Consider the following 70,699-nt stretch of genomic DNA (forward strand, 5'->3'; position numbering starts at 1 on the left):
TCAACACTCTTACTTCCAGCTCGACTTCCTGTATTTTTGTCAGCGCCACTGTCACATGCAGGTCTCACTACCATCTTGTAAACCTTTCTTTTCCATCTTGTTGCTATTCTTCTGTCACAAATTAACCCTGACACTCCCCTCATTCTACCCTGGCTCTACTTTCTTCTTCACCTCTGTTGTGCACTGTCTGCTGCTCTGGATGGCATTTAAACTCACCTTCATTCCGCTGCTCTTGCAGAGGTAGGTAGCAGGCAATGTTTCAGGATGCTGTACAGTTGATATATGAAGGAAAATTAACACAAAGGCAAATATTAGATGAGATCCGTTTAGCAGATATTTAAAACTAAATGATTAATCCCCACTTTTAACTTCTAACACCTTCAGCATTAACATGTCCCACTTTGCAACAACCCATATATACTCTTTGTCTTTTATTTCAATTTTGTGGGACATGGTCACACTATAAAATGATCACAGATGGTTTTATAGTGTGATATTTAAAAAGAGTGGTTGAATTTTCTCACAATTTTAATGGTTACATTAAAAAGTAAACAGCAGCTAAATTAAATGAATGATCAAACATAACCCCACTTTTTTTAATCTAGTCATGCGTGACCATGACTGGGTCTCCTGTGGACTGGGGCCCAGTTGGTAAACTGGACCCCGGGGGAGTGAAACTGGAGTTAGAAGCGTCTTGATTTTTTTACATTCAGGGACCCTTCAGTACCTGAAGTGTTGCGTCTTCCTCTAAATAGAAAAACTAAATTTATGGCAGTGACAAATCCCACGTGGCTCCTCAGAGATAAATAAAGCCAAACTAGATTCTTCTCCTGCTTCTCTGTTGCCTGGTGAGCGTGAGCGCGCACGGATCCACGGGCTGCTGATGAGAGAGAGAGAAAGAGAGAGCGGGCGTGGACGCGCCGGCCTGTGTGTGATTGTGGTGTTAGTGCTCGTGGTGGTGTGTATGTGTGTGGGAGCAGGAGGGGAGACTCTGCAGTGTCTTGGCAGCTGCATTAGTGCATCTCCCACCGTCCGCGATGCCTTCACGGCCAATGCCTGCCTCCTCCGCGTCCACTTGACGAGAGAAACCGAGATGAAGTCGTCGGGAAACTGAGCCTGACGTTCACACATTGCTCGCTGTATGCCCCGGAGACAGTCCGGAGCGCTTCATTCACGCAACGAGAGCCCGTGACGAAAATTTTTAATGGAAAATGGCGATAGGCGAAAGGTCTTGCAGCATCGTCTGCTTGCTATCTATCCAGATTATCTTCATTTTCAGCGCATCGTGGCCTGGAGCGCAGGGTCTCTTCCCCCAGCAATACACGTAAGTAACCCTCAGTGAAAACGCAGCCGGGCTCCGATGAGAGACAACTTTGGGCTTGACCACTTCGCTTTGCCACCAGGAGATACTCCAGTCACCCTGCATGCTTTATCTTCTGCTGTTATGTAATTTGACAGGGTTGGCGATTACATCAATGTAAAGGCAGGTTATTTAAAGAGCTGGAAGGTGTAGTCCACGCTATGATATATAGGGGTATATAGGTATATTTGTAGGGTTAAATGAGCAATCATATTTCAGTGTTCCTCCCAAGCAGAAGACCCCATACTGTAAGTGTTTGTACATCAAGTTAGGCAGAATTAGGAGCATCTGGCAAATGATTAATCCTCCCTATTACCATATGATGAGTTAGAGCCTTCATCTGATGTTCTGCACAAATAGGATCTGAGGGTTTTACCCAATGGACGACAGTGAATATTAACTTTGACTTTCCCAAAAACCTGTTTAAAAACAAAAAACAAACAAAAAATTAAAACTGCAAGGACGTACAGGGAAGTTTAAGGTGAGCTAGACTGTGGCTTTAATTAGTTGAGCTATTTGGAGAATTTCTATTTGACATGCAACATTAAGTCTGTGGAGTCATAAAACTGGTAAGGCTCTTTTCCTTGTTTCCCCTGTTGTTCTTGTGCTCCACTAAGTGCTAGATCTTTCCATGATGGCTTGAAAAAAAAAAATCATCAAACAGTCCTATCATTTCCTACAACCTCTTGAGGAAACCACACTGTGCACTGTACAACACAAGTACTCAAAGCTCAGGAGTAGCCTACTAGTACCATGCCTACTATCTAGCACAGCAGAAGAAAGGTGTGGATCTTACTGTGGCTTCTTGCTGAAGGCTGCATTCGAAATACCATTTCCCCTTGTTTTTCAATCAATCTCCTGCCCAGTTCTTCAATCCTAACCTTTAACCCGTTACAGTTAAGTACAGCTGGCACTTAACTTGAGACTATCTGGGCCCAACTCCAGGCTCAGCGATCGGGCTGCTCAGGAGGGAGGAACAGGCCAGATGGTCCACTCATCTCCAGGGCACATGCTGAAAAATTTCTGGCCAATCACAACTGGAGATATGAGGTTTATTTACCAATTAGAAAAGAGGGGTCTATTCTATAAACCAGTCAAGTGTGGGCGTGTGCATATGTGTGTGTTTTATGATGAAATGGGTTATTTCAAGCTGCTGCTTTCTCCTCCTCCTCCTCCTTTCTGCTGCTTTTTTCTGCTGAGTGCTCTGAAACAGCTCCATATAGTCTTGTGCCCTGGGTCGCTTCGGCTAAGCTAAATGAAGCGGTGTTGCGACGCTGTAGAACAGCTTCTCATTCCAATTAAGAATTAATACTGCAGCAGCGTGGATTTATACCACTTCTCCCTCTCTCGCTTTGCTCTTTCTCCTCCCACCCTTTCTGTCTTGATACGGCCTCTCCCTGCTGATAGATAGATAGATAGATAGATAGATAGATAGATAGATAGATAGATAGATAGATAGATAGATAGATAGATAGATACTACAAAAAATATGTGTTTTTATAGTAATAGCCTGCCATGCTGCAGGCATTGCAATCTGCCTTCCTCGTGTTCTGACATCTAGAACATCAATGGGGGAAAATCAAATATTTTTTTATGTTATTTTATTGCAGTTATTCTCAGACTGCAAAGGAGCTCATGACCTGTAAAAGTTTACATTAGAAATAAGTGTTTTGAGAACATTGATCAAAATGCCTTTGTTAAAGTACTCAAATTCAAATCGGAGGTACTTTCACTTTATTCAAGTACAACCTTTTTTTGTTCTGCATCAGATTTCAGCTTCTGTTATTTACTACTGCTATATTTGAAGCTTGACCATAATAAAATCATGCTAAAAGTATTTTGCTTAGTGGATGAAACTTTGCATAAACCTTGCCTATGGCACAGTGGGTCCCAACGTTTCTACAGCATACACAAATATTCTATACAAATCCCACAATCACATTTACTTTTACATTTAACACATTCATACTACAGAATTGAATGTCAGGTTAGAGTGGTGTGTCACAATACAATGAATCAGAGAGCTATACTATAATAATCATAGTGTATGTATGTTTGCATGAATAGCATGAATAAAACCTCCTGGAAGTATCATGGTTATATCGTTATTTTTGACTTATTTTGGCTGCAGCGATGAATTTAATGAAAGTCTAATATTATGTCATCACTAATATGGCACATATGACACCTTGAATGGGGCTGTTTTTCACAGCGAGTACTTTTGTTTTGGTGCCTTTATGTACTTTTTATGTACTTCACCTATCACTGCAAAACCATGTGTAATATGCAACACGTGGAGTTGTAACAGAGCAGAGAGGAAATCTTCTTTTAGTTAAATCCACAACGCTGATCTTTCTCTCAAGGCCACTGCTGGTGCTGCACTAGAACTCAGTGTCTCGAGTAGCTTTGTGTTTTTGCACAGCACATGAACAGACATTAAAGGAAGCAGGCCATGTGTTAACAAAGCCAGGTACTGTTGTCAAAAGACGATTTTTAGGAGCAGCAAGATATGAATAGAACTGAGCAAGCATCAGTAATGGCGGATAAGACAGTTTATGAGCAGCATAAAAAGAGGCGGGTTGCAAAGTGGCAGTCAGCTTGTCTCTGTCTGATTTAATTACTGATTTCCAGTAACCCAAACCATAGATAACCATAGATAGAAGGATAGATAGATGCTTTATGGCTTTTCCGTCTGCTCCTTATACCCCACCTATGGCTCAGCTGTTCCTCTCAACCTTTTGCTCTCTCTGCTGTAAGTGAATATGGGTCACATCATGTAGTGCTTCTCTATCTGTCTTCACAGTGTTGTGTGACTATAGCCGGTAACAGAGTAGAGGCACAAGAGTGCTTTGCTGTGTGGCCCCTGTACTTGGTTTTCTGATGTCCCACAGGGCTTAAGAGGAAGTGGAGCACACAGTCAAAAACTTTAGTGCTTCAGCGGCACTGAGTCACGGGGTCGAAGCTGCTCTGCAGTCATGTAACAAACCTAATTTAGACACAACTTTTTGAGGGCATTTTAACTGAAACTGTGAAGAAGGAAGCTTGGTGTCTTCAGTAAGCTATATGCCTTATTTCAGAAAGACATTAAAGTTACATTTTAGAAACAAATATTTCCTTTATGTGGAAAAAAAAAGTTAACTTTTAGTCGGTTTGTGGGTACAACTGGACACCAGTCCCCTATATGATTGCTTACTGTGCTGTCTTCAGCTAGTCGTGAGGAAAATGTGGAGAAATGCACAGTTGTCAGTCCAAAATGGTAGCATGAGAAAAGCTCAATTTTTGGAGCCGGTAGCAGCTGTTGTCAAAATTCGGATGTGCCAGAAACTCAGGATAGTATTCTCTCCACTGCAGTAAACCCGATCTGCAAAGATTTTCTAATAACACACAACAGACTAGCCGGCACAACAAAGTGTGCACTGTTTTTTTGTGTAAAGTAAATAAATAAAATGCTTTGTAGCATTTTCAGTAAAAAGTGTGATAAAAAAGTGTTTTTTTCCAGGTTTGAGTGTTGCAGAAAAGCCACATATTCATAATGCTGATTCTTTTTTTTTTAATCTATGAAGATTAACCCCACACATTTGTTTTAGCAAATGTCAAAACATCTGGGATGCAGATGGAGGACGTGTGTTAATGAAGCAGTCATGGCATCTGACATGCTTCAGCTTTGGGATTGCTCAGTGTGTTCATGATTGTAAACATGATATTGTTTTGCGCCATGTGACATTTAAGCAACCTGTAGGATTGCTGGGATTAATGTAACTGATTGCCCAATTTATAGGTGCCTTTTAAAGAAATCCTAGCATCTGCGACAAAGTCTTTTTGTCTGCATCTACTTTGCTACTCCTGCCTTTGGATTTGCTCCTTTTACAGTTTTAAATGAACGAGAAAGTAATCATTGCAACAGATTATGCATACAGAGTATCTATTTGTAGTCTGGGTTGCACTGACCAATCACATGCGAACGAAGCAATTTAGCTTTTAGTGGCTCTCCTCTAAAATGCATCTGCATTTGGAAGCAGTCAGTAATAATGACTGGTGCAACAGCAAGTGTTGACATGGCATGGATATCTGCTGGTTACACCGGAAGCCCTGAAAAATGGACCACTGCCTCCAAAGGCTGAGTCAGCAGACAAACTGACTGTTTTCCAGACTGATGACAAAGTAGCTAAATGCAAAAACAAACAAACGATATTTTAATAATATTCAAGATATTTTCAGTTAATCAAATTAATGTAATCCAGATTTAATAGCACCAGCAAATTGAGAACACTTTGGAACAGAGTGCATTTTAAAGGCTTTATTTAAAGCGTTAGATATTTTTCCGATTGCATCCCTCTATAGAGAGGGAAAAGGAAAGTGTGCATGCTGTTTCTCTTTTCCACAGCACGCCTCGCTTATTTCTACCACTGCCTCGAACGCCTCAAGGTAAAAAAGAAATTCACTTTCAAATGGATCAGTGTGAAGACATGTCAGGCATTCAGTCTTATAATAATCTTAAATGGGCCTTTAAAGTGATACTCTTGATGTTGCTGGATTTGAAAAAAAAAAAAGGTTATATCTTAGTTTCTATACACGGTTCCTGTAGCTGGGCACTTCCCAGAAACCCAGAAGTAAATTATCACTTCAAATAAAAGAATGTGAAAATGTCTCGCACCGTATTAAGAGCTGTCTGATCTTCATCAGGTCTGGGCGTCCTCGATTTCAGCTGGGCTAGAAAAAAGAAAGAAAAAGAATCCTTTGCAGCATCCAAAAAGCTGTCTTCCTGTGAATTCGGGCAGTTGAGTGAAGATTTGTGGCTTGTCCGACAGCAGAAACAAGTCCAACAAGACTTTAATCAGTGCTGTTGTCTTGTAACTCTGCTGGAAGCTGTCTGACTGATAATGAATCGACTCTCTGGGCACTTACAGGTCTGATTAATTGATTTCCTGGTTTGACTTATTTAGGTAGAAACTAAAATGAATATTTCATCTCCAGAAACTTTTCTTAAATCTGACTGAAGTGAAGTACAGGATTGCAGGGGAATATATAGTAAGATAGTCAGAGCATAACACAAATATTGTGTTGTATATTATATGGTATAATAACTATATAGTATATAGTTTAGTGTATAGTCTTTTAAAGCATATTTTTACATTTATGTAGTAATGGTTGACTGCAAAATTTTGAAGGAAACTGATTTTTATAATGCAGGATCCCTCTTTTGTTCAGGTAGGTTGTGTAGGATTGGGTGCCGCTTTGAAATCGCAGCTTGCGATGTGATTATGTCACAGTATTTATTATTTAAAATGGAAGAGCACATGCTGTGCTATATTTATGATATTGATTTAAGTGCAAAATTCTTATTTTAAATGAGTAGTTGAAGGAAGGCTGTATTTAGTTAAAATACATTTGTGGAATAGGATAACATATTTAGTCACCCTAAAAGAATTCAGCACACGTAGTAATGGAATATCTTGAATTTCATAAATCTGGTCCTTCAAGTGTTTTCCCCCTCCTTATTCTCTATTTGTGTTTCTCATTTGTAAAAAAAATAATAAATAAAAAATCTTCAATGTAATAAGTGCAGAAAAGTCCAACAATAATAATAAAAATAGTACTATGTACTTTGAAACTTGAGAGTCCAATCAGAGGTGTGAAATCAGAGGTGTGATCCAATCAGAGTAGTAGCAAATTCAAACTAATTTGTTGCTGTCCTTGATAACACTGCGCCAAACTCCAGAATTTACCCCAAATACAAAAGTTAGCTTTTAATTTAATTAATCCACCTGCAAGGTTTTTTTTGTACCTCCAACTCTTAATCAGACATCAGCCAGTGAACTGTGAGTTTCATATCCATTCAAACTGTAGAAGTGCTACATTTTAGCCACTTTATTACCTTGATGGCAAACATGATAGGTCTGTAAATAAAGTGATAATAATGTGACCATTTAGTATAAAGATATACTAATGTCTCATGCAGAAGGTTTCCTTAAGCTCTCCCTCAGTCTGCTCATATTTATCTACATGAATTCCATTTAGTAGGATTGTATGAAAACAACTGATAAATTATTTAGTGTGTTAGGCTTTGAATGTTAACGCTGCAAGGAACTGTGGAGCAGTATTATTCCTTTTCATTTCCTATTGTGTAGTTCAGTGTATCCTAAATGCTCAAGGAGATAAGAAAGGAAATGAAGCCCCTTTCCTTAGTATTTAGAGAAAAGAGTGACACTTAGATATTTCCATGTCGGTTCAGTCAGTTACAGTGGGGCAAAAAAGTATTTAGCCAGCCACCGATTGTGCAAGTTCCCCCACCTAAAATGATGACAGAGGTCAGTAATTTGCACCAGAGGTACACTTCAACTGTGAGAGACAGAATGTGGAAAAAAAATCCATGAATCCACATGGTAGGATTTGTAAAGAATTTATTCGTAAATCAGGGTGGAAAATAAGTATTTGGTCAATAACAAAAATACAACTCAATACTTTGTAACATAACCTTTGTTGGCAATAACAGAGGTCAAACATTTACTATAGGTCTTTACCAGGTTTGCACACACAGTAGCTGGTATTTTGGCCCATTCCTCCATGCAGATCTTCTCGAGAGCAGTGATGTTTTGGGGCTGTCGCCGAGCAACACGGACTTTCAACTCCCGCCACAGATTTTCTATGGGGTTGAGGTCTGGAGACTGGCTAGGCCACTCCAGGACTTTCAAATGCTTCTTACGGAGCCACTCCTTTGTTGCCCGGGCGGTGTGTTTTGGATCATTGTCATGTTGGAAGACCCAGCCTCGTTTCATCTTCAAAGTTCTCACTGATGGAAGGAGGTTTTGGCTCAAAATCTCACGATACATGGCCCCATTCATTCTGTCCTTAACACGGATCAGTCGTCCTGTCCCCTTGGCAGAAAAACAGCCCCATAGCATGATGTTTCCACCCCCATGCTTCACAGTAGGTATGGTGTTCTTGGGATGCAACTCAGTATTCTTCTTCCTCCAAACACGACGAGTTGAGTTTATACCAAAAAGTTCTACTTTGGTTTCATCTGACCACATGACATTCTCCCAATCCTCTGCTGTATCATCCATGTGCTCTCTGGCAAACTTCAGACGGGCCTGGACATGCACTGGCTTCAGCAGCGGAACACGTCTGGCACTGCGGGATTTGATTCCCTGCCGTTGTAGTGTGTTACTGATGGTGACCTTTGTTACTTTGGTCCCAGCTCTCTGCAGGTCATTCACCAGGTCCCCCCGTGTGGTTCTGGGATCTTTGCTCACCGTTCTCATGATCATTTTGACCCCACGGGATGAGATCTTGCGTGGAGCCCCAGATCGAGGGAGATTATCAGTGGTCTTGTATGTCTTCCATTTTCTGATGATTGCTCCCACAGTTGATTTTTTCACACCAAGCTGCTTGCCTATTGTAGATTCACTCTTCCCAGTCTGGTGCAGGTCTACAATACTTTTCCTGGTGTCCTTCGAAAGCTCTTTGGTCTTGACCATGGCGGCGTTTGGAGTCTGACTGTTTGAGGCTGTGGACAGGTGTCTTTTATACAGATGATGAGTTCAAACAGGTGCCATTCATACAGGTAACGAGTGGGGGACAGAAAAGCTTCTTACAGAAGACGTTACAGGTCTGTGAGAGCCAGAGATTTTCCTTGTTTGAGGTGACCAAATACTTATTTTCCACCCTAATTTACGAATAAATTCTTTACAAATCCTACCATGTGGATTCATGGATTTTTTTTTCACATTCCGTCTCTCACAGTCTAAGTGTACCTCTGGTGCAAATTACTGACCTCTGTCATCATTTTAAGTGGGGGAACTTGCAGAATCGGTGGCTGGCTAAATACTTTTTTGCCCCACTGTAGGAACCTTTCCAGGCATAAAAAGACGATTTGACTCCAACCTAATTATTTTAGTCATGAATTAACCTTTGTGTGGTAGGTGGACTGACAGTATAGAAGTAATTAGTGATATATCATCTCTAAACAAGTGCGTTTTCCCCTAAAGAACATTTTTAATGTTTTCAAAATAGCTGTCCCCAATGTCAGAGCATCAATGTTTACTTTTCTTTTATGGGCAGTACTTGTCAATTAGGGAAACTCCACATGGAGAGGCGGAGGAGGTGTTGAATTGAGGTCCGTGGCCCTTTCTCACATAACAAAGCACTCAAAACGGAGCAGCCCACTTCAGACAAATTCATGCTTCATTTGGGTTAAGGGAGGGAGCCTGCATGATGACCATTTAACCCACCCGTGTATCAGACGTATCCCAACATGAGTCATATGGTCTTTGTGCTAGGGAGCAGTTTGGACACCTTTAAATGTCTGATGTCTGTGTCCTGAAAACAAATTCTGAAAAATTCAGGGCTGCAGTAGATGTGTGAAAACAGCTAGAGATTTGTATATGCTGAATGCGTATGCAGAAAATCAAAATCAACAAAATCAGTAGGATGAAAAGTAGAGAAGGTTTGGTGCCATTTCTGTGTTTTACATATAGTGTATTTAAATGTTTTTCCCTTTCAAACACTATGTAACACCATCAAGGTCAAATTTAAGGTCAAACCTGATCATCACTGGCTTTTATTCCACAGTGTCCCAGGTTTTCAGTTTTGACTGCTTGTTTTGTGTTTCACCTTTAATTAAATATCGTCCGGTCTCATGTGAGGATTACACTGGATACATATTAGATTGGATCATGGACATACAGGGAATACTGTGTGAAAGTGAGCCCGAGAATACTCCTCCCAACAGTGTCTGTTTAAATCTGACAAATAGTGTCTCTGCTGTATTGATACGAGTATAGGTTTCTGTTTTTTGATCGAATAGAAAATAATGAATGAAGTTTTAGTTTATTGGGATTTCTTGGATTAACCAGTCCGCATCTTGAAACGTTACTAGGGAAGACACTGAGTATGTGAGTGTAGCTTGTAGTATAAAGCACTTTCTCCAAAAGTTGATTCTGTTCATCCGGACGTGGCGTTTTGTGGGAGAAACGTTTTGTCACTCATCCGAGTGACTTCTTCAGTCTCAGCTGACTGCAGGTTTCCCCAATCTTATAAACAGTAAGATTGCCCATTGTTCCTTCAGTGGGCTGGTGTCAGTCATTATGCAAATTTCATTGATAGTTTGTGGCTATAATGTTGCCTTTTAAAAGATATTCAAACACACATTGAGTTTTTCGAAATACAAAAACAAGAAAAGACAGATTTGTGCAGATAAGTTCAAAAACAATTACCAGTGATAATGTTTTTCTGCTTACTCTGCTGCATTGGAAGCCATTATAATTGCAGTGTGGATGCATATTTTTTAAACATATATCCAAACTATATAACAATTAAAGAAATAAATACTTATATTAAGTACAGACAAGCTTGCAAATCATATGCAATTACAGATGGTTGCAAGAGCGACATAAAAAACATCCACACTGACCAATAAAGCTGTTCTCTCGCTCTGTTGCTGCAAGAAAAATGAAGCATGTTTGCATAAAAGATGTGGTAATCTGTGTGCAGTTTCCTGCTATTTTTGTTACATCACTGATTGTTTCTGTGAAACAGATACACCTCTCTGTTTCATTTGTTTTGCATTGTGTGACAGTCAGCCTCCGGTGTTTATCCACAGGATGATGCACTGGGCCAGGCGTATCGAGCAGGAGATTGACAGAGTCTTTCAGCACATCACTGGAGCTCAGCAGTTGAAAGGGGTGAGTGTCTGCTTCTCTCATTCATCACAGTGTTGGATAAATTCAATAAGAAGTGCACCGAGCGGAGAGGTCAGCGCGCAAATTGACTGTAACTCCATTAAGTTGAAGATCCGCAGCTAAATAGGTGCAAAAAACCAGAAAACAGTCACAGTCTGTCTCACTTAAACCTCTTTGTTTCCTTGTTTGGTGGTTTTCTGGGATCCCTGCAGAGCCAATAACAAAAAATAATGTTTTCTCAGAGCAGCCATAAATCTTTCTCTTACATCTTTTCTCTTTAGCCGTTATTTTTAGTACATATACTCTGCTTTTAGACATTTTAGATACATAATTTTGTATTGCGTTGTGTTTACAATAATTATCAGTTTTGCGCGCACTGGATTATACACCTGAAAGTGAAAGAGATGCCTCAACACACACCTACAGTGGTTAGATTTAGAATATCTGAATTGAGCTTCATGAAATCAAGAGCTTTAATAACACCTACATTCATGAATACTAATTTAGGCCTTTCATGAGCTGATCATATAATAACTGTGTTAATATTGAAACTGTTCATTTTTGAACACATAACAGGTATTTTCCATTAAGCTCTGAGTTGGAAGTCATTAATGATTGATTTTTACATTACAGGTGCATTAGAGTAATCTTATTCCAGGGTCTTTTGATTCTGATTCTGTGCGTTAAATTCCATATTAAATGGTTCTAGTTCTGGTTCTAAACAATATCCAGTCAACTTGGATCTCAGATTCCAACTCTGCTTTTTCCAGCTGAAGGTTGGACATCAAAGTTTTTAGTGAGCATTGCTCATACAGAAGTAAATGATGAATTCCTAATAAATATTTTATACTTAGGATTAACTCAAAATAAAAGTTGTTTGTTTACTGAAATAAAAGAACATTTTAATGTGGAAATGTAGCTCAGTTGCACCCTAAAACAGTGTAAGCAAAAGGCTGAAAAAAAAACCCCCAAAAAACATTTCCACTGAAGGCTTTTTACAAAATGGGATTTTGATTTGTTACATTCACTGACTGCAGGTAAGTCCAGATTGTACTTGTTTTTATTTTTGTCTAATTGTTCACAGTGATCTGGTAGACTGTCATTAGGAGTGTATTCAGTTTTCTTTTACTTTTCATTTCCAGCATGTTTTCAACATTATTTAGTGTAACAGGTGGCTGGGAGGGGTTGTCCCTCTGAAGGCAAGTGCCAGAGACCAGGAACAAAGATCATCTGTAGGGGGCAAGTGATCCCTGCTCTGAGGAGATGTGTGGGGGCGTTCCCTCAGCAGAGAGCAGTGGCACGTGTCCTCTCTGTTTGTGTCACACCATAGCAGATGGTCAGCCTGCAGTAATGCCTTGATGTGAAACTCACTTGTTCATTCAATCCTCATTAATCCCGCCATGCTTTTAAAACACTGCAGATCTGTTCAAGATTGTTCTCCTTTGCTTAGAAAGTTTTCTCTTGGTGAGGAAACCGTTATTCACGTCAGGCATCATTTTAATTCCTAAACAAGGGGTTCAAATTTATAGATAACTACAGCTGTCACAGTTAGCTGGGTGTAGAGTGGTAACTTGAGGCCTAATTTGAGAGGCATGAAAGTATCAGTAAAATTCCAAAAACACTGGTTACCATGACACTTTGGGAATATAAGATCAGGAATCATCATGCGAATGATATGGTAATTATAAATAATGTTAAATAATGAAAGGACCATAAGTACACAGAGGAGAATATAAAAATGGGTGGGAAGTGGGGCAGAGCTGAAACAATTTAGGACAGAACGTAAAACTCAAAACAAGATATGAGAGACAATAACTAACAAAGTGAAACAACTAAACTAAAGACTGAGATAAGGAAAATCACAGAACATGAAACACTGATGAGGCTAAAACAATGAACCAATATACAAGAAAACTCAAGTACCTAAACTCTAATAATAAACTCTGTGAATACTGAATTCAGTTCAGTTCTTCTGAACCCCAAGGCTAACTAGAACTTGAATATAACTCTATTCTCACTTGACTTTAGGTTTCTAGTTCTTTCTGCTGGCAGAAACAGGAAAGAACTCAAACAAATCAGCATTTTTTTAGTCTTAAAGAAAGCCGACACATCTTTATAGGTCAAATTAAGACACCTTGTACAAGCCATCAAAAGTAATAAGGTTAAAAAGTCTGCAGCTCTCCTAGAAATTTTGTTGTTGTTTTGAGCTTAAATGCTAACGTGTTCACAATGGCAATGTTAACGTTGCTGTGGTCAGTTAGGTCTAACATCCTGACTGTCCAGTTCTTGCACCTTTCTGAAGTGACATTTTCATATGTTCCATACATTTCACTGAATAAAAAGGTGCTTCTATGAAATAGGTCACTTCAACATCTGCTATGTAAGAGTATTTGGTTCTTAAATCAGTCAAAATGGCAGCTCATTCCAGAAAAGAACGAAGGACGATGTGACTCTGTACCGACAAGAAGTATCAGTATGTTAGCACAATAACACTGGCTATGTAGCATAAACAACAGATGATAATGGGATTGTTATGAGTTTTATATATAATTGCACAAAGCAAATCAATATGGGGAAAACAGAACCTTTTCTTTATCATGGTAAATTACTAAATTTATTGTCTTTTAACCATAGATGTCAAAATTTTTAGTGGATATCCATTAAGACTTAGTGCTATTTCAGTTTGAACTTGTGTTGAGGACCAGCAGCTTGTATGCAGAGGGGAAAATAAGCATTGAACGTGCCAACATTTTCACACTAAACATTTTTAATGGGGCTATAGATGTGAAATTTTCTGATGTAATCTAGACATAGAAAGAAATCAAAACAAATAAGTCCAAAAAGGAACTTATGTGTAATAAAGTGGAATGACACAGGTATAAATTGTTTTATCAAAGCCAACCCCCCCCCCCCCCCCCCCCCCCCCCAAAAAAAAAAGCCCCAGCTGCTATTTTAAAAGCAGGCCTACCCCATATTCATTTGGAATATTAGAGGCTTCAGTCCTATTTGATGGCCCATGAAAAGGTTTTTCTTTGGCACGGTGTCACATAAGAAGCATCTCTTTATGAGTAAAAGCAAAAAGCTCTGTCAAGACTGTAGTGACCGTATTGTTGCAAAATGTACTGATAGTGTTGGATATGAATGTTGCAGTGAGCACTAAGGCTGGGAATAAGAACCACTTCTTATAGTAGTTCAGTTTCTGTTCCTGTTTCTAAAGTAGAATCACTGTGGCGATTGCTTTAAAGTCTCTTTGTGCTGTTGGTTTTGTTTTCATACCTAAATACTAAGAGAAAATCATATGTGTGTCCCCATGAAGCTGATAGATCGACCCGATCAATCACCTGACTTGCATTTCATCTCAATAGCCCTATTAGAAATATATTTAATGAGGAAAATGCTACCAGGTTCAATACTTATGTTCCTACATGGTTGTTGTCTATGTTTTACCCACATAATGCGTGTCCTCAGTGGTGCTCCTTGATGGATTCTACACAAGACCTAGTTCTTCACAGACAGCACAGTTCACAGAAACACCCATTGCTGCATGTTCCCATCTGTGCAGCATGGGCCAGTAAAGCATCTGGTCAGTATTCAACATTTGGGACATTTTAAAGTTAGGGAAGAAAGCTAATTTTAGTGGAAAAGTCCTCTTGCAGTCTGTATGTATGCTTGCCAAACAGATTCATCCAGAGCACTGCGTTTCTTTTTGGCTTATCTTAATTCTTTCTCCGACATCTTTGCATGTGGGATAGATAAACCCGTTCAACTGCCTGTTAATGCAAATATCTAGCCAATACCAGCCAATAACATGGCAGCAACTTGATGCATTTGGTTCATGTAGACTAAAGGTGACCTGTTAAAGTAGTAGCTCTCTGGTTGAGAAATGTCTTATTGATCAGAAGTCAGAGGTTAAACACTCTGTGCTAATAAGAAGAGTCAAAAATAACTAAAAAAAACAAACAAATGTTGAAGCAGATGGTCTACAGCAGCAGACGACCACACCATCTAAACTTCACTGTACTCAAATGGCTTCAATCTGTGACAAAGTGGATGAGCAGTTGCAATGCTCTCCATTTGTCCGGCATCTCCTGGTGTAGGTGTCCTGAAGTGGGGGGAGAGCAATCCTGCAGCAGCGTTCTGCTGTACGGATCACCCTCTGAAGAGCTTTTTGGTCCTAACACAGCTGTTCCCAAACCAGGATGTGAGGTTCTGTGTGAGGATGCTCTCCACAGCGCCTGTATAGAAAATCCTGAGGATCTTTGGAGAGACCCTGAACTTCCTCAGTTGTCGTAGGTGGTACAGGCGCTGCCTAGCCTTTTTGGTCTGGACCTGAATGTGGGCAGACCATGTCAGGTCTGAGGAGATGTGGACACTGAGATATTTGAAGGACTGCACCCTCTCCACTGGAGCTCCATTGATGATAATGGGCTTGTAGTCTCTGTGCTGACTCCTTCTGAAGTCCACCACCAGCTCCTTGGTCTTGCCAACATTCAGTTGGAGATTGTTGTCCTGGCAACATGATGCCAGATTCTTCACTTCATCCATGTAGGCCGCCTCATCGTTGTTGGAGATGGCGTCCAACACCACTGTGTCGTCAGCAAACTTGGTGTTGGAGCTGTGGGTGGCCACACAGTCTGAAGTGTAGAGGGAGTAGAGCAGTGGCGAGAGGACACATCCCTGTGGCGCTCTCGTGTTGATGGTGATGCTGTTGGAAATGCACTTACCCATCCTCACCACCTGAGTTCTGCCAGTGAGGAAGACAAACACCCATGCACACAGACGGCTCTTGACTGATTTTCACAGTTCAGCATCAATCATCAAAATGCATTTTGAGAAGAAATTTATTTTGAGCGGAGAAAAGCTGCGTGCAAAAAATGTATTTCAGCGTTTGCTATTATCCACACACACACACACACAATAGCAGCCACTCTTGCTCAGTTTTTGCATTTGCGCTTGCTCGCAATGTGCTGCTTGCGCTCTCAACATTTCTGCCCGTGCGCGTTCAACTCTTTCTGTACACCGTTATATTTGTGTCACAAAACCAACCAAACCAATCACAGACTTGGATGCAAAAAAATCTGACTGGCTCGTTTGAGTTTTGGACGAAATGGATTCTGGGATATTGCATTTCGTCATTTCAAGCTGATTGGAGACCAAAACAGCCAATCAGATTTTTTTTTACATCCAAGTCTGTGATTTGCTGATTTTGTGGCATAAATATAACGATGTACAGAAAGAGCTGAACGTGCACGGGCAGAAATGTTGATAGCGCAAGCAGCACATTGCGAGCAAGCGCAGATGCAAAAACTGAGCGAGAGGGGCTCAGTTTTTGAGTGTATATGGATAATAGCAAACACTGAAATACATTTTTTGCACGCAGCAATGAATTTTGTTCACTCAAATTTAGCTTTTCTTCGCTGTAAATAAATTTCTTCTCAAAATGCAGCACTTGCACCTGCAAATTTGTTTTACATGCGCTCAGAATAGTGGCACAAAAATAACGCCATAGGTTTGGCCCCAACAGCACACATTGACACAGAAGTCACCAACCTTTGTCTCTCAAAACTAGGCGCCTGCTAATGCCTGTCTATCTGCTGTCTCCCTATCTCGTGTCCTTGTTGCACATTTCTTCGCACACTGTGTTCTCCTTTCTGTCGCCTCTGCTTCTCACATACACATCTGACTTATTCTCCCAATTCTGTGTGTGTTCTCTATGTGTGAGTGTTTAGCAGCTTGACCTATGGCCTACTTAAATGAATAACGAATATAATGCTTTACTATCGTTAATACAACTAAATCCCTAATACTACAATAATCTATTCTTACAATATAGTAAGTCTCTGCCAGGCTCAGATGAGAGAGGAGAGGCGAGCTGAGTTACCAAATCAATGTATTTTTTGTTTTGTTAATTAAGTTTGGAGGGGACGTTTTGTTAAGTTTCATGTAGGATGGGGTTCACTGTAAATAAATTGCTCACCTCTGGAAACCCGAAATGTCTGCTGAGTCTGCTTCCCTACCACCTTCCTTGACGTTCGAGTCTGACTACTTTACACAATCCTATAGAGCACCTTAGAGATGTGGTGGACCAGGAAAATCTCATCATGGATGTGTACCTGACAGATCTACAGCAACTCTTTGATGCTGTCATGTCAATATGAACCAGAATGTTTTCAGTACCTTGATGAATTAGCGCCATTAAAAATTAAGGCAGAAGGCAAAAGGGCCTAAACCAGCACTAGCAGTGTGGCCACGATTTAAGCTCTAACAGAGCAGAAATGATTCTAAGACAAATATTGTGGAAGGTATTGCTCCTAAATAAAATCATTACTCAATACAGCTCCACCCACTATCCATCCAGTGTGATTCCCAGATGTCTCCCACTGACCTGTAAAGTTTCCTTGTGTACTTTCTGTGGCTGTACCAAAGCTGTACGGCAGGTGCTCTGAATTTAACTTTCTCTGTGCGGCCTAATTCAAATTCAGACCCTGCAGAGAAAAGCATTAAGAGCGTCATTTGGGTGTATCAAGCTTAAGACCCCCATGTGTATAACATGCATCTAATTTGTAGAAAGTCCGCTGTGTGATACAAATATGCCTTTTTAATTTAAGCATAAATTAACTCTAATGTAGATTACTTTCTATATGTTTTTTATGACATGGTGATGATTGCTCATAAAATTACTTTGGGCGCTTCAGTGTGTTAACACAGTGTTCATAAATACTTATGCATGAATGGAGACATCTTAGAATTGGACTGTACACGCAGACACAGCAAGTGCGCCTTCAATGAACAGATGAGCTTTCGCATATTGTCGAGCTTTGAATCTTACAGCTCTGTCTCAGACACTCTGTCAGTGTCCTTTTTTATTCTGCAGGTTCATGAAAAAAACGATTTATTCATAGATAACGTATCTCTGGAAAAGTCAGCAGGAGTGAGGTTTGCACTCGATGCACATGTTGCACGTTTTTAACAGCTGTCCATTCAAATTTTACAGATATACAATGAAGAAAGGCGTCGGTTTAGTCTGGTGAAGAATCAGCCTCGCAAGATTGTTGAAAAAGTGGCCTCGGATATTGAGAAACTTCTGGCTAAAAAGCGCAAAGCACTTGATGTAAGTATGTTTCCTCAAGTTTTATATTTTTGTCTTGTGATTTTTAAATATTAATTTCTTAATGCCATAATCATACGATGTTGCTTTAAAAAACGTGTAAAAGAAACGCCTTACTTATCACAACATAAAATAATCTGGTCCTTCTCATTTTTCTAATATTAGATAAATACAATCTCAGATGCACAGCAACTCGTGACATATTATGCCGTGTCCTTATTTAATTACCAAAAATCAAACTGCAGAATTAGTGTGTGAAAGTCTAACAAGACATTTACTAAATCTAAGGGAGTTAAGAGGTGTTGATAATCAAATATACCCAGTTAACATCATCAAGTATGTGCACCTCTCTGAAAGAAAAAGATCTATCAGTTTGCTGGTCTGGAGCATTCAGTTGTGTGTTAGCACAGTGCCAAGGAGGAAAAGATTTCAGCAATGATCTCAGAGAAACAATTATTGCTGCTGCTGTCAATCTGGGAAGGATTATAAAACCATTTCCAATATAGCGAGAAATGTTATTCACAAAGGTAAAAGCCTCAAAACAGCTGCCAATCTTTGCTGGAGTGGTGAATTTGCTGGGGTGGCTGTAGCTCAGGAGGTAGAGCAGGTCATCTACTGATCGGAAGGTGGTTCGATCCTTGGCTCCTCCAATCTGCATGCCAAGTATCCTTGGGCAAGATACTAGCCCCGAGTTGCTCTCCAATGCATCCATCGGAGCTCTGAGGTCTTAACACTGGCTGCCTGTCCGTCAGAGGATAGACTTTAAAGTTCTGATACTAAAGTTCTGATACTGGTCTATAAAGCTCTCAATGGTTTAGGACCAAAATACATCAGTGACCTCCTGACCCAGTATGAACCTTCCAGATCCCTCAGGTCATCTGGATCCGGTCTTTTATCAGTTCCCAGAGTCAGAACCAGACACGGAGAAGCTGCATTCAGCTTTTATGCTCCATATATCTGGAACAAACTCCCAGAAAGCCTCAGATCAGCTGAAACACATTATTTAAATCCAGGTTGAAGACTCACCTGTTCTCAGCTGCATTTGAATAAAACACCAAATCCACACTTTTAAGCTTAAATTTCAAAACTTACATTTTAACTACTGATTTTATCTACTGTTCTGATTTTATCTACTGTTTTTTTAATCAATTTTAAATCATGCTTTTTATTTGTTTTTGTTTTTTAATGTCTCTGTAAAGCACTTTGAATCACCTTGTTGTTGAATTGTGCTATATAAATAAACTTGCCTTGCCTATGAATGAATGTGTGTGAATGTACTTAGAAAGTACTAAGTGCTTGTGAGAATGGGTGTGATTGGGTGAATGTGGCATGTTGTATAGAGCGCTTTGAGTACTCCGGGAGACTAGAAAAGCGCCATATAAGAATCAGTCCATTTGCCTGAGCAAAGCTTAGAGAAACTGCGACAGTTAGCATTAGTACATTTGAGAAAAGTACATTTTGTTTGGAGGGGCTGCCAGGACAAAGCCTCCTCTCTCTAAAATGAACAGCATGGCTTAGGGTTGGACAGCTGCATCTAAACAAACCATAAGGTCTTTGCAACATCATTTGTATAAACCAGAATAAAGTGGAGATTTTTGCACATAAGTTAGAGCACCATGCTTAGCAAAAACAAAATACAGAATATCAGCAGATTATAGTTACTTAATTTTATAACCTTTTAAAGAACAGATGATTTTTTAATCAAATTTTAATTAAATTAAATTTATAAATTAAACTCTTTATACCTAAAACCTTAGAAATGATAGAGGGTGAAGTTTATTTTCACATGGCTACATGCAATCCATTTCTCTGTCCTTTTGTACAATGCTGTTTGTGCAAAACCTAAAAAAAAGTTTTGTAAAGATATGACCTACAGATACAAATGTTACTTGCTTATAGCGCACATGCAAGCAAAGACAGAAAAGTTAGATTGAGAACCCATTTCATGTCCTGCAAAATGCAGGACCACAGTATCATTTACAAACACCAGTTAACACAAGTCTGATTAAGTCTGTCTAATTGTGACCTTCCCCCAAAATCATCTGATTAGAGAAATTGAACATTGCTTGTCTAATGTGGCTGTGTCTCTGTAGAGGTTAGCCAGTGAAGCAGAGCGGCTCCAGCGGGAGCATCTGTGGCAGGATGAAATCAAGGTAAGTCTCAATAACATTATATTCTCAGTTTAAATTAGAAATATAATGTTACTCAGTTTATAGCTTTGATAGTTGTGCATGTAGCCAATTCAGCTCCATTTCTTTTACTTTCCATTTCCAAATGTGTTTTTTTAATTACTTGTAAGGCCTTGGTGAGTTTTTGTTTTCAACGTATTCGTCTTTACTTTTCTTCATAAGGTTTTTTGTGTCTGTAGTGGATTTGAGTCAATCTATAGTAATTTCAAGGGGAAATTATTTTTTCAAAAAAATTATATGTTTGAAATACTTGAAAATGTGTCAATTAAAAAATTAGGGAAACAATACAGTGTATTACAATAATATATATTATTGTAATCACTGTATTGTTTCCCTAAAAAAAGCACATGTCATTATACTTGTCATCACACATTTCCTCACATATTAGAAACGGTACAATTTTATCTTGAATTCACTGAATAAAATAATTCAGGGGTATGTTCTCAGCCCTGTGTCTCTAAACGGGATGACCTGAGAAAGAAACATTTACACCAGGCAGCTGAGTGGATCCCTCTGCGCTGCGCTCGTCTGGCTGAAACAGATGACTGAGTACACTCAGCCGTGTGGTTCTTTTGAGTCCTACACACATTGGCATTCCACTTTTCCACTCGGTCTGCTTCATTTCCCCGACAAAATGAGACGGGATTAACCTCATCCTCTCACATGGGTTCTCACGTCCTTCTCAGAGGCACTGAATTCCCCTGTGATTTCAAAGGACTACATGTTTTTGCTCATCCGCTACAATCTGAGTAGACACTGTTGCCTTAGGCTCCCAGTTAGATTTCCACGTCTGAACTGGCCGTTGTTTTCGTTTCTTCTCTGTTTTTGAATGTAGGCAAAGTGATTTGATCATCAGAAGATGGTACACTGTTAACATAAAGGGAAGGACATGGCCACGTAGGCTGGAGTTTTTAAATGATGATCAATACTACGAGGCCGAAAGTGTGCCAAGTAAATAGCCCCCACACCATTACACCATCACCATTAGCCTGGATATGCTGTGCATTCAAAGATGCTCTTTCCATCTCTGTAAGCTGAGTCCGGTTGTGGCAGATGGCTGCTACTAAATGAGCATAGTTATGTCAGAGATTTGTTCTTGTTAAAAGGGAGTTTTTCCTTCTCACTGTTGCCAAGTGCTTGCTTAAAGGGAGTCGTTTGATCATTGGGTTTTATCTCCATAATTGTGGGAGCTTTACCTTAGTGTAAAAAGCACCTTGATGGGACTGTTTTTGTGATTTGGTGCTATATAAAGTCTGAAAGTAAAAAGGCCTTATCAGCAAAGATTAGCAATTTTACTCTTTGGGTTTTTTAAAAATAAATATTTGTATAGAGATGGTGTTGTTTCCACTTGTAACCAGTATGTATGCTAAGCTGAGCAACCCAGCCTGCTTAGCGTGGAGCTCTATATTTAGCAGAGGGATATAAGAGTGATACCCATCTTCTCATCTGTCTCTTAGCAAAGATAGGAACAAGCATATTGTTATACATAAAGGTGGCATGATGAGAAAGAGACAGACTGAAGAGACGATCTGAGTAAATCCTAAACGTCTCCTTTTTTATCATATATGAATGAAACTATCCATTATCGCTGCTGACAGATTAATGTTAGAAGAAGCAGAGCTCATAGGAGAAGTTAACATGCTGGATGAGCAGCATCATTTCTTTGGACTGACTGAAAAAGAACACTGACTGATAGCTCGGTGTTTTCAGAGGTGCTAAAACTTTATATTACTAACAACAGGATGACTAACGGCAGACTGATGGAGTTGTCATGTTAAGCTCGATTTAGGCTAAGGCGCTCTTTGGAGATCAAATCTGGTAATCAGAACAGGCCAAAAATAGGAACACATCCACCTCAGTGTAGATGTCACGCGTACTCTGAAGTAAAGACAGTAACAGATGGTGATGCTCCACACAAGCCTAACAGCCTGTCTACTGATTTGTAATGTGAGAGTGCTGAACAGAAAACAGTACCGAACAATAGGAAACATTTGGTGGTTACAGCATCACAAATGCAGCTTTTCCTTTTTTTTTAAATGTAGTTTTAAACTAAAGACTTCTGTACTTTTTTTGGCTGCTGTTTAGATGAAAGTGTTACTTTGGAAAGCTCTTGTGCTTTTTGTTAACATTTTATGGATGGAGGAATCATTTTTTGGGCTGTTACTCCTCTCTGGGAAAAAATGTTTTGGATCCGTGCATCCAGCTTGGGGTCTCGGAACAGCTGGTGCCTGTCCCCCCCCAGCTGTGACTGGGCAAGAGGTGGGGTACACCCTGGAGAGGGGCCTGACCGAGAGAGACAGAAAACAACACAGTCTCAAATCCCTGGATTCAAACTGCTTCTATTTGAGGTGCTCATTGGAAAAGATACACATGAGCTAAGTCACGAAAGAACGTCATGATTTATCAAACAGGATTCTCTAGGTTTTGGGCACAGCCATGTTCCTGGGAGTCTGGTTGTTGATTGGTGTGTACCAGTTTGTTGTGTAGGATGAGAGTCTTCCTAAAACTGATCAATGGTGGTTCAGAGGAGATCTGGGTCATTACATCATCACTCCCAATAATACCCCAATTCCTGTCATTATATGTTTATTTGTCTCTCCCTCTGTACTGCATGTTTTCCCCCAAGACTAATTCATGTTTTATTAGTTTTGGAACTAATAAGGTTTGTGTGTCCAGGTGTTGGATAGTGTTTCTATATCTATGTTCCTGAAAACGCTATTTCCTTAGATTTAGCCTCACAGTCCTTTTCCTGGGTGCAGACTGTCCTCACTCATTAGATTTGAGCAAAAGGGACATTTTCTTTAAGCCACTTTGGGTGAAAGCTGCTGGCGTGTACCATAATGTTTCTATCTGTTAATTTTCTAAATACAGATGTATGCAAAGTCCCTTTATTCTCTTTAAAGGTTATAAGATATAAGAATTTTATTTTCTCCCTGCTGTACACTAAAATAATTTAAAATTGGGATTGATTTTATTTTAAAAAACATGATCCAGATTAAGACAAACAATCTTTTTCTGAATAATGTGTTTGAAAAAAACAAATATTTCTTTTATAATTTAACAGTTTTCTTCCCTTTGACCCAGTTATACACCTGCTTAAGGGGGACTGAAAAAGCCTCCATAGCACATCCTTTGGTCTGTTTAAATACTGTTTAATGTTGTTAGTTAACGTCCATTCAGTCAACGACAATAGAAAATCATTAGGTGGCATTACATGGTCTATAGTCATGGGATTCAGTGATTCAACATGTCTGCTAACATTGTCTCTGCATCTACATTTAACTAAGAGCAACAACTATAACAAGGCTTGCCTGCTGAAATGCATTGGGGGGTTTTTTGGGGTTTTTTTTTTGAGGTAAACCTGACCGTCCTATAAGAATAAAGGCATTTTACAGTATTTGAAATGAGACTGCCTTGGAACTTTTTGATGATTTATCCACAAAAGCATGTTGAAATCCTACCATGAATAAAAAAAAGCATTTCAGCAAGTTCCTGAAACTTCAGACAATATAGAAAACATTTCTGACCATCCAGCTAGTTATCAGCACACGTACGGCATCCATGCTCGTACGGGGGTTGTATACAGGTATGAGTGACTTGCATGTCTGAGAATGTGAACGATAAATACAGATTTAGTAGGAGTATGCACAACTCTAAATCATGAACATGTATAGGTAGCTTGTCCACTTTTTATAAAATATAAAGAACAGAGAAGGTCACTCTTACAGATAGCTGAAAGAAACTCATCTCAGAGTGAATGTTCACAAGTGTACTCATCAGTGAGTGGCCTTGTTTATTTCAGCAGCATCGGACCACATTTAATTCTGTATATAATTTTAAAAAATATTACTTAAATTATTAAAAAGACATTAATTTGTTTTTTTGTTTGTTTGTTTGTAAACAAGGTTGTAGTATTTAAAAAATGCAGTTTTGGACTTTCGATGGGCATCATTTTAAATGAACATACATTCTAAGTAGTGGCTACGCTTATGAAGAACTGTGCAGAGACAGACTTGACACATGCATGCATATGATTACTTGTCCTCAAACTGTTTCACAGTTGCAGCCTCTTCATATCTCCATCTGTTCTCTACTAGGAGCTGGACATGGCTTATTATGATTCCAAGGCAGAGCTGGATTATGTGAGTAAGGGACAAATAAACTGAACTTTTATTAAAAAAAAACTAAGTACAGTAGTACCTTGGTTTATGAGTATGATTCGCTGTTGCTCGCAAACCAAAACCCTCGTATGTCAAAGAGAATTTTCCCCATGAGAAATGATTGATGGACCGCTCCGAGCTCCCAAAATATTCACATAAAAATCATTTTTAAAGGTATTTTCTATATAAGTAACTGACTATGAGTTTTTTGCTCATTACTCGTAGGTCAAGTTACTCGCAATCCGAGGTTCCACTGTATTTGGCTTACACTTACTTGACCTAGCCTGAATTGACTCAACTACAGTATTAATATTAGGGAGAGAAATGTGTTTGTGCTTCATGTGCTTGTCCTCCTGTTCATGTAGTATTCCATGGATGGAGAAGGAGAGGTGGAAAATCCCTCTCACATCAAGCTGGAGTTTGTGTATGACCCAAACTTCAAGAATAATGTCAACTATTCCTACACAGCTGTTCAGATTCCCACGGATATTTATAAAGGAGGTAAGTAGAGTCCCCAGTCTGTAAAGACATGTTTGCAATTAGCTTAAGGTTAAGGTGTGTATTTAAAATATTTCACTGTTTGTTGATTAGCTCCCGTCATTCTAAACGAACTGAACTGGACGCAGGCGTTGGAGAAAGTCTTCATGGAGAATAGTCGAGAGGATCCGTCACTGCTGTGGCAAGCATTTGGGAGCGCGACAGGAGTCACTCGCTATTATCCAGGTAGGTTTTAGTTTTTAGGTTCCAGCTGTCAGGTAGGAGGTGAATAAGCCAAAGTCAAAGTAAATACTATGACGTGAATATTTTCTTCTGTTTTTTTTTTTTTTTTTTTGCAGCAACACCCTGGAAAGCTCCTGATAAAATTGACCTGTATGATGTCAGGAGGAGGCCCTGGTATGCGCTCCAGCTTTAAACATGTTTACATGTGGGCTGCATGCATTGGATTGAAGCAGATGAAGTTTTGTGTCCTCTTCTTTGTTCCCCACAGGTACATCCAGGGTGCCTCATCCCCCAAAGACATGGTCATCCTTGTTGACGTGTGAGTAATTCTGCTAAACTCCTTTTGACCCATTCAGAGAATGAACATTCATTTTTCTTATGGTTATCTTAGTTTAGTATCACAGCTGGACACAAGCAAAGGCTAGACTGGCTGGCAATGTACAGAGAGTCCAGGAAATCGCTTTTTTCTGCCCATGTGGGTTTTTTTTATTCTGATTCTCGGATTTTTCTTGTAACATCCAGTCATTTTACTGAATTTCATTACTTTTCTTATGCCCCTCCTGAGTTTTTCTCTGTGTGCCTCTCACTGTTAAACATGCAAATTTCACCTCTGCCCTTCTTTCATTTTGCTCCCTGTTTAATTTTGAAGGTTAGAGCTTTATGATCCCCTTTAGTTGTTGTTTTATTAACCACTTTCTGATGATGCAATATTATTGCAATTTTTAACATTTTGTGATATTCATATGATTTATCACCTGTTTCAAACACGTTATGTCCTCAAAGTTAAACTTTGTCATTATCTGTTCAATCCAATTTTTATTTATTTTTTTGCTGCAAAATGAGACGTTCAAGCTGTCACTAAAACCTGCTAAATGTTGACAGTCAGTCTGATATCAGTCGTGATTGAATGTGGTCAAGTTGGCAAATACTTGCAATCTGTTTCTGATAATACAGCAACTGTGATAGATCATAGAAAATCACATATCTCTTAAAGTCTACAGAGACTGAAAATGATTAGATTTGCACTCAACAATCTTCTTGTTTTATAGGAATGTTACTAGAATACAACCAGCCAGCAGCTAGCTGAGTTGAGTCCCCTTGAGTTATGCTTATTGATAAAGTCTCATTCATACTGATGGCAACATGTTGGCACTCTGAGTAAACAGCAGTTATTTGCAAACCTTTGAAAAAGGGATGGCGGTCAGTCCAAGTCAGACTGCAACTGTTTCCAGAAAGATTACCTCCTACAGGCGTGATGAGTCCTCTAGTTCGTAGACCCAGAGTATTTTAATTTATGCAACAAAATATCAATATTTGGTGTCCCTGTATGGATATAATGTATCGTAAAATACGCAAAATATTCTGACATTAGGCTATATAGATTTTTTTCCCCTCACCCCTGGCAATTTAAAGTGCCTGTTTTAACTTCCTGCACGTCCAGCCTGGTTGTTTTCACTGTGTGAGCCTTTCTGTTGGAACATTTTCATCAGCATGATTTGCACTATGTTGGATAAAGTGTGAAATACTGCTTCAATAGTAAAATCCTTCTGCCTTAGGGCCAAACTCGATGAGGTATTTTGCTCTCTGTTTTTGGTATTTTGTTTAACAACAAGCTGTTGGCTGTAGCATCATTTTATCATCTGCAAATTTGTATATTTCATAAATGTTTTTCAAGTATTGCTTTAATCAGAAACATTTGTATTTGTATGGCAGAGCAGACACTAATGTTTTGCTTTTTTTTGCTGAGTGAATTCAAACTCACGCTCGAGAACAGCAGTCTTTTGTTGCTGTGCTGTTCCCATGGTTGCTATTGTGGTAAAAGGACATACTTCATTGGTACTTGCTGCAAGGTTAATCCCATTGTTAAGCTCAATGTGGGAAATCAGCAGACCTTTCATAAGTTTGAAACCTGGTTGCTCATCACGTGTACATTAGGATAGCAAAAAATGCAAAAACAAATTTTCAGATCTATTCTTCCATGCAGTATTCATGAGCTTTATTTTTTAGCCACATTTTTACTGTAGTTTTTGAGATCACATTTCCACTAGTACTGCAGAAATTTGTGTTTTGTTGAATGCAAACTGTACAAAATTAAAACAGAAGTGGAAAGTAAAGGAGTGAAAAGTACCATTATATAACCACTGAATATATTTATCAGTGCCGATCAATCGCTGCAGCAGGAGAGATTTTGCAGCACTACTGAAGACTTTAGTGGAGGCATTATGAATTATTCTGTTCTTTTTAAACTGGCCTCTTGAATTATTTTAAACCTGGCTCACGAAGAGAGTTTGAAAGTTTTCAAGAAAAAGAATCTTCACTTTGAAGGAGACTTTTACAGTTACAGTACAGAACTTTTCTGTTGAGTTTTTATTTCGAGCTCCTTGGGGCGACTGTTGTTTTGATTTGGCGCTATATAAATAAAATTGAATTGAATATTGCCAGACATACTTGTATCAGGCACAGCAGTGAACCAGTAAAGTGCCCTTCCTGTGAGTGTGAAGAAGTTTAATCCCTGAGATACCTCAGTATAAAAAAAGGTGCAATTTCAGCAGTAAGTCTCAGGTTTTCAGTCTTTGTTGACTTGTGGTATAAACATTGTTAAAGTAAAATTATTTTTTTCATAGTAGGTAGTGAAAAAACTGAGGGTTTTTTTAGTCATTTAATTGTTTATTTATCACTTACTGTAATTACTTTGGTATAGTATGAATGCTTTGGTTGTAAAACATATGAAAATACACCTGAAATTCCAAAATCTATGCCCTCTTTCACATTTTCCAAAGTCATTCAATGGGCTAAATTAAAGTGTTGGCTGACCCAATTTTGGTCCCTGAGCCTGAAATTTGACACCCCTGTGTCAGTCTATGCTCTCCACAACTGTCGATTGGCATAAAAATGGATAAAATTAGATCGTCTTTAGCATCATTTTGCGAGTTTTAACTACATCTGAGCCAAAACCTTTAGGATTAGTTAATACTCTTGACACATAAATGCGTAATTTTTGCATTCCCTCATACAAAATTATCTTCTTGCCTTTTGTTTGTCTCCACACAAGTATTTATTTAAGCATGTTTATTCTGATGTTTCCTCAGGAGTGGCAGTGTCAGTGGACTCACCCTGAAACTGATCAAAGCGTCAGTGATGGAAATGCTGGACACTTTATCCGACGATGACTACGTCAATGTGGCCAGGGTTAGCATATGCTACACTTACTGAATCTGAACACTGCTTTTCCATCATTTCCCCTGTTGTTTTCAAACTGCGTCTGCTCCTGTGTTTCAGTTTAATGAGAAGGCTGTGGCTGTGGTCCCTTGCTTTAGCCATCTAGTCCAGGCTAATGTGCGCAACAAAAAGATTTTCAAGGATGCAGTGCAGCAGATGCAGGCTAAAGGCACCACTGACTACAAGTCTGGATTTCACTTTGCCTTCAATCAGCTATTAAATGCAAGTCATCTATACTGATTTTGTTTGACTTGGCATTATGTGATAAAATAAAGGTTCTGCATGCAGTTTTACTGCATTGACTGACATGTGCATTTTGTTTTTTCCTAATTTTCAGAAAACAAATGTCCCCCGGGCTAACTGCAATAAAATAATCATGCTGTTTACTGACGGAGGAGAGGACCGAGCTCAGGATGTTTTCATGCAATACAACTGGCCCAACAAAACGGTCAGTTTCTCGTGCTAATCAGACACCTCTCCATTACCTCCTGCATTCGAGCAGGATGTTTCTGTAGTGTCTAATCACCCTATGACAGTTAATTTGACATTTCCTTTATTCACCCATGTCAGGTTCGAGTATTTACCTTTTCTGTGGGCCAGCATAACTATGATGTCACACCCTTACAGTGGATTGCGTGCACCAATAAAGGTGAGTTCAGCTTCATATACTGTAGACTACAAAAGGATTCAGTCCATGGTATTAAAAACTGTTTTGAGATGATAAGATAAGATGATGAGAGGATGTATTCTGTGGATCACTTGATAAAAAAAGGTAATGATAAATAAAAATATTTGTAGTTTTACTACTTTTTTGTTTTTTGTGGCTTCATGCCGAGAAAAAGCACTGAAATGTGTGTAATGTTTGGCTAGATGAACTTGCACTATGTCTTTGAGGATCTAGCAAAAAGCATATAATAGGGCATCAAAAGAGGGTTCTGATGACACTCTGGGTCAACCATGGGTCAAGCATTCAAAGCAGCTGACATGCAGGGAGGTTAGAGTGGGTGGAGATGAAAATCAGGGGTCATTTGTGACTGACAACAGCAAGAGTGAAAGGAAAGCTTTATAAGATGGTGGTGAGGCTTGCTGTGGCACAAACACAAATACAGGAGGCCGAGCTAGAGGTGTCAGACTTGAAGATGCTGAGATTGTCATCGTAATTGCCCGGGTGGGACAGAATTAGAAATGATGACATCAGAGGGACAACTCGGGGTGAACAATTTGGAGATGAAGTTAGAGAGACAAGGCTATGATGGTTTGGACATGTGCAGAGGAGGAATAGTGGCTATGCTGGACAAAGTTAAATATGGATCTGCCAGGCAGGAGGAATAGTGGACGACTGATGACAGTTCATGGATGAAGTGATGAAGGACACGCAGAGGGTTGGTGTGACAGAAGAGAATGCTAGGGATAGGGTGAGATGGAGGCAAATGATCCTCAGTGGTCATCCTTAAAGGGAACAGCTGCATGAAGAAGTTTTTACTCATTGTTATGAGTTGAATAAGAAATCCTAAACATCAATATCTGTAAGAATGGGAATAAATAAGAATAGAACCAATAAATAACCGAGCATAATGTAAAACACACTGATCCTGTTAGAGGACTTGACTTTAAGGAGGTGCTGGTACTCACAGAGAGGTCGCTACCACAGTTTTGTTTGTGTAGATATTTTAAGGCCCAACAGTTACTCACTGACACTGAAAACCTCTTTGGCGAGAACGTGGGGGAATGTGGTGCATTTGCCAACGCCTTGAAAAATTCATGCCCGCCGAGTGATATTTTGACCCAAGAGAAAAAGCCTTGTCAGTGTCCTCCTGGTTTGCTAGTTTTGACTGAATAATTGATGGTTTTATAAAATAGATCAGCTGAGCAACACATGTTATATTTTGTTAGCCGTTAAACGTTGTGAGCTAAACTCTCTGCGTCTCACTGCTTTGACCTTCAAACCTTCATTACAAATTCTTTAAGAATCTAGGAAATCCCTTTGCAAAGTTTGCAAAGACAATAAATATGTCAGGCTGTGTCTTCAGGAAGACAACCAGAATATTTAAAAATGCACCATACATTTTTTTATGTGTTTGGAATTATGAAAAAGACAAGCATATGGACGTGGGATAATTTGAAACAATGAATGTTAAGGATGAGGACTGAACAGTCTCAGTCCTCATCCCATCAAGAGATCAGTCATTGGAGATTTTAGACTTCCAGCTGATTGAATGGTCTTGACTGAATTTCATGAATATAGAAACCTCTGTGTTAAAGCTCAGTAGTTTTCTTCTTTAAGCTCTTTAAGCTTCCTACCTGTGGGATTTTAAAGGCTGATTCACTGGTCTAGTATCATCCAGTCAAATCTAGAATATTTATGAGCACCACTCCAGTGTTGTTGATTTTTTTTTTTTTTTGAAAGAACCGCTCACACATCTCCAATCTCGCTCTCTCTCTCTCTCGCTCTCTCTCTCTCGCTGGTTGTCTTTTTTTCTTCGCCGCTTGCCAGGTTACTATTTCGAGATCCGTTCCATCTGCGCTATAAGGATTAACACCCAGGTGGGTTTGTCTAGTGCCTCTAATACAGATGATGCCTGTTTGCTCATTCTCTTTGTGGCACTCGCTCGTCCTATAGAAACATCTATGCTCATTTGTTTGCTCAGCCTTCTCCCAGAAGCCTGATGTTGTCGGTTGTTTTCAAGCTGCGGCCTGTCACGTATCTCTGTGTTTTGTCAGGAGTACCTTGACGTGCTGGGACGCCCCATGGTTCTGGCAGGCAGCGAAGCCAAGCAGGTTCAGTGGACCAATGTGTATCAGGATGCTCTGGTGAGACGGCATGAGCTCATCAAATATACCTAATCCATTAAATACACAATAAGCTCATATAATTTCTAATAAATGTTTTGGGACTTTATCTTTGCACTCTGCAGGGTCTTGGCATGGTAGTAACTGGGACTTTGCCTGTTTTTAATCTCACCATGGACGGAAACTCACAGGTAACAAAACAGGATAATTATATTTGAGCTTAGGTGGATGAGATGGTTTTGCGAGTTACTTATTTTCTTCCTTTTGTCTTAGTGAACAAATACAGACTTTAACTCTAGTGTGTAATATCACTTATTATTTACAATTACTAATGTTTGTATGGCAAAAACAAATATTAGTGTGATCAGGATGCTTCTATACTTACTAATATATTACATGTGATTGAAGCAGTCTGTATAGAAAGGACACGTTTACATATGGGTGAGGTGACTTTCTGCTGCTAAAGTTTTCTAATTGGCTGCTGCTTCCAGCTTCATCAGGAAAAGCAAATAAGCACATCATTTAAAGTGTGACAACTAGTTTGAATAGAAACAATATATAAACAATTTATTTAAATGACTAAATGTACGGCTGCTGTTTTGTCTTTTTCACAAGAATCAGCTGATTTTAGGTGTCATGGGAGTCGACGTGCATCTTGATGAGATAAAGCGACTCACACCGCGGTACAATGTATGTGCATAAGTCACATTTTTCTTATTTATAAGCTGAGATGGACGAAGAAGACCAGCTCTTCACTGCTATTCCTTCCTTCTTTTTCTGTGGTTGTCACAGCTCGGGGCCAACGGATACATATTTGCCATCGATCCAAACGGATACCTGCTCCTTCATCCTAATCTCCAGCCAAAGGTGATTCAAATCTATTTCATTTGGTAAAATGCTTTATTTATTCTGTGGGGAGCTGCTTTAAGAAGAAGAAAGTTGGAGGATGGGGCAGTTTTAGGTTTGGGTTTTAAGCATCAGTGATGATGATGATGAATAATTAATAATATAAGGCTATGTGTTAATATCGCGTTCTCTCTCAACTCCTCTCAGCTTGTGAATCTGCCAGAACCTGTGACGCTGGACTTCCTGGACGCAGAGTTGGAGGACAGCAATAAAGAAGAGGTGAGGAACAAGTAGAGCTGTTTTGTTGATGCATGCTCAATCATCCAGGTAAGTAAATCCCCAAAAGTAATCCTGTTCATCTGGATGTAGCGTTTCTGTTGTTGAATTCTTTGTTGTTCAAACTTAGTAATTGTGTGAACAACATGTTTCCTCCTCAGGAGAATCTGCCCAGCAGGATAAATTGTCTGTGTAGGTCATTGAAAGTCGATGAGAACATATCTGTGGCCGATTTAAAAAAAAACTTTGCTCTGTGTTTCCATCGTGTAGATCCGCCGACAGATGATCGATGGAAGACCAGGTGAAATGCAGATCAAAACTCTGGTACTGTCGATTGACGAGGCAAGTCACTTCTCTTTCTGAATGTCTGCACGCATTTCCTCTTTAGTTTGGACTGCAGCAGTTATGAGGAGTTTAACACATGTCATGATGACTCATACTCATAAATTTACAGTGCTGTGTGGTGGGTCCATGAACAAACTGCTTACACAGTTTTTTTTTTTAATCACTTTATTTGAAAAAATAGACCTAGAACTGTAACCAACAACAGTGTTTTTATTTAGAGCAAAAATCCAGCTTAAATGTGTCCGACTCTTTTTTTATCCTTGCAAGCAACCAAAACTGTTTTTGGTCTATAAGTTCCTATTATGAGGTTGCTTATTTACGGCTGATTATCCAGTAGGAGGTTTTTGTACCAACCTGGGCTCTTGCTTCTCTTAAATGCCTGCTGATGTCTCAGTGCTGTTTCCTTTATGTTTATCTGTATGTGCATTTGATTTATTTATTTATTAGTTATGGGGGCTCTATCTGACAGTTGGGTATATTTCTGTGTTGTATGGGGCATGGGGATGTTTTATCTCTTTTTTTTGCCTTTTTGTTCTTTATGTAAACGCTGTATGTTAAAGATAAGCTGCTTAGCCTATACAATCACATCATATTACCATTCCTGCATGCTGAAATAAGCGGCTGAAGTCTTGCATTGTCTTTAATTCACAGGTTTTTAAAATAATAAAATAGTTTTAGGTTATATAAGGTCCAAATCTTATTTAATAAAAAATTAGGTATATTTGAGCAAATTTCATACTCTATCTGCAGAAACTGCTGACAGTCTGGTGATCTAAGTTAATCAAATTCTTAAAGGAGCTTGTTATGTGGACTTGGACTGTGTGTAGAAACATAAACGTGAACATTAATTTTACAGTGTACAACCCAGGCAGGGCTGCAGTAGTCTGACGAATAGCAAACACAGTTTTTGAAAGTTAAAAATGCTTAAACTTTGATCACTGTACTTTATTAGCTTTGCCTCTTATGTTTATTGAAATTCTTTACCTCTGCAGCGCTACATCGATGAGGTCTACAGGGGTTACACCTGGACTCCTATCAATGGAACAGACTACAGGTGAGCGGATAGAGAGTCATGAATCATGAATAAAAACCAACCAGCTGTGGCCCAGTGAGGCCTGCAGGCACAGATTGATTCACTCCAAGACCCACCATCTTTTTGTATCCCCCATTCATACTGGAATCCTGTCGGGATGCTGCCACCTGCAGTCTCGGTCTAGTATTACCATCCTACAATGAGTACTACATCAAGGCAGATCTGAGCGATGTGATGCTGCAGCTCCAGTGTGAGTACATGGAGGCAGGGTGTTCAGGTTTACATCCAAGGAAACCAGAAGCATTTCACACTCTCTCTTCTTTCGTGTTACAGATATGCAGTCTTTGCTGCCCAGCTCCTTTGAATCATCAGGGCACGTGTTTCTAGCTCCAAGGTGACTATCTTCATCTGTCATGATTTCATTCTTCAGTAAAAGGAAGGTGCTTATTTATGCTGCCGTGTCCGCAGGGAATACTGCAAGCGTCTGCAGCTTTCTGACAACAACACCCAGTTCTTGCAGAACTTTCTGTCTCTCATGCTTGACCTCTCCCCTGAATCTGATGAGTGTGAGTGCGTTAACAGAATGAAAATATCTCACTGCTGTAGACACACCGATAAGATATTCACCACATTTTTTTAAAATATTTTGCAGGTGACCATGGCCTGATCCACAACCTGATTTTTGATTCTAGGATCATCGGGCAGCTTGCTTCTCGTGTATGGAAGAACAAGGACCTCAATTCGTAAGTTTGGTTCTATTGTTGTTGTTGTTTTTTGTGTAAACTACTATAGTGCAAAACTAGAGCTGAAGAAGTAACAAATGTTACAGGTATGGCTTCCTAGCTGTATTTGCATCCACAGACGGAGGAATAACACGAGTTTTTCCCAACATGTGAGTGATAAAAGTAATTACTTATTCAAGCTCCTACAACTTTCCACTTGAAAACTTTTGATGACTTGTGTTCACGTGTTTTTGTAGAGCTGCCGAGTTGTGGGATGAGGACCCTGAACCCTTCAATTCAAATTTCTACAGACGGAGCCTCGACAACAAAGGCTACATGTTCAGATCTACACTCAGATCCTGTGAGTAACTAAGCAGCCAGACTTCACTGACTCAAAGGAGACGCTGATGTAAACGTTACTAAAACAATAGTTTGTCTGGTAATCATGAGCTTGGCATCAGCTGATATTTCAAGCTTATATTTTGTTATGTTTCATACTATTTTAAATAATTAAAATAGTGAGCATTACACATGCTGGTAAGCACGTTTTGTTACATTTGAGCAGAGACAGGCTCCCGCAGTTCCCTAACTTTGTGCAAAGCTAATATAAGTTGCTTCTCTGCTTCAACTTTGATGTTTATTTCGAGCCGCCTGCCACTGAATTAGGTTTTAAAAAACATTTTTAAGGAAATCACTCAAATGGAAACTCTCTCAGGTGTCATTACTTGATTCCTTTACCTATACTTTGATCGTGTTTCATAGAACGTTTATGCAACATCTTAATCCCAAGATCTTGGCTCATTTCAGCCAATTGTCTTATTTTCATGTCCGTGTATTTCCACCAGCTTTGGATGACCCCATTGCAGCAGAAAATGGGACAAGTGAAATTGTGGTTAGTTCAGCTGTGGAGGTTAATTTAGCAGGAAAACTGCTCAGACCTGCAGGTAAGATTTTTATCTGGTCTGTTATACATATGAAATTGGGGTTTTTGGTTTGTTGTGATTCCTGTTCTCGTCCCGTTCTCCTTTTACTCTGATCCTGTGGATGTCGTCCTGCAGTGGTTGGTGGGAAGCTGGACTTGGAAGCTTGGGTGGATAAGTTCAAAATCCTGGCCAGCAACATGTCAGATGGCCGGCAGGGGTCACACAAGGTACAGATTCTGAGTCTAAATCACCTGTTAAAAGCAAATTCACCTAAACAAAAATCTCACATGGTCTCATTTTGTTAAGCAGTGTGGACCTCTGAGAAGTTGCGAGATGGATTGCGAGATGGACACAAATGTAAGCACTTTTCTTTATTTCACTCTCTCGCTGCGCCGCAGCAGGACAGTGCCATCAGTTTAATGACCAATCTAAGGTCCCTCAGTGGTGATTAACTTGATGAAACTGTGATTAATAGACTGGCCTTTTATTTCACGTCATTCACAGTTTGTAGCCCAGAAGAAAACTGTTGTTGCTGCTTGTTTCTCTTTCAGACAACTCACAGAAAAAAGGAATTCTTATAAATGTGTCCAGCGTGATTAACATAATCCACACTGCTGCATGTAAATGGTTATGAGGGTGATTAAAGCTCATAAGCGCTCACTCATGAGTTGTTGTCATAAATGTAACCTTTTTTTTTTTAAAGCTACAATATTTTTTCTTCTTCTCTTTTTTTCTCTATAAACTGTTGGGAATCAGCCTGTAACTTCAACTGCTGTCAGCTGAATGCTTGACAGTTCTTGTCACAGCCCCCAAGCCTTAAGGAGACCTTCACACATGATTTAAAATGCAAATGACTGCAATCACAAATGCTTCTACCATATTATTTAATACATTTCAATATTGTCCAGAATATAATAACACATATTACATCTTTTATTGATTTTTAACTGTCTGTTTTCGCTCTAGTAAGATCAAACTTTGTCTTTCTTCCTGTGTTCTGCTGCACCCACACTGTCTTCTGCAGGAACTCGGCTGCTATCTCATTGATGATGGTGGGTTCCTGGTTATGTCCAATCAGGCAGATCACTTCCAAAAGGTATGTCTATGTGCTGTAATGTGTCTACCCTTTATGATGCATGTCATCCATAGCAGGGGTATCAAACATAAGACATAAGACTCGGCACACCAAAGACTCCGATGCAGCCCAGTGGAAAATGAGGATTTAGGTAGAAAATGTAAATTTGGGATTTTCGTAAGTTTTAGAGTAAGTTTTAAAGACCTCATACTGCAAGTGATGATAAAACGTCTGGGCAATGAGCTACTGGGACTTTTCCTGTAACAAACCAATCATTGCCAGGATTTTAAATTATGAAGGAAATCTATGTAAAACTAATTCCTGTGAAACAGGAAGCTCAGTGGTTTCCAGGGACTTCTTTCCACTTTAGTGAGGAGCAGCAGTGCATTTGTCATAGACACAGCATACACACCTGATCAAACTGCAGTCCTCTTGCTCTATAGATGTGAAAAGTCTCTGCTTGATTTGTGCAATAATCATCTATTTCTTTCAGTATATAAAATAAACCTATAGTATGGTCGCAGGAAAATAACAATTTATATTTTAAATCACCTTTAGTATTTCTTGGAGCAGACGTTTTCTACTTGCATCACCAGTTTATCTCTTTCCCTACACCTACTCATTGGATCTTTTTATGCCTTGTATCACCAAATAAAGTAATCATCGTGTATAGTATAGTATGTACGGAGAGGCCTAGCTGTAGTCTTTGTTGCTCTGGATATTTTATCCTGTAGCAGTTTCAGACTCAGACATATATGGATGAATTTGAGGGGTTCATCAATCAAAAAAAGAAGAGGAACTTTGGCACTATGAAATATAAAGTGATTTGGGATTTTTTTTAAATCTGTGAATCATGCAAAGCTTCTATAATTTTGAGCTCAGTGTTGAGCCATTATTCTCACGTTTTTATTGCTCCCTGTAACTGTCTTATTGTCCTTCTTTTTAAAAAACATCTCAGATTGGTCTTTTCTTTGGCGATGTGGACGCTCCCCTGATGTATGCCCTCTACAACAATTCGATCTTCACTCGACGGCAGTCTTTCCAGTACCAGTCTGCATGTGAGCCGGTCAGCAGCAGCCACACCGGCGCAGCACCGAGAGGTGTTTTTGTGGTAAGAGACAACATCAGGCCGTCAAACTCTGAATGATTAGACAGTCTGAGACGTTTGCCTTCATTTCTTAATTTTCTCTGTCTCTCCAGCCGTCCATTGCTGATGTTTTGAGCTTGGCATGGTGGACATCAACAATGGCATGGTGAGACTTTATTTGCAGCAAATCAGATGAAATCTACTTCACTTTATGTCTTTTTAAAACAGTCTTTGCTGTGTACATGAAAGTGATTTTATATTTTTTGTGTTCGACAGCTCCTGCACGGTTATTTTGAGCTGTTTATATATAGCTCTGAGTTTACTGTTATTGAACGATGTTTTCTTTCTTTAATGTCTTTTTCAGGTCTGTGTTTCAGCAGCTTCTTTATGGACTGGCCTATAACAGCTGGCTCTATCAAGGTGACATGCATGTGAACTGATGTATTCCTTATTGTTTTATATGGTACACAGTAAGAAAGGAAACACACATTGGATGAATAGTAAACTTTCAGGAATTTCACTGTATTCTTACTTTGTTATTTTCCCGTCATCATTAAGTAAGTGTTCGACTGCAACTAAATAATGTCATTATGTTATAAGCTGATTTTGAACATGCTTTTGTTTCTTTAGCTGATGTCCTCATCGAAGGCTTTGAGACTAAAGAAAGCAGCTGTGTGACCATCCAAAGCCAGTTCTACTTCACAAACACCACAAACTCCTACAATATGCTGCAGGACTGTGGAAACTGCTCCAGGTGAGTTTTCTACAGAATCAGCAAAATCAGCTTGCAGTGTTTATGAGCTCGCAGCCCTGTGCTGTCCATATGGAGCTGGCTAAATACTTGTCACTGTCTCCTACAGACTGTTCCATGCAAAGAGGATCGAAAACACAAACCTGCTTTTTGTGGTCGCCGAGAAACTGCTCTGCCAGTCGTGTGAGATTGAGACACTGACCCAGGTCAGAACAGAGTGTATCCTTTCTGCTGTCGAACACTTCTGACATTTTCATTTTTGTAGAGGTAGAAGATATGTTTTTATGTTTGCTGTTACCGCCATAACCAACAACCAACAGTTCAGGAGGAAAATCCGTGTGAAGTATTGAACAATACACGATATCGTAAAGGCCCGACTTCCTGCTTTGACTACAGTGCCTTAGTAAGTGCCTGTGCTGTTATTATTCAAAGGAATCATTTTGTGTCTTAGTCCTGAGCGTGTGATAGGAAATTCTGAGAAAAAAAATATTTGTAACGTCACACAAACAATAATTATCAAGAATAACCAATTAAACTACTATCCAGTGACAACTATTTGAAAAAATACAGAGACCTGCTACTAAGGAGGTATATTAGATAGTGATTAAAGTTGAAAATTCAGCAGTAAGCAAAACAATGTGTGGCTCTTCCATTCAGTTGCTTTTGCATAGTAAGTGAACTAATGTCCTAATATCCTATCCTAATGTCCTAAACTAAAGTCCTAATGCTCCCACAACCGTTGGCTAAGGCTAAAACAAATTATTTTTGTAAAACTGAATATTAGGGTTTGACACCCCTGAAAAACATACTGTGGTGTTGTTCCATTGCATGGTCAGGATTAAGACACATTTTCTTACTGTAAGACTCCAGGGTCATTAGTTGTGGAGAACAAAAGGATTCACTTTTTACTCTCTTTGCAGGAAAACACGTCAGAGTGCGGACGAGGTCATTCCCTGCAGTCCTCCATAGGAGTCCTCCTCTTCATTCAGCTCACTCTGCCTCTCTTTCATCTCTCACACATGCAAACGCTCTGACATTTTTGATCTCTGTAGGTTAAGGCTCGGATCTACTGAAGAGTAGATCAAACAGCAACTGTAAAATTCTTCTTTTCTGAACTACAAACAGCTCACAGAGAACAGTGCTTTGAAAGAAACCCCTGGATCAGCTCATAGTGTCTTTTGCCTTATTGCTAATGCATTTCTTGGTGTTTCGGGGCTTGAGTGCAAAACATATGATTATAATGCGTTGCGTGTGCATGCTATTTAAACTGAGACAGCATCTTTACATTTTTATTTATTTATTGCATAAAGGCTTAGCCACGGCAAAAAGTCAGGGAGACGACCAAAGCCACCCAGCAGTAGAAGATTGTTGATCACGTTTGTTTGACTGTATTTCACTGTCTAGAATCTAATGTGGCAGCAGAACAGTGTATCATATTATTACATTACTCCCTGAACTTCCTAGATGTGGTTAAACACAGTTACTTCATGATTTAGCTTTTTCACATAGGGCCACCTAGGTTTCTATAGCTTTTTTTTTGCTTAATAAATGCAATTATAATTTATAAAGTGCATCTGTATTTACTTGGGTTATCTTTGAGAAAGGACTCAGGAAAGGAGGAAAAACCTTTTTACAGCACTGTACAGTTTATGCTAGCTCGTAGCCTTCGTCCTCCCGGCCTTTGCAAGTGTAGAGCTGTGTATATATATATATCTGTATATAAAATCCATGGGATACCTTTGAGATGCATGGTATATTTTGAATTCTAGTAAAGTACAAGAAACCTAACACTGTATTTACAGGTAGTGTAAAATACGTAATTATTACTTTCTACCACTGAACGTACGAGGCTGTACGCACCATCACCTTTTATTCTGAGGAGCTCTGAGTGGCTTAACAGACGAGTAACAGTTAAATAAGGACAGTACCAAGAGTTTTTAGAGCTTTCAGTACTTAACGTTACTGATCAGCTGAATATATTAAAATGTATATGACTTTTCAACCATACAGTGTCACAGTGTTGTTAACGGTTCAGATAAAGGGCAAACTAAGATATTTAATGGCGTATAGATGGAGATCAATCACTGCCTTGAAAATTTTAATGAAAAAGCTGAATCTGCTGCTGGGTGACTTGAAGACTCCCACCTGTAGGCTGCTCAGATGTTATTTGTGGCACCCATGCTGTTGTTGGCTTGAAATGAATCCCTTGCACCTGTTTGTATTTGCTCGTTCGGTCCCAGCAGATGTCTTTGCACATACAGATCAAGAGGCGCTGCACTTACAACTGTTTTTCACACGACGGTAGATCTGGGCCTTCAACCCACATTCACTTCAGTGTCTTTTGATCCAGTTCTGATCTTTGCCGAGCCAGTTTTAGTACTAAAAATTGGGTCATGCATGACAGGACCCCAAAAGACTTCTCTGTCAAGTATCCTTGCCCTCTAATGTCATTAGATTTAGGCACACGTCTGACAGGATTTAGATAAAAATATCATTTTTTCCCATAAGATATTTTTTTCAAAACTAAACGAGAACAGAGATGTGAAAAGCCAGCGTGACACATCAACAAAGAAGCATCTGTGTGGTTTGCTTGTTTGACTGAATCGTTAAAGCTGAGGTTTGCTTTTTTTCTCCGAACGCCTCCACAGATGCTCGGTATGATCTTGAAGTGCTTCCAGTCAAGTAAGATGTCGTCAGATGATGTGAAATGAAACAACACAAACTAAATTGTCAAACAGTAACTGACTTTGTGAGCTATTAGTGCATCCTTTGTGGACTCCAATATTTAAGTGCTGTGATCATCGGATACTTGCAGTGTAATGTGCAGTGTTAACAGCGTAGTCTATTAGCACAAGCCTCGCAGAAGTCAGCATATTGCCAACATGTTTTTAAACATACACGTCAGTTAGTTGATTGATAGGAAGTCCTTTGTCCCTTTTTCTTGTATTGCCAATGTTTGTCAAGTCTGAATTTATGCACTTATGTATGCTTCTGTATGGGGAATGTAGCTTCTGAAAAACTTTCAGTGTTATGAATATGTTCTTCTGCGCTTTCTGACCTTCTGTCGAGATACCCCTGACGTGTCGCTGATCACTGAATGACTTACTGCGGCAGAACATTTCGGTGTTATCATGCACTAAGATTTTTGACAACAATAGCAAGAAATGTAGCAGTTTTGTAATTTTGACAGGTGTTTATTACACTAAAGATGTTTGGAATCATTTCTTGCATTAGATTAGATAAAAAAAAGAGAAATTTCCTACTTCAGATTAAATCTAATATCTATCAACATATTTGTTGTTCTTAAGTCGACTCTCAGTGTGTGCGCACAGGAGATTTCAAGTTTGTTTTGCTGCATAGTTGGCTTTCAAATTAGTTTTGATGTCAAAATCTGTACTCTTGTTACACTCAGATCAAAGGTAACTTCATAGAAAAGCACCCCCCCCCTCTCCTCCCTTCAGCAGATGAATGAGGAAGCAACTTTCAGCTGTCAAACACTGCACAGTCACACTCTGCTTAGTGAAGCTCTAACATCCCCCGGGTAGCACCAGTAGAAAGAACATATTTTGATTTCTTTTGAAGAAAGTGAAAGACAGGAGCCTAAAACTGGTGCTACGTGTGATTCATGAGCGCTCGCTGCATGCATGATTAAATGAAGAAATCCGTTTTTCCGCAGTGATTCATTCTTGTACGTCTTTTTCTGTAATCATTTGATCTGGTTGCAGAGTTAAGGGGTATTTTTTAAAAATGTGTTTTGTTTTTTTAAAATAATATTTGTAAAAATGCATTTTCTCTCTTTGTCTGCCTGGTGTTCCACCCCGCAGTGCCTTGTTGCACTCGTCATTTTAGATGTCAGGAACATTCGCATCGTAGATGCGGAGATTCACCGTGCAGGCCATGTGAAAGACGCACTTGAATTTCAAGGGTTGCCGTGGTTCAGCTTTGAGAGGACTTTCTGGTCAGGGAATGTGAAAAAAACAAAAATATGCTCCCATAGAACTTTTAAAGGAAAATATTTTTAAAGGAGCGCAGTCGTGAAAGTGCACAACAGAAGAGTCGGCCTCCTTTCCTGCCTTCTCATGGACACGTTTGTCAAATCTACACCAACAAACTGGGCCGCCCTTCTGGCCTGTGTCATCTGATCTCCATACTGTGGTCCAGCCGGGCACAGACACTGTCCATTTACATGGATTTCTACTTTGTCCCATCTGCACCACACTATATTCTATATTTGATGCCTGTTGGAAACTTTTCAGTTGTGACTGACTGAAATGAGTGAATGTTAATGTACAGTATACCTACTGTTGTGCATCTCTGCTGTACCCAAGCATGGTGGGGACCTGGAGAAGCAGATTCAAGCTCAACATTGGTTGAAAACCTCAAAAAAAATTAAATAAAAAAAAATGCTGCTTTCAAAAGAAGACCCAAAACAGGAAACAGCTGTTCCTCTGAGACCTGCAGTATTTCCTTTAGGTCATTTTGCGTCTTTGAAACAACACTGTTGTACTTTGAGGAAAGAACTTTTGTGGAACTCTTTGTACCCTACAGTACAATATATTCCTGCTGTTGAGGTCAGTGTTGTAGTTTCGTTTTAAATTTACTGGTATTTATTTGCATGATATTTTGAATTTGTACATAGTCTGATGGATATTTTACATTCCTGTCTGCATCTGGATCTTCAGCTCTGTCGGGGACGGTGGTGCGATTGTGCCCCAATGTGGATATTTTGGGTAAAGTGGAGGTCGCTGAGCTCTTTGCTGCCTGTAAAGGAACGAAGCTGAAAGTTTGACTTCAGTGAAGCCTACAGTGACTTAGCGTTTGTAGTTTAAGCCTTTTGCAGGAAGTTAAAGCACAGAGCAGTTAAGATTTATGAGCAGCATACTGCCTGGTTGAACTTTATTTGTTTATTCAGCAAAAACTGATGTAAAAACACTGGAAGTGACTCGTGCATTTAACGGCTGCATAACAAATAAGGCAGTGGCATGTGTGGGGATGCCCCTTTATTATTAGGCTTTGTTTATGAAATATGTTTAAGTGTTATTTGTTTATTTCAATGTAAATTTATTTGTTCATTCGTTTGTTTATTTGAACATCGTGAATGATATTTGCGTTGATCAGAAAGGAAGTGAATATGTTTGGAGGTTGCGCGGGCACAAGGTGCAGTTTACAAGACGAAGAGCGAAATAGGACAAAGTTATCGTTATATCCCGTACGTCTGTGTCCTTTAATTTGTCAAACAAGAAGAATGTCCATGTTTTTTGCTGTAACTTTGCTTTTCATTTTGCCGACGTTGTTGTTTACTTGGGACAGTTTTCTCTCTTTGTGCCAGTCTCCTGCGCCACCTCATTTTTGTACAGACAACGTGAAGCAGTCAGCAGAAGACGAAGGCTTAACTTTGTAAAGATTTTGTCAGCCACATTACAAAATGGATATTTAAATGTTTATATCTTTGGTGATTAAATGCTATTGATATTTTTCACTTCAGCTCTGATTGGTACTTTTTCTTCGCTCATTTGTTATTTTCGTTGGGTGACCCTCACACTTCAGCACACTATTATAACGCAAAGATTTACACACTGCAGCTCTTTATAATCCCTTATCAAGGAGATGTGCAAAAAGTTACAAAATGTTACTAAAATGAACAAAGTGATTTGTAAATTATTTAAATCTTGGTGCAAAAACAACATATTAACAGCTGAAATTGGCAAGCATGATTTTGATTGCAACAAGTTAAAAACATGGGACAGGGAAGTCCCATCTCATACATTTCATTTTATAATACCTGCACCACCTAATAGAGATGTATTACATATGACAGGGTATCAATGGGCCTTTCATTGATGTGTAAGTTACCCATGTTATGCGCCCTAATGCCCCTACCTCATCTTTTTAGAGACATGTCGCTGGTATCAAATTTCAAAATGACAGATATAATTAGAAATAGAAAAAAGTGGAACAAACAAAGCAAAATACACCCGCTTGCATAGGTTTAAAAGGTCCTCACCAGGTTGTACAATAATTAAATTACACCTCAGATAAATAATAAATAAATAATGACACAATGTCACTGATTATTTAAACAAAGCTAATCAAAAATGATTAAGCAGCGTGTAAAAATCAAAGTTGAACCCAGTTCAGTAGCAGAAACCTGAAGTCACGATTTTCTTTATGACTTTTTAATCAGTCTCTCACATCATTGTGCAGGACTTTTGCCCCATTCCTCTTTCCACTCCTCTATGTTTAAGTACACTGAGGTTCATTTCTGCACAGCTCACTGTAGAGTGATGGACTTGGGCTTATAAGCCTTTCTGGACTGATAGACAGCAACAGCTGCTCCTTTAAGATCACTGCTTTTCTCCTATTGTGTTAACACAACAGCTGGTCTAGATGGTTATTTTCTTTTTATTACAATTACTGCTGCTTACCCTCTTGATTCTTACAGAAGCAGCAAGACTTTAAATTTGTATTTTGGCTTAGATTTGTTAATATTCACATAGTATAATATGTTGTGTGTTATTCATCCAAGGTTGTATTTAAATCATTTTAGACTCTAGTAAGCAACAGATGATTTTTTTTATGACATCCAAAAAACAACAACAAAAAACAACCTTGAATTGAAATTGGTGTACTGATTTTCTATTTTCTTTTTCACGGTCTTCTGTGGATTCAGGCACTGTGTACTCTTTTTAGACCGTGGTGATGCTGCTGTATAATAACTTCAGTTGAGCCACTGAGCGGTTCCTCTGTTATCTGATGCAGAAAAAGTTCTGTCAGCTGTTTAGGATCGCATCAATAATTTTGAGGGGACTGATGAGAACCAGAAAAGTAATCCAAGAGTTAAGCTGCTTGGAAACTAATCATGGTGATTTTTTCTAACTTCATTTAGAGAGGATATCAAACAGTAGGCTGAGATCTGTCGCTGACACTAAAACCTCCGGATAGAGGTTGTTGATGCTTCTATGATTCAGTAAATCAGCCGTCCTACCCAGCAACTCTTACTAGTCTTGTTTGGAAAAGTGATACCTTCCATCCACCTGGCATTGTGCCTTGTTATGTGGCTTAAGGAGAAATACACCATCCGAATTAGATATGATGTCAGTGGATCAGTGTTTGGCAAAGGAGTTTGAATTATTGTCAATTTAAAACATCATGTTGGATTTATCCAGCAGAGCTCATGAGTTTGTTGGACATAAGTTGAACTTAGGAGACACAGAACAGACGAGGCGTTCGTGGGAGACGGGGACTGATGTAGGTTTGCTGCAGAAGTGGACCTAATCCGGGTAAAACCGCTTCTAATTACAGTTAACGAAAGATGGGAACTGGAAACTGTTTTAGTACCAGATGAGTGTGTATTTCTTTTCTTTTTTTCTTTTTTTTTAGGTTTTTAGGTGTTGAAGGCATGTATCCTCTCAATGAAATATTGTGTGGCTGGTTGTTTTTAAAGGGTTTTATTTGTGGTCAGAAATACTGTGATTTTGATGGGATAATGACTGAAATTTGTGTAGCACACTGACAGAGAGCCGTTCAGTGGTTGGTGTGGCGATTTCTTGGTGACTTCAATACCTATACTAATATTGATACAGTGATTTTGGAGCAAAGTTCAAGCTTGATTTGAAAGATTTTAAAGTTATTTGGAGAAAAATGTTACAGTAACACACCGTGCTTGGCTGTGTCAGTTGATATTTAAGCAATAAGAATGAAAAAGAGACATAAAAAACAAAGTGTAGGGAGCTAAGACTCATACAATACCAGACTGTTCCCTGTGTGTAGTTAAATAAGACCTCTAACAATAAGTAGGCATGTAAAGAATCTCACATGGTGCCATATATTCAGGAACAAACAGGTGCACTGAGAGGAGGGGAGGAGGCAGCTGTCAGGATATATTAATGTCAATGGTCCCTGAAGAGGAAACATATGCCTTGCCCCAGAGGACTTGACTAAATAATTTGGTGTTAGAAAAAACAGCAACGCACCACACCCATCTTAAAAGGTTCATATCTAAAGACACTGTACAGTTGAACTCAGCATGTGTCTGCTGACATTTTAGAATAATATTTTTCACTGCTGTGCAGGAGAAATACATCAGCATTAGCAGCATGCTCAATGAGAGGAAGGCTGTGCAGGTACGATGCAGACAGTGGTGATGTGTTTCGTTACTTTTCGCATAAAATGTCTGAAGAAGTTTAGACATGACATGATATACAAAGTTAAAAAGCTATCTGATGCTTTGCTGCTCTATCAACCACAACTTGTGGGTTTACACTTGTGGAATAAAAAAAAAGTAAATATGTGTAATACAGAGATAACGAGAGCAGATCATCTCCATCTCACGCTATCACTAGCATCCTCCTCTGTCACACCAACCATCCGCGTGGTGTCCTTCATTACATCCATGAATTTCCTCTGTTCTTTTCCTCTTCCCTTATATTCAACATCCCCCATCTAATAGATCCTCTGCAAACCCAAACCATCTCAGCCTTACCTCTCTAACTCTCTCTAAACCACTTGTTACCCTTCTGTCACTAATCACCCGTCACACTCATCTCCACCCGCTCCATCCTGCCTGGACTCTCTTCTTGACCTCTCTTGTGCGATGCCTGACCTTATGCATTTTTTTCCTTACTTTTACTGACTAGATTCCAGTCTCAAAAAACAAGGCACCAAATATAATATAATATAATATAATATAATATAATATAATATAATATAATATAATATAATATATCCAATAAAAACTATGAAGACACTCAGATTTGAAGGATTTTGTTTTTATTGTGGAACGTTTAAAGACAGCAGACTCGCCAAGTCAACAACATTTAATGAGAGCATTTCAACGAAAAATCATATTTTATGATTCTCATTTGAGTCTCTCATAGAAGTTGCAGCTTATTCTTCAGCTTCCTTTCCCTGAAACAGACAGAAAAACACACACACACACACGATAAGTTCACTCAAACTGTGGAAGGAAGACTTTGTCCCTGTGAAGACAGAGAAAATATTCTGTCTTTAAAGAGACCTTTTTTGATCATTTCCAGTACTGTGTTTTAGTTGTTCATTATTTAAGATAATACCCATTTATCTTATACACAGTTTATTATTTGTCTGAAACATAACCATTTTAGCTCCTTTCCCCCTGCCTTTAAGCTGGCTTTCTTCTGATTGGCTGCCCCTCACATTTAGAAGATTTGATGGGTGAAGTTTACAGTGACAGCTTAGGTATACCTGCTTTCTTTGACATCATGAAGATTTTAAAGCAAAACACAATCTCTGAAACTGAGTGTTTAGAGAGTGTTTGTTTATGTACACATTTGTCTGTGTGTGTGTGTCAGAAATTAAGCAAAAATAACTTGACTAATAATTTCACCTGAGAAGTTTGAAATTTCATAATTAGGGAAAAATCAATTATGAATGCATGAATTTTACGTATTACTTACTTTTCCAATTTCACGACTCTTAGCCCTCAGCTTGTTGACCTGGGACTCAGCGATGTCAGCGCGCTCCTGAGCTTCCTCCAGCTCGTGCTGAACCTTCCTCAGCCTTGAAATGTGAGTATTGGCTTGCTCCTCCTACAATGAGATAAAACAATGGAGTTAACTGTCATAAAGACTGAAGCTGCAGAGAATAAATGACTGACTCATAAACAGCAAAGTATTTAATACTGTGAAACATTTTAACTTACAGCCTCCTCAGCCTGTCTCTTGTAGGCCTTCACTTTCAGCTGCAGCTTATCCACCAGATCTTGAAGCCTGGCAATATTCTTCTTGTCCTCCTCTGTCTGCAGTTTACATAAAGTCACAGCAAATGTAATCATATGGACTTTCCCGGGATACCAGCATCAACAAAATCAAATAAAACACCTTCCTACCTGATAGGTAAGCTCTTTCACTCTTCTCTCATACTTGCGAACACCTTTGACAGCTTCAGCTCCTCGTCTTTGCTCAGATTCAACTTCAGATTCAAGCTCACGTACCTAAAATATGAACAATGTATGACAATGATGGGAGTTCAAAAATAAATACTGTGAAAAAAACAGTTGAGGTCATGCTGGTGAAAAATGGTCTTTACCCTAGCCTCCAGTTTCTGGAGCTGCTTCTTGCCGCCTTTCATGGCCAGGTTCTCAGCTTCATCAAGGCGGTGCTGCAGGTCCTTCACTGTCACCTCCAGGTTCTTCTTCATCCTCTCCAAATGAGCACTGGTGTCCTGCTCCTTCTTCAGCTCTTCTGCCATCATGGCAGCCTGAAATTTCATATCATATGTATTGTTGTAACTGTCATTTGTATTGTTGTACCAACTAATATAGTTGGTAGAGTAATGCTACTGCACTATAGACATTCATCAGGGTGGCTCACATCAGTGATGGCCTTCTTGGCCTTTTCTTCAGCATTTCTGGCCTCCTGGACAGCATCTTCCACTTCACCTTGGATCTGAATGAAATCAGCCTCCAGCTTCTTCTTGGTGTTGATAAGGCTGGTGTTCTGAAAGGAAATACAGGATAATGAATCACATATTTGGACTTTCACCCTTCAAATTATAAAAATATGAAGTTTTTGAATCGTAACTAACCTGAGAGTGCAGCAGTCCCACACGCTCGCTGGCATCAACCAGCTCCTGTTCAGCAATCTTGCGGCCTCTCTCTGTTTGCTCCAGTGCAGCTCTCAGCTCCTCGATCTCAGCCTGCATCAGGTTGTTTCTGCGCTCCACCATTGCAACCTGCTCCTTCATGTCTTCCTGGCTTCTAATGGCTTCATCAAGATGGAGCTGGGCATCCTGAAATGTGCGACATTAAGAGGTAACAGTACCCACTTTAAGCTACTTTTCAGATAATTTTAGAAAGTTCGGGCAAATCCTTCAGTGGACCCACCTTCAGCTGTCCCTGCACATTTCTCAGCTGTTTCTGGGCTTCAGCTGCCTGGCGGTTGGCATGACTCAGCTGAATCTCCATCTCATTCAGGTCTCCCTCCATCTTCTTCTTGATTCTCAGGGCATCATTCCTGCTCCTGACCTCAGCATCCAGAGTAGTTTGCATGGACTCGATCACTCTCTGGCTGTTCCTCTTGATCTGTTCAATCTCCTCGTCCTTCTCTGCAATCTTCCTGTCAACTTCACTCTTGACTTGGGTCAGCTCAAGCTGAATGCGAAGGATCTTGGATTCCTCGTGCTCCAGAGTAGCCTTTGAAAAAGAGTGAACCATATTAACTACAGCACACAACGTTTCCTTTAGTATAAATATACAAACTGAATGTTTGTACAGTTTGTACTGAGTGTACAAACTGGTGAATAAAGAAGAAAAGATAGCTCAGACATAGTGCATCGAATACTTTTCAAGGATAAATCTCACACAGATATGCTTCAAATTGTTTGAGCAGAACATGCACTTCTTTTGCACAGAAGCCAAACTCAGCTCAGGAATCGTAGATTCAGTTTTACCTCGGCCTCTTCCAAAGCTGTCTGGATTTCTGACTTCTCACTTTCCACTGTCTTCTTTCCCTTCTCAAGCTCATGGATGGTTTTACCGGTCTCGCCAAGTTGTTCACTCAGGTCTGATATCTCCTCTGTTCAAGCAGATTTTCAGTACATGAGCATACTGGTCGATTTAAACAAAATTCGTCTCAAGTGTATTTTATTGACAGAGTGCTTGGTGAAAACTGGATTAATGGTCTTACGTTGCAGGTTCTTGTTCTCCCTCTTCAGGGTCTCCAGGTGATCAAGAGCTTCCTCGTAGGAGTTTTTCATCTTGAACAGTTCAGTGCTGAGAGAACGAGCCTCCTTCTGAGATCCCTCCAGCTCTGCCTGGCTTTCCTCATACTTCTGTTTCCACTCTGCAAGAACCTGAAGATACAGCAAACTATTTAGTTTCTCTTTCTTTTAAACTCTCATCATATTTATATACAAACAAAAATACCGTACCTTGTCAAAGTTTCTCTGCTTCTTGTCAAGGTTAGCAGCCAGAGCATTAGCTCTCTCCACGTCGATCATCAGGTCCTCCACTTCACCCTGCAGTCTCTGTTTGGTCTTTTCCAGAGAGGCACATTTTGCATTCATAGCTTCGATGGACTCCTCAGCATCCTGGAGACGCTGGGCGAGCTTTTTCCTGTTAAGAACATTCAATTTTCAGACTTGCTGTATATTAATCACGACACGAGAAAAAATATAAGGTTGGAGACTTACTTTGCCTCCTCCAGCTCCTCAGTGCGCTGAATAGCATCAGTTTCATATTTGGTCCTCCACTGAGCCACCTCGCTGTTTGCCTTGGACATTGAACGCTGCAGCTCAGCTTTGGCCTCCTGCTCCTCCTCATACTGCTCCCTGAGGAGGTCGCAGTCATGCCGAGCTGACTGGACAGCATGAGCCAGGGCGTTCTTGGCCTATAATCCGAACAAAAACCAGACAAATATTTGACAGAAAACATTTTTTCGCCTTTTCTTCTCACACAGTTTTCAAATTCTGTTACCTTGACTTCCTCCTCTATGTGCCTCTTAAGCTCCTCAATTTGCTGAGTGTAGGCCAGTTTGCCTCTGGTCAGCTGAGACACAAGAGCTTCTTTCTCCTCGATCTGCCGTGAATATTCACCTAAGCAACGATTTTTTAGTTATTAGCAGCACTCAACAGCAACAAGAGCAGGAAATAAGCATACACTGATGCACCATAAATTTTCCGCTGTTGCAACTGAAGAAGAACGACATTAAAAACCTTAATGAACCCTAAACTTGTGAATAGCATTCCTAATGAGGTTAGAAATATCCACATCACTACATTTTTAACTTGTAAAAATGTATGTGAATTTCCATTGTTACAGATCTCGCTGCTGGTTGCATTTTGCCTCAGTACCACTATCACAACATGTTTTTCATATGAAGTGAGTTTCGTACCATTTTCAGTCTGAAGTCGTGCTTTTTGTGCACCGATATCATTCAGCTGACGAACATTTTCATCGTTCTTTGACTTGAGCTCATTTAGCTGATCTTCCAATGTCCTGCACATCTTCTCAAGGTTTGCCTGATGAAATAAATCATGTATTAGCAAATAAATAAATACATACATAGATAATAAAATTACAGTTTATTTTCCACTTTTGCAAGTTTAGCGCTCTGATTACCTTGGCTTTGGCAATACCCTCCATGTTGCTTGCAAGGTCATCAATCTCCATCTTGTACTCGCTTTTCTCTTTCTCCAGCTTCTGTTTGACTCTCTGCAGGTTATCAATCTGCTCTCCTAGCTCGGCCACGCTGTCAGCCTGCTTCTTGCGGAGAGCTGCGGCGGTGGCTTCGTGCTGCAGGGTGGCCTCTTCGAGATCACGCCGCAGCTTCTGAAACTCGGCCTCGCGCTTCTTGTTCATCTCAATCTGAGCTGCAGTTGCTCCGCCAGCTTCCTCGAGTCTCTCACTGATCTCCTCCAGCTCTCTGGAGAGATCAGACCTCTGCTTCTCCACCTTGGCCCGAGCAGCACGTTCAGCCTCAATCTCCTCCTCGAGCTCCTCAATACGAGCCTAAAACACAAAAAAGTTTAAGCTAAGTTGAACATATTTGAAGATTTTTTGCTATAGTAAATACTTCTAATTATACCTGAAGTTCCTTTATCTTCTTCTGTAACTGCAGTCCCAGAGATTGCTCATCCTCGATCTTACTCAGGAGCTGGCTAATCTCAAAGTCCTTCCTAAAGGGGAAAAAATGATAATGGCATATTACAGTTGTATTTATCAGAGAATATTTTAGTGCAGATAAATATATATGAATTATTTTTCTTACTTCTTTATTTTCTCATCAGATTGCTGCTTATCGTTCTCCAGATCCATGATGGTTTCTTGGGCCAGTTTAAGGTCACCTTCAAGCTTTCTTTTAGCCCGCTCAAGGTCCATGCGAAGCTTCTTTTCTTGCTCCAGGGAACCTTCAAGCTACCAAAGACAGAGATATTTCATGGATTTAGAAAGTGTATTAGTGGACTGTTGGTTTTCAGATGAGTTTTAAAAATACTCACATCGTCCACTTGCTGCTCCAGCTTGGTCTTGGCCTTCGTCAGACTGTTAACTTTGTCTTCCTCTGCCTGCAGGTCATCGAGGACCTGCTGATGGGCCTCTTGGAGGGCTTTCTTTTCTTTGCTCAGCTTGGCAATGGACTCATCTTGAGCAGCCAGTTCCTCTGTGAGGTTTTTGACCTAAAGAAGTTGACATGAATATAAACTTACAAATGATTTTCGCAACACTTAACAAAACAATACATTGTTAAAAGAGGGAGTATGACCTTGTTCTCAGTGGCATGTTTCTCCTTTTCCACTTTGGCCAGGGTCAGCTCCAAGTCATCAATATCCTTCTTCAGCTCAGAGCACTCGTCCTCCAGCTTCCTCTTCTTTGCAGTCAGCTCAGCGTTCATTTCCTCCTCATCCTCCAGTCTCTCAGCTGTCTCTTTGAGTTTGGCCTCAAGCTGGATTTTTGCTTTAATGAGCCCCTCACACCTTTCCTCTGCATCAGCAAGGTTTTCACCTTCCTAAAAGGCAACACAAGTTTGTTAATCAAATTAATTCTTTGATAATCAGTAGACACTGTGCATGCAAGGTAGCGACTGAACTCACAGACTGCACTTGTAACAGTAAGTCATTCTTCTCCTGCAGCAGAGAAACCATCTTTTCCTCCAGTTCTTTCTTCTTAGCCAGAGCCTTTGCCAGATCCTCTTTGGTCTTTTCAAAGGTCTCTTTCATTGCGGCCATCTCTTTCTCCGTCTCTGCACTCTTCAGCAGAGGCTTAATCTTGAAGTACAGCTTCATCCACGGCCAGGTTTTGACATTCATGAATGAACGGATGTTGTACTGGATGGAGAAAATAGCCTCTCTGATAAAAGAAAAAAAGGACGAGTTATAAAATGTTTGTTTTACAAATTAAATTGCAGGTTTCACAAACGTCTGTTACAGCGTCAGCAACAGACAGCTTACCTCCTCTCCATCATCTTGACAAACTCACGCCTCATGAGGAAACCTCTGCAGAGAGCCTGAGTCATTGTGACCAGCTCAGCCAGCTTCTCGTCTCTCATCTCCTCCAGAGTTCCCAGCAGACCGGCTTTGAAGAACACCTGAAAGTTATTAATACAAATTATTTTTAATTTGTTAACTATTCTCCACATTTCAGCATTAACAGCATTTTCCAGAGAGATTTTTCTTTCTCTACCTTGGTGTGACCAAACTTGTACTGAGAGTGGTCCACGTTGATGGATCCCAGAAGTTTCTCTGAGGCCTTCTTGTTGTCAATGAACTGTCCCTCAGGAATGATGCTAGCATTCAATACCTTGTATCTAAAGTAAAGAGTTCAATCACCAAGTCAGATGCAGTGGCTTTAAGATAATAATAAAAGTAATAATAATAAAAAAAAAAACGTTTCATTGTCAGTGAAGATGCTAGCAGTGTTACCTCTGCTTGAAGTCACCGTAGAGGATTCTGCTGGGGAACCCTTTCCTGCAGATCCTGATCCCCTCCAGCACACCGTTACACCTCAGCTGGTGGATGACCAGGAAGTTCTCCATGAGGCCTGTAATATGTCATTAAATAAACACATTTTGACAAGAGTGACAGAATGAAAATGTGAAACAGTGAAAGCACATCACAGGTTTGATTTCTTTCAGCCATGTACCTGGCGTCTTTGACTCATTGGGAATCAAGCAGCGCACAAAGTGAGGATGAGTGCTCCTCAGGTTGGTCATCAGCTTGCCCAGATTCTCCTGAAGCATTAAAACAGCATTGAGTTAACAAAATAAATGACAAGTATCTCTAGTAAGTGATTCTTCCACATCTTACCCTGAACAATGCAGACACCGTCTGGAAGGAGCCACCCTTCTTTTTGCCACCTTTCTTGCCACCACCGCCCTCAGCTGTCAGTGGGACAGTTACAGTGAAATGATTAAAGCAAGAAATGGCAATGCATTTTTAATATCTAAAAAACTGTGGAGAAATTACAATTGATACCTTCGGAACCGGCATGAGACGCATACAGGAAAGCCAACAGCTTTGTTGAAGACTTCTGGTAGAGCTGTACCACAGAGTCGTTCAGGGGGTCTTTGTTCTTCTCCAGCCAGCCATTAACATTGTAGTCAACAGTACCAGCATAGTGCACCAGGGAGAAGTGGGCCTCAGCTTTGCCTTTGGCAGGCTTTGGTTTCTGGAAGGGGGCACTTTTGCCAACATGCTGGTCATAGAGTTTGCTCTTGAAGGTCATGTCTGTTGCCTTGGGGACAATGCACTCCTCTTCAAGGATGGAGAAGATGCCCATTGGCTGCCAGGATGAAACATGAAGCAAATTATTTCAAGGCTTCAGACTGATTTCTGTTTTTATCAACACACAGTACAGAGTTCATGTGGTAAAAAAAACACAAAGTATCTTCACCTTCTCAATAAGCTCAATGCAGGCAGCCAAGTCCATGCCAAAGTCAATGAACTCCCATTCAATGCCCTCTTTCTTGTACTCTTCTTGCTCCAGGACAAACATGTGATGGTTGAAAAACTGTTGCAGTTTTTCATTGGTGAAGTTGATGCACAGCTGTTCCAGGCTGTTGAACTGAAAAGGGAAAAAAATCCTTATTATATTAAACTCATCATTAAAATCTGTCCAAAGCAAAGCTTCTTGCAAGAAATGTTTCAATAACAAAGGTATAAAACGGTGCTATTTCCGGCTGACTTACATCAAAGATTTCGAATCCAGCAATGTCGAGCACACCGATGAAGAACTGTCTCGGCTGCTTTGTGTCCAACATCTCGTTGATTCTGACGACCATCCACAAGAACATTTTCTCATAAACGGACTTGCAGAGCGCCGAGACGGCGTTGTTGACCTGATTTTACAGATCGACAACAAAGACAAAGCATGAGAGAATGTCACACAAATAAACTGTTAAAGTGGTAAAAACGGGATGGATTAGGATATTTCACCTGCGGGACAGTCTGACCCTTAGTCACAAACTCGTTTCCAACTTTGACTCTTGGGTAGCACAGTGCCTTAAGCAAGTCAGATGAGTTCAGGCCCATAAGGTAGGCGATTTTATCCGCGACTGAGAGTAGAGAGAAAGGCAGTAGGACAATTAGCAATAGTGTTTTTAGTTTGTTTCATACTAAAAAAAAATTTTTTTAAGGTCCAACATACCCTCAGTGCCATCTGGCTCAGCCTGCTCTTCTCGCTGCTTCTGCTTGAACTTCATGTTTCCGTGTTGCATCGCAGCTCCGGTCAGTTTATACATGCTAATTTTCTCCTCTGCGGTGAAGCCCAGGATGTCAATGGCAGTCTAGGTATATTAAAATAAATAAGTCATTCACACAAAGCTCTTTCATTTAATACAGTCCTAATTGTTTTTTTTATAGTAACCTATATTTAATCATTTTCTTACATCAGTAGCGATGAATTCTTCAACGTCATTGATACTCTTGACAGTGATTTCACCCTGACTGATCATGGGATAGTCGTATGGGTTTGTGGTGATCAGGAGAGCCTCTAAAGAAAACAAAAAAATACATGTCAATATAATACGCTATACAATACAGAGAAACAACACATATATGTTATATATTGTTGTTTACAAGCTATGGAAAAACTGAGATATTTTCATTATTATTCTCTAACCGATGAGCTCAGGTTTGTGGCCTGTTGTGAGCTGATAGAAGATATGGTAGCTCCTCTCAGCAGAGAGCTGGAACGTCACGCGAGACTTCTCCAGCAGATCTGTAAAACAAATCAGGATGAGGATAAGAAAGTCCATAGGCTAACAGGACAGAGACGAAGGATGTGCTTGATCATTTGTAGCCTCACATGTTTCAATGTCAGCTGAGGCCAATTTCCCAGTTGTGCCAAAATGGATTCTGATGAATTTACCCTTTTAAAAAGAAAAGACTGGATTAGTATGATGATTTTTTTTAATTATATTTTATTTAGAAAGGCTTAATTAATAGACACTTACAAAACGGGATGAGTTGTCATTCCTCACTGTTTTGGCATTACCATAAGCCTCCAGCAGTGGATTCGCTGCAATGATTTGATCCTCAAGGGACCCCTGAAAGTTTAAAATGACACATGTTTGCATTTTGTGTATTTCTTTATTTTCATATACATAATTTAAAACACATTGCATGACTTACCTGCATTTTTCCAGGGACTTGCTCGGTTTTCTTTCCTCCAGCCACTGCGATTGTCGCAAAGTACTGGATGACACGCTTAGTGTTGACAGTCTTTCCTGCACCAGATTCTCCACTGTAGTCACAAAAACACCTCATTAGCAAGAAAACCCCCTTGCACTGGGTAATCATTTGCTGAATTCTAAAAAAGAAACTTACGTGATAAGGATGGACTGATTCTCACGGTCTGTGGAGAAACAGTAACAAAGATATTGGCCATCATTTATATTAACAGTAATGCGGTGACCCACTATTAGAGTTTAATGTGTATATGTAAGTTATTTTATCTTTACTACTACTCCACAAGGTAAGTTCAAAACTTATAAATTGTTCCTCTCTTGTTATATGAGCCTGGTATCACATGCAAAGTGCTGCGACACATGCTTCATACCTTGGAGCATGAACTGATAGGCGTTATCAGAGATGGAGAAGATGTGGGGTGGAGCCTCAATTCTCTTCTTGCCCCTGTATCCTGCCACAACCCCTGAATCATACACTGGGAGCCACTTGTAGGGGTTCACAGTGACGCAGAACAGCCCAGAGTAGGTCTGTGGAGTCAGAGAGGATCATTTATGATGCATATCTTCCTTTTGTCATGAGCACGAGTATCAGCTATGGAGTTCTGATCAACTCACGTAGATCATCCATGCTGCATAGCGCTCTTTGAGGTTATACAGCACAGTAGGCTCACTGAGGTGGGTCATCATGGCCATGTCCTCAATCTTATCGAACTTTGGAGGGTTCATGGGGAAGACTTCATCTTCTTTCACGGTGATAGTCTAACGCACAGACAAAAAAAAAATTAGTGGCACAGATATCAGTGGGCAAGTGGTCCAAACTTATTAAACAAGCAAAGACAATCAGTTTATCTATTCCCTTAGAGGTCAGAAAAACAACACGTGCACATAATTCATTTCCTGCTATTCTGTTTTATTTTAGCTGAAAATGAAGCTGTGCTGCTTAGTTATTTTTTTCTAACATGAATACAATCCTGAGGCCTTCATTCCTGGGACCACACTAGCATCAGTGCAGCTGTTGCACTCAGATATTTGAACTCACCCACTCAATCAAGTAGTCTGGCTCATGCAGCTCGGCTCTATATCATTTACACTACAATAATAATAAAAAAGGTTTTGCAGAGTCAAGGCACTCTCACCTTCCCGCACAGAGTGTCCACGGTGGCTTTGCCGCCCTCTCTCTTAGTAAGTTTCCCCTTGAGGTACATTTCTTTGGGCTCAGTCACAAAGTATGCTGTTTTAGCATCAAATGGAGCGTTCTGGGCTTCAATGCGCTCTCTTTCTGGCTTGCGGAGGTACATGGCCGCCGCGCCAAAACACTCCATCTCTGCGTCTCCCATGATGACTCTTTACTGCAAGTAAGTAAAACAAGACAACAGTCATTATTTCTTCTCGCTCATGATGGCAAGACAGTACTGCACGAGGATAAAGAATCCTGAAGCTGTTGTGGATGTCAAATGAAGTGACAGCTGGACTGTGTTTAAAATACTTTGTAACAAACACTCCAATCTGTGTGTAACCCACGACTGCCTATATCTGCTCCAAAATATTAAAATATTAAGAGGTAAAAGGCACTAGGCACTGAACAAAACTAACAATTTCTCATCTTTATTCAATGATTCAAACATGTTAATAAAGTGAGAAGCCTCAACGTGAACTCTGTTAATTGATTTGTAAGCCATCTCACAAAATGCTAAACGAACAGCTGGATATTCAAGCATCAAAGTCTCATTTACAGCATATAAACAATGCTATTAATTAAAAGTGTCTTTTGATAAACATGGAAAGCAATTACCTTTTCCCCTCCCTTCAGAAAAAAAACAGCTGTTGATGGTCCTGTGAGGGTTCTGATGAAGAAAAAGAAAAGATAAATTGTTCAAATGAATAAGTGTAATTAAACTAATAAAATAAATAAAAAGGCACTCGGTCTGCAGTAAAGTCCTGGCATTAGCACAGCGGTCCTGTCTCTGGCAGTAAATGATCATGCCCTGCATTGTTCATTAAGCTGCTGGCTCTCCTCCTGCTAATAAAAGACTGTAAGTCACTCACCTTGACTGGAGGTTTGGCAGTCCTTGTGGGTGTCCAGCCTTCCTTCTTATATAGGGAGATCAGTGTTCACTCAGCAGAAATGGCCTCCTTTATTTGGTCAGGTTGTTTTGTGCTATTTCCTTGAGTATTTTTGCCTCCTCTCTGTCCCCTGTCGTCGTTCGTCACTGATCAACAGGCTCTTTCACTTTTTAGTTGTCACATATTCTGAATGACTTGTTTACAGAGGCATGTTTCAGGCAATGACAACAATTTTAATCAGGAAATAATATCAAGAGTGAATGACACATTATAGTATTTATAATTGTACTTACATATGTAAATATAATTATGTAATTATAAATATAGTAAAAGTCTAAATAAAAGTAAATATATTAACCTCACTGGTGTCATTAGATAAGTGTGGCTTTGCTTTCTATTGTCATTAATTAAAATACTACTCGGTATAATTTATATATTCAAAATAGGAATCAAAAGATCCTAAGGCACTGATGTATGTGACAGAGAGCACAGAACACCATTGTCCTGTTGTAAAGTATTTCACTGCTGCAGTAAAGATGACACACAAAGCACCGCTGTCAAACAGGAAGCCTTAAAAAGTGTATAAATAGATGAAGACACTGGCAATGCAACATTTTTGAACTTTGCCTAAATATTGTTCTGGTGATCGGTTACTGAAGTTCAGACATTGTGTTGGTCTTTACAATAATCTCTTTAATGCACCCTGGCACTGCAGAGGATCTGAGTTTAGCCGTGGAGAAGCTCTCATGTGTCCCTGGGATTCTGTTGCAGAAGCCTTGCAAGTCTTTCCTGTGACAAAGGAGCACAATTGGGCCTAACAGCTGCTAATCTAAGAACTTGTGAAAATGATGATACCTCACGATAGCAGAAACATGCACTGGGGTCTGGGGTTTTATGAAATCCCACACTTAATTAAATTTGCTCGGTAGCGAGAATGGACAACAGAAAGCAGAACAATGTTCATATTTATAGCACTTTAATTTCCTCTGTCCCAGAAATGCTGAATGTATCTGGTAAACACATGTCGAACAAATGTTGCTTTGAAGTTTGATCAATACAAATGCCAATCACGGAATACGTCATGCGCTATAATCAGAATTTACCTTCAAAACAAACCTCTGCGAGCAGTTTCATGCCTTGAAAAGTTCACTAATACTCTCTGCATGCTGGCCAGAGTATCTCATTATCCCATTATAACAAGCCAAGGGTGAATATCTTGGTGAAGGAACTCAGTTAATGTGATGAAATTACACTTTAACGCCCCACATATAGTGTTCATAAGCAGTATTTAATATTGAACAAATGGGTTATGACAGATACTGTGTACTTAGACACATATATATGATTTTAATTAACTATATAAACATTTATCATGAAATTCAGCTACTGTTTCATGCTTGTGGACGGATAATAAATGTGAAAAGAACGTTTAGATATGCTGACAAATAAAAAGGTAATTATATCTGCTCACAACTTTATTATTGTGTGCTATGAAAGCTTTATCACATGTTTCATGTTTTTCATTATATTCTCTTATTTTGAAGAGCGGAGGACAACTTCATTCATTTGGGAAAAGATTATAATTTTACTTTATCAACTATTGATCGTTTCAATGAAGACAAAGACATGACGGCTGTATTTTTAGACTAATGAGATTAATGAGACGAATGGCACATGATCCCAAAGAATTTCAGCAATGTCTTTGGACTGAAATTTTAGGCGCTCCAGATTTGCTGGGTTGGCAATACTGCAGCAAGGCACAGGTCATAGGTGATTGGGGGGGGTGTCCTACTATTTCTGTACAAATAGCTCACTTCACTTTTATTTATTCTCCCTTCTTTCTATTTCTATGGCTTTTTTTTACATTTCTATGAGTGTTTTTTTGTGTGAGTGTATGAAACTGTTCTTTGGAAATAAATGTGATGTCAAACCACTAAAATGACAGCAGCCTGTGTCATTTGTTGTAGGTAGTAAGTGAGTAAAGTTTGATTTTCTAACACTTTTCTAGACTTAGAACAGCCACAAAGTGCTTTAAAAAAACATCACATGTTAAAGACATGGTGGTCACACATGAATCGAGTAAAATAACACAAGAACACAAACACTGCGCCTCTCTGAAAGGTTTCAAGCCACATTTACAAGGATACCACAGAGTGACGGGTATGAAGAGAGATCGCTAAGCTGTTCTATAATTGTACAGCTAAGGTTTGAAAGTGCAATCACCCGTAGCTTTCAGCATACAGAATCACAAGAGGGCCTGGAGAATAGGGGCGGAGCGGTTCAATAATGTAGCTGCGGGGCCTTAGCCTGTAAGGCCATAAAAGGAACCAGGGAAGCCAAGGAGAAGCTTTAAAAACGGGGAGATATGTGAAGACTTCGGTATAAGCGTGAGTTAGAAGCCTTAACAGCAGCTTTTTGGTTTGGAGTCAGTTAATAAATGCTTTAGTTGGACAAGAAAACAGAGCTTTACAATAATCTAAGCAGGAGGAAATGAAAGCATAGACAGGTATCACATAGTGATGGATTAATGTCATCTTTGGGTCGAATTTAAAAATCTCAACACATTCACTTTATTTTCCGTTCCACATAAAAAACAACAATAACAGTACAATTCAAAATTAACGCTACTTTCAGCTGCTCCCTTGTCACCACCACAGCAGGTAACGTGTTTGATTGTTACACCAAATGTCCTTTTAAGACTCAATCCCAAAGGACATGCGTGTCACCAGCTGGAACTAAACCAGTAACCTTTCGCTTGCTAAGCAACGGGTAAATGTGTGGCACCACACTAGTAAGAGTGAAATTCAGTCATTAATAATTAAAACAGCAAGCATTAATTAAAGGTCAAAAACAGTTGCTGTGACATTTATACTCTCTGGACATCAGACCAGAAAGCTGTGTGTTACCTGATGAGACTTTTAACCCTCTCAGGCTCAAATTGAACTTTTTGTTGCTAATGCACAACCAAGTCCTGCAGTGGTACTTCTGAGTAAAAAAAACTCATAAAATATGTATGTGGGGTAATCAGGTTCTTAGTTTTTAACTGTTGCAAATCGGCAACGCCTGCCTCGAGAGGGTTAAGGAGGGGAAACAGTGTCAGGTTTCTACTAATTCCCTACTGACAGACCTTTAACACACTCTGAGGCGTAACTTCAACATTTCTAACCAATACGTAAGGGTCAAAGCACACTCATGAAGCTACCCAGTGCCCAATATTTTGTTTTGCAGAGGCTCAGATGTAATATTTTGTGTAGCTATGATTACTCTAGGTATGATAATCTGATGAGAGATGTGTCAGTGGGCTTGAGCTTTCTAGAGACTGACATGAAATCTCATGTTATGAGTGGAGCAACATCAAAAAGATAGAAAATATGTCTGCTGCCTGCTTTTGTTGGGGTGCTCGTTAACTCACGGGCCACAAGGCTAATGCAGCGGCCTGGTACTGAATCTACGCTGAGGTCTTCCTCATCAATAAAGGCTAAGAAGCCCCACACTCTGCCCTGACTGCTTCTTTTGTATGCTTTAATTTTAAAAACAGGGAAAACACAGTAGAACCAGACATGAATGCAATATACCAAGGGGACCAACTGGTATATATGTACAGGTTTACACAGGATCGTTTGCGGTGTGTTTGAGGACACACACACACACACACACACACACACACACACACACACACACACACACACACACACACACACACACACACACACACACACACACACCTGGCCCATCATTTGTATTTTACACTCTCATTTTAGAGCCCCATTTCGTGTAGCATCTTCACTTCACTGACTGTTTTTCTCCATATCAGATTGCATTGCTGGATTTTTGACACTGTACTGAGTCAACGGGGGTTCGGATGCAACCCTCTCATCTCGCTTTATCCTGCGGCTGAAAGTCAACCATTCAAAGGCAGACAGTTTTGTCTTAAGGCCGAGCCACTGCTGTTGACAAGTTAACTGTCTGTGTCTGAGCGAAGGAACGTCTTTGACAGCAGTACATCACCGTTTCTAGTTCCTCTCGTGCCATCGCTACGCGCCTTTGAAGACCTTGACATTGTACTTCCTAACGTGTCACGGTGCATTTGTCTTCAGGACAATAAACTTTCCATCGTCTGATCCACGGGTAACAGGTGATTAGATTTGTGTCTCTAGGTTTCTCAGGGCAAGCACTTGTGTTGTCTCGAGGGCAAGGATTTATTTTTAAACCCTTTCTTAAAATGGTCTTGTTGTGCTGCGTGCCCTGACAGATGAACTAAAGACAAGGAGCGGCTTGTAGCTTGACCTTCTCTTAAGTCCAGTATTTGTTCCCCATATGCGACAAGGAGAGGATCGTGTTATACGACGTGTAGTAGTTTGCATTCTTTCCTTGTTGAAAGATGACACTGAAGAAGCAAAGAAGGGAAGAGGGCATTAGGAGCCAAATATTGAGGACTTGACACTCGACAAAATAGGCCTAAATATTCAATAGAAATGTGATACTCGACCTCTTGTGCTCCTGGGTGTGCTTATTTGGAAGAAACACAAATATAGCTGTCTCCTCAGCAATGCTCTCAGAGCTCAGTCATTTGTTACAGCTTCAAGTCTTATTGTGGAACGACCTTTGATATGAAACAACTGCCTCCTTGGTGGCCTGAGCCTCCCGAAGGATGCAAGAGCGCTTACTGAAAGGGTATTAAAATGTGAGTCCAGATTTAAATAGAAAATGCAAAGAAAAGTAATTTTTTCTATAGTTGCTTTTAAAGGTTTTCAGCATCTATGGGTCCATGTTGTGTTTATATGAAATGAAAATGTATTAGCTTCTAGCAGAAGAAGCTAAGAGATATGAGGTGATATCAGATAAATAAACACATTTAAAGGAAGACTAATTGGACTATTAATTAAAAAAAGACAATATAATCAATTAGTTTTGCTCAACTTATCATTTCTAGTTTCTCAACTAGTTTTAGTCTGATTATCTTATTTTATTCAGCTTTATGACTCCAGGCTGATTTCAGTTCAATCTAAGCCTATCTAATATTAATCTCAGGTCGTTTCCCATTACCAGTGGAGTCACTATTCAATGTTCATAAAACCACTTCCCAAAGGAGGATGTCTGAGATTCACGTCAAAACAAAGATATTTAAAATCAGACACCTGCAGTAACATCCACATTAAATATCTTGTTTTTCCTCACTCTGCTTTAATAAAATATTACAATATTACTTTAGCTTTTCTGTACTTTGCTAGCTTTCCAGAATACTTCAGGTTTCTATTGGGTTTTCCATGATTTTCTTTTTATTAAAATAAAAAGCAATAATTTGAGATGTAGTGACGGTGAATGCCAAGACACTGCTCGGGTTTAAGCATGAGGAGGAGTGTTGCTGCAGGTTGTGGGTCACTGATGGGTCTATTTTCATCACACAACGTCGTGACATGGTGCAACATATGTGCTGGAGCACATAGAAAAACTGTAAGGTCACTACACTGTCAGTAACATTATCACCAAAGGGAACAGATTTACAGTTATCATAGCCTAAAGAACTTCTATGTGATAACAGGTGACAGTTGACAACCAGGTTATTGCGAGTGATGAAGCTGTGCAGCCCACATTTAGACCACCACACACATAAAAGAGCATTTCAGTTCACTGTTATTAGGTTCTATATGTATTGTTTAACTTGTGCAGAGGTGCACCAAGTGTAAGTACACCTTTAAATCCTGACGCATTTTGAGAAATGCGTTTGGAGCTCTCGAGCACTCCTACAAATATTTAAAAAAAATAACTGTTTAACTTTGATGACCGTAATGTCTCTGAATAACTAGCTTCATGTCTACTTCTTTTGAGTTAAGCATTATTTAAAGCACACGACATATAAAGATATTCAACTGCTTGTGTGTTTATTTCTTGTCACGTAGTTGGTACATCAGACAAAAAAGCTCATATTGTGTGATTTCATCCAGACTGCGGTTCATTCATGTCTCCTTGACCTTCAACACAAAAGAGAGAGCAACAAATTAATGTCAAATGGTTCTGTTAAGAGATGCACCACCTTTGCAGAGTACCTTGCTCTTGACGATAAAACAGAATTAACAAAATTATTTTACCCTGACAATTTCACGGCTCTTTGCTCTCAGCTTGTTGACCTGCAACTCTGCGATGTCAGCGCGCTCCTGAGCTTCCTCAAGCTCATGCTGAACCTTCCTGTTCCTGGCCATGTCAGTGTTGGCTTGCTCCTTCTGAAAAGTAGAAGTTAAGGCAATGACGTCACTCATCAGTAAAAAATAACTTTCATTAAATCTCTTGATGCACGCTCAGTAATCCAGGTAAGGAAATTTAATCTGTTTATCTGGACGCTTCTGGAGTTTTTAGTGGGAGAAACGTTCCAGATGAACAACTTTCAGTCAACTTTCTGTGAACCATCGTAAAATAATTCTGCTTCCTGCTTTAAGTACACTGCTGTCAACAGGGTCAGAAGTAAAGGTGTTACTTTGTCATGACTATCTGCTTTGCATGTGTTGAATATTTCACACTCACAGCTTTCTCAGACAGACAGCTGCAGCTTCAAGATCTTGAAGTCAGGTCTTCTTGTCCTACTCAGCCTAAAGACAGCAGAGTCTGTCTGAAACTACCACTACAGAGACCTACTTCTCTATCTGATTCATGAACGTCTTCAAAACAACTTCAGAGCACACAACACGCTCATCTTCCACAGTGAATCCACTTCAGACGCACACGAGGGACAACAACAAACAAATATGCACCAAACACTCACTTACAACATACTGCAGACTATGTGAAGGGGATGTTTCAGCGCAGCGCAATCACCGGCATCTCTATCAACCACACAATTAGCATAGATATAAACACATAACTGTGTGTATTTATAGTTGCAACCAGAGAGTTTAGTTTCAGCGGTGGTGTACTCTTTATCACATCAGTTCGTCAACTACTGTTGGAGCCACAGACTCTTCATATAATGGAGATTATTGCCCTCTAGGGGTGTAATGCATATTCTACACCCAGCTTTTTCTTGGCAGCACAAATTATAAAACTATACGTGATGATTACTCATCGCTTCCTTATTTAATTAAAATTTTGGGATTTTATGCCAGAAAAAGCATTTCTGTTTTGTTGCATCCTACCTGATAAGTCAGCTCCTTCACTTTAGGTTCATACTTGACACCCTTCACAGCCACAGATCCACGTTTCTGCTCCACCTAAACCTCCGCCTCCAGACCCCGAACCTTTCCAGCCACAAGCCCAGATGTTTTTTATGGTTAAAAAAAAGTGATATAACATTTTATGAACTTTTTTCCTACACAAAACAGTTCAGTGAAATAAACAGAGCCCACCTTTAGTTTTAAGTTTGTTTGGGGTACCACTTCTACAACTTTTATCAAAGTAGTTCCTTAAATGATCTCACGTTACTGAAACCAACAACAAAACACTTTTTTTTCTGCAGCAAACAAACTCTCACCTCTAGTCTCTGGAGATGCTTCTTGCCACCTTTAGTGGTAGATCCATGATGGTTTCGTGGGCCAGTTTCAGATTTCCCTCGAGGTTTCTTTTAGCTCGCTCAAGATCCATACGGAGCTTCCTTTCTTGCTCCAGTGTACCTTCAATCTTGTGCATTCACGCACACAGTAATTAGTGCCAGCTTCAATATATAAAAACTTAGTGCTGCACTTGTGATAATTCAAACAAATTTAGAAACTCACATCGTCCACTTGCTGTTCCAGCTTGGTCTTGACCTTCGTCAGGCTGTTAACTTTGTCTTCCTCTGCCTGCAGGTCATCGAGGACCTGCTGTTGGGCCTTTTGGAGGGCTTCCTTTTTTTTGCTCAGCTTGGCAATGGACACATCTTGAGCAGACTTTTAACCTAAAATGTTAAGTGAATAAAATCATTACAGCATGCAGTTCCCACTAAACAACTGAAACGAGGCACAAACCTTGTTCTCGGTGGCATGTTTCTCCTTTTCCACTTTGGCCAGGGTCAGCTCCAAGTCATCAATATCCTTCTTCAGCACAGAGCACTCGTCCTCCAACTTCCTCTTCTTGTCAGTCAGCTCAGCGTTCATTTCCTCCTCATCCTCCAGTCTTTTGGCTGTCTCTTTAAGTTTGACCCTGAGTTGGATCTTTCCTTTAATGAGCCCCTCACACCTTTCCTCTGCATCAGCGAGGGTTTCACCCTTCTGTAAATGCAAAAAGGAAATGATACAGTCAGCTGTAAATAATCAAGTTACAGACAAATGGAGGTTCCAGTTCTCTTTAACACACACTCTGAATTTGGATCTGCAAGTCATTCTTCTCCTGTACGAGAGTAACCATCTTTTCCTCCAGTTTTTTCCTCTTAGCCAGAGCCTTTGCTGGGTCCTCCTTGGTCTTTTCAAAGTCCACTTTCGTCGTGCCATCTCTGCCTCTGCACTCCCGAGAAGTGGCCTTATTCTGAAGTATAGCTTCATCCAAGGCCAGGTTTTGACATTCATGAATGCACGGATGTTGTACTGGATGGTGTAAATGGATTCTCTGTGGAGACAGAGTACAGGACATTTTTCTTTCATTGCTCAAACTGAATAGAAAAAGGTTACTGCTGTCTCCCAGATTCTAAAAAAAGAAAACTGCACTGCAATCGTTTCTTAACTCAAAAAATACATTTTGCGAGAACATTAAGTTCAGCATCTTCCTGTTCAATAACATGTCCCTAGAGGCCTCCGGCACTCTGACACACAGCTTTGTTGTCTATTAAAGACCTTAAACTATGTGACTAAGAATAAGTCTGAATAATGCAGAAGCTCTGACAAATCCTGCATTTACCATGTGGTAGCCTAACAAGATGCTTTTATCTACCATAAAACTGAAGGAGTTACAGTCAGCTGTTGTACATTACCCATGACATTGTCAACATTTTTCATTACATTTTTGGGTTCAGTCAATGTAAAGTCAAACTGAGTTTAGGAGGTGGAGAGCCCTGAGACAAAAAAGTAAAAGTGACAGGCTGGAACTAATGTTTATGAGCGACACCATTGTTTGTTGTTGGTCTGCATATGGTACACTGTTAATGCTTGCATATGGTTAAATGCAAGAAAAACTGGTCATAAATGCTATTGTTTACTGTTTAAGTTCTAATGCAGATTAGCCATTTGATTTAGCACTTTTAAAAAAGCAAGATCTTTTAATCTTGTGTTCAATCACATAATTACATAATTTGAATTACATAATTTGAGCATTTAAAAATACTCAAGTAAATATTGTGCTACAAAACTTATGCACTGCTACTGTTAAAAAAGGTTTGGATTGGTTAATGTTCGCAGATGTGTGAAAACAAACGTAATTTGTATTTTGGTTTTTTGGTTTGTATTTAAAGGTTTTTCACCTGTGGCTGACTATGGCCGAAAAGAAGAAAAAAGGGAAACAAAAGATCTGCCTGGTCATTGAGTGAAATCCAGTTAAACACCTGTGGTAGATGCATCAATCCCTTTCAAGCGGGGAAGCTGCACAAACATAAAGAGCTTGACAATCAAGGTTAAGCAAAAACTTATTTAAAATGTTTCCATTATTATATCAAATATGATCTATTTTGATACTTTGAAAAGAAAAAAAGTTGGATTTTGTGATTGTTCCAGCATTAAGAGCCTGCTGGACTGAACTATGTAACTAGGAAATAGCGACTTTTTATGGCAATCACACCAAAATACTTAGCTTTCACAGACTAATGAAAAATTAAATTTTCCCTGAATTATTCAGAGCAGAAGTACTTTCTGTACATTAATCAAAGTCTCCACCTGCAGTGATATTAAACCAGGGACCTACCTGGTGTTTTAGTTTCATTGGGAATCAAGCAGCACACAAAATGTGGGTGCATGCTCATTAAAGTTCATCATTTAAGTATTTAAGAAAATGAATATTACCCTGAAAAGAGCCGACACTGTCTGGAAGGAACTGCCCTTCTTCTTGCCACCACCCACATAGCAAAATCGGTGTGGCCCAGATCTGGCCCACACAACGTGCTTACACATGGCCCACATACCGCAAAGAATGACGGCCCTTTGGTGGCCCAGATCTGGTTTGCCAGAGGTGGCCCACACATGGGCCACCACAAGGCAGTTGCAGACACACTGGTGGTCCTGTGCTGGCCCAGAACAGTTTCAGCTCTGGCCCCAGATGTCAGCCTAATGTGTACCTTAATCAAGCCATGTAATAACAACATGTGCCGGAACATAATAGTGCAAAAGTAACATGACGAAACTCTGTTCAGACAGTGATTCTTAAATAGCACTTTTCTACTCTCCCGGATTACCTAAAGTGTTCTATACGACATGCCACATTCACACATCTTCTCTGAACTGAGTGCTTCCTAACTACATTCATACACATTCACACTCTTGACATGCTGACTGGAGGGATCAAACCACTACCATGGCAGTATAGTATTGCAACATGGCAGTTGGGTCTTCTACCTAAAATAGGAAAATAGGAACATAAATAGTGTCATCATTGCCAGACCTGGCCCACATCTGGTTGACATACACCCTGCCAACACACCAGTCAGTCAGAAGTGCCAGCTTGATGCTGGATCCAGGCCAGACCTGTTGTCTGTGAGCCTCGGCCACATAAACCAAACCACAATCGGGCCAGATGTGGCATGCCATCACATAAACAGTGTCATCTATGCCAGGCCTGGCCCATATCTGGATGACATACCACGTACCATGCCAGAAGTCAGCCAGCAGTGCCGGCTTGACACCAGATCCAGGCCAGACCTGTCTGCTATGTGGGCAGCCTTTTTTCCACCTTTTGGACCTGTAAAGCGCATTTTGCAAACTGATTTGTAAATAATGCGAAGCAATAAATGCAATAGTCTTTCCGCATACCTTAAATTTTGTAGATACATGAGTTTATATAAAAAAACACTACCTTCTGTCTACACATGAGGTGCAAACAGCAAGGCCAGCAGCTTTGTGAAAGACGTCTGCTGTACCACAGAGTCGTTCAGAGGGTCTTTGTTCTTCTCCAGCCAGCCAATGACATTGTATTCAACATTACCAGCATAGTGCACCAGGGAGAAGTGGGCCTCAGCTTTGCCTTTGGCAGGCTTTGGTTTCTGGAAGGGGGAACTTTTGCCAGCATGCTGGTCATAGAGTTTGCTCTTGACGGTCATGTCTGTTGCCTTGGAGAACATGCACCCCAACATGCATCCTCTTCAAGGATGGAGAAGATACCCATCGGCTGCCGTGATGAAAGAAGCAGTAAAAAAACAAAACAACTTAAATTTGTTTTCTACTGTTTTCTATGCAAATGGACAGCACACGGCTCACCTTCTCAATAAGCTCAATGCAGGCAGCCAAGTCCATACCAAAGTCAGTGCACTCCCATTCAATGCCCTCTTTCTTGTACTCTTCTTGCTCCAGGACAAACATGTGATGGTTGAAAAACTGTTGCAGTTTTTCATTAGTGAATTTGATGCACAGCTGTTCCAGGCTGTTGAACTGAAAAGGGGGAAAAGTGTCAAAGATTGTGTGTTGCTGTTGTGTAAAGTATGAAGAAATGACGTTTGTACTTTACTTACTTTACATGAACATGAACGTAAGACTATGCAGTGTTAGTTCTGCATACTTACATCAAAGATTTCAAACCCAGTGATGTCCAGGACAGATATGAAAAAAATCTTGGCTGCTTTGTATCCAGAATGTCATTGAGTCTGACAACCATCCACAAGAACATTTTCTCATAGACAGCCTTGGACAGAGCCATCACTCTATTATTAACCTAAGAAATAAGAGTTTGGGTTCTGATTATACCACAGAAAAAATATATAAATTACTGTTTGCTCATAGACTACTTTTTAATTACTTGTGGCACAGTTTGACCTTTGACCACCATTTCATTGCCAATCTGTACTCTTGGTTAACAGAAAGCCTTCAGCATATTGGGAGAGTTCAGGCCCGTGAGGTAGGTATGTATCAGCCTCTGATGAAAACAAAAAACAAAAACAAAAAAAGAGAAGAGGGAAGATGTTTTAGAAATGACTAAGTTTGAAATGAATGAAATAAAATGACAACAAAGGATCATGCATGTTCTGGGTCTGCCTCTGGTTGTCTTGTATTTGTGTATTCCCAAAATACAGGACAGTTCACAGTAAGTTTTCTTTCTCCAGAGGAGTTGCAAATGGCCCTTTATAAAGTCAAGGACCAGCAGCTCTACTCTGAGC

The 70,699-nt window shown here is 39.8% G+C and overlaps 2 protein-coding genes across 2 annotated transcripts; one reads left to right on the forward strand and one right to left on the reverse strand.

The window, feature by feature from the left end:
* Positions 1-978: 978 nt before the first annotated feature.
* Positions 979-43,768, forward strand: cacna2d2b (calcium channel, voltage-dependent, alpha 2/delta subunit 2b). The gene is made up of 38 exons (XM_080892043.1): positions 979-1,324; positions 10,962-11,043; positions 18,035-18,151; positions 20,242-20,301; positions 24,435-24,479; positions 24,863-24,998; positions 25,089-25,220; positions 25,334-25,391; positions 25,486-25,536; positions 28,307-28,406; positions 28,497-28,658; positions 28,774-28,884; positions 29,007-29,085; positions 30,931-30,980; positions 31,158-31,247; positions 31,352-31,417; positions 31,842-31,916; positions 32,019-32,093; positions 32,280-32,351; positions 32,619-32,690; positions 33,686-33,747; positions 33,900-33,976; positions 34,060-34,120; positions 34,195-34,292; positions 34,379-34,469; positions 34,556-34,618; positions 34,706-34,809; positions 35,294-35,392; positions 35,507-35,598; positions 35,681-35,728; positions 36,396-36,467; positions 37,405-37,557; positions 37,647-37,699; positions 37,898-37,953; positions 38,164-38,287; positions 38,394-38,503; positions 38,605-38,687; positions 39,205-43,768. Exons 1-38 carry the CDS (start codon positions 1,212-1,214, stop codon positions 39,316-39,318), a joined length of 3,306 nt encoding a protein of 1,101 aa, XP_080748169.1. The 5' UTR covers positions 979-1,211; the 3' UTR covers positions 39,319-43,768.
* Positions 43,769-47,031: 3,263 nt separating this feature from the next.
* On the reverse strand, positions 47,032-58,535 carry LOC308402032 (myosin heavy chain, fast skeletal muscle-like). Its single transcript, XM_080890571.1, has 41 exons — positions 58,489-58,535; positions 58,235-58,286; positions 57,579-57,791; positions 57,058-57,201; positions 56,814-56,970; positions 56,582-56,609; positions 56,387-56,498; positions 56,209-56,301; positions 56,061-56,124; positions 55,875-55,973; positions 55,642-55,745; positions 55,401-55,539; positions 55,190-55,308; positions 54,943-55,092; positions 54,648-54,818; positions 54,230-54,536; positions 54,062-54,135; positions 53,898-53,985; positions 53,678-53,795; positions 53,439-53,562; positions 53,207-53,343; positions 52,850-53,105; positions 52,522-52,764; positions 52,259-52,435; positions 52,030-52,175; positions 51,847-51,937; positions 51,381-51,770; positions 51,154-51,280; positions 50,736-50,854; positions 50,453-50,649; positions 50,192-50,375; positions 49,948-50,113; positions 49,712-49,836; positions 49,146-49,454; positions 48,848-49,051; positions 48,634-48,759; positions 48,350-48,520; positions 48,150-48,254; positions 47,964-48,059; positions 47,719-47,850; positions 47,032-47,191 (listed from the first exon to the last, which is right to left on the reverse strand). Exons 3-41 carry the CDS (start codon positions 57,777-57,779, stop codon positions 47,171-47,173), a joined length of 5,814 nt encoding a protein of 1,937 aa, XP_080746697.1. The 5' UTR covers positions 57,780-57,791; positions 58,235-58,286; positions 58,489-58,535; the 3' UTR covers positions 47,032-47,170.
* Positions 58,536-70,699: the final 12,164 nt, after the last annotated feature.

This window comes from Rhamphochromis sp. 'chilingali' (genome assembly GCF_963969265.1).
Source record: "Rhamphochromis sp. 'chilingali' genome assembly, chromosome: 9".
NCBI lineage: Eukaryota > Metazoa > Chordata > Actinopteri > Cichliformes > Cichlidae > Rhamphochromis > Rhamphochromis sp. 'chilingali'.

Coding starts and splice junctions, on each gene's coding strand:
- cacna2d2b (XM_080892043.1), top strand. CDS start 1,212: ATGGCGATAGGCGAAAGGTCTTGCAGCATCGTCTGCTTGCTATCTATC. Junction 33,977..34,059: donor TGTGATGCTGCAGCTCCAGT/GTGAGTACATGG, acceptor TTCGTGTTACAG/ATATGCAGTCTTTGCTGCCC. Junction 35,393..35,506: donor AAAACTGCTCAGACCTGCAG/GTAAGATTTTTA, acceptor GTCGTCCTGCAG/TGGTTGGTGGGAAGCTGGAC.
- LOC308402032 (XM_080890571.1), bottom strand. CDS start 57,779: ATGGGAGACGCAGAGATGGAGTGTTTTGGCGCGGCGGCCATGTACCTC. Junction 53,796..53,897: donor CAATGAGTCAAAGACGCCAG/GTACATGGCTGA, acceptor GACATATTACAG/GCCTCATGGAGAACTTCCTG. Junction 53,344..53,438: donor ACAAGTTTGGTCACACCAAG/GTAGAGAAAGAA, acceptor AATAACTTTCAG/GTGTTCTTCAAAGCCGGTCT.